This window comes from Chanos chanos, chromosome 7 (genome assembly GCF_902362185.1).
Source record: "Chanos chanos chromosome 7, fChaCha1.1, whole genome shotgun sequence".
NCBI classification, from domain to species: Eukaryota; Metazoa; Chordata; class Actinopteri; order Gonorynchiformes; family Chanidae; genus Chanos; species Chanos chanos.
This window is the reverse complement of record NC_044501.1, coordinates 22,955,508-23,026,986: the sequence shown is the minus strand read 5'-3', so window position 1 is coordinate 23,026,986 and position 71,479 is coordinate 22,955,508. Positions and strand designations below refer to the sequence as shown.

At 41.8% G+C, this 71,479-nt stretch overlaps 4 protein-coding genes and 1 non-coding gene across 8 annotated transcripts; 3 read left to right on the top strand and 2 right to left on the bottom strand.

Annotated features, from left to right (window-relative positions):
• Positions 1 to 32,705: 32,705 nt before the first annotated feature.
• On the bottom strand, positions 32,706 to 32,778 carry trnav-cac (transfer RNA valine (anticodon CAC)). The gene has a single exon. It is a non-coding gene; the product is annotated as a tRNA-Val (tRNA).
• An 802-nt stretch (positions 32,779 to 33,580) lies between these two features.
• On the top strand, positions 33,581 to 39,191 carry cyc1 (cytochrome c-1). Its single transcript, XM_030780515.1, has 7 exons — positions 33,581 to 33,673; positions 35,466 to 35,656; positions 36,044 to 36,170; positions 37,023 to 37,180; positions 37,361 to 37,521; positions 38,144 to 38,244; positions 38,713 to 39,191. Exons 1-7 carry the CDS (start codon positions 33,593 to 33,595, stop codon positions 38,815 to 38,817), a joined length of 924 nt encoding a protein of 307 aa, XP_030636375.1. The 5' UTR covers positions 33,581 to 33,592; the 3' UTR covers positions 38,818 to 39,191.
• Positions 39,192 to 39,719: 528 nt separating this feature from the next.
• Positions 39,720 to 52,979, top strand: ergic3 (ERGIC and golgi 3). 4 transcript variants are annotated; one of them, XM_030779926.1, is made up of 14 exons: positions 39,720 to 39,834; positions 40,152 to 40,222; positions 40,497 to 40,584; positions 43,014 to 43,133; positions 43,343 to 43,436; positions 43,732 to 43,897; positions 44,109 to 44,166; positions 47,134 to 47,148; positions 47,487 to 47,518; positions 47,685 to 47,781; positions 49,527 to 49,591; positions 49,762 to 49,898; positions 49,984 to 50,039; positions 51,813 to 52,979. In XM_030779926.1, the coding sequence occupies exons 1-14, from the start codon at positions 39,747 to 39,749 to the stop codon at positions 51,890 to 51,892; spliced, it is 1,167 nt and encodes a 388-aa protein (XP_030635786.1). In that variant the 5' UTR covers positions 39,720 to 39,746; the 3' UTR covers positions 51,893 to 52,979. The 4 variants fall into 4 exon arrangements, with proteins under 4 accessions (XP_030635786.1, XP_030635784.1, XP_030635787.1 ...); XM_030779924.1 differs by having other exon boundaries at positions 43,325 to 43,436; XM_030779927.1 differs by lacking the exon at positions 47,134 to 47,148.
• Positions 47,837 to 49,378, bottom strand: romo1 (reactive oxygen species modulator 1). Its single transcript, XM_030779928.1, has 3 exons — positions 49,252 to 49,378; positions 48,622 to 48,752; positions 47,837 to 48,094 (listed from the first exon to the last, which is right to left on the bottom strand). The coding sequence occupies exons 2-3, from the start codon at positions 48,750 to 48,752 to the stop codon at positions 47,986 to 47,988; spliced, it is 240 nt and encodes a 79-aa protein (XP_030635788.1). The 5' UTR covers positions 49,252 to 49,378; the 3' UTR covers positions 47,837 to 47,985.
• Positions 52,980 to 62,471: 9,492 nt separating the features above from the next.
• mych (myelocytomatosis oncogene homolog) lies at positions 62,472 to 64,247 on the top strand. The gene is made up of 2 exons (XM_030780632.1): positions 62,472 to 63,156; positions 63,522 to 64,247. Exons 1-2 carry the CDS (start codon positions 62,592 to 62,594, stop codon positions 64,079 to 64,081), a joined length of 1,125 nt encoding a protein of 374 aa, XP_030636492.1. The 5' UTR covers positions 62,472 to 62,591; the 3' UTR covers positions 64,082 to 64,247.
• The last annotated feature ends 7,232 nt before the right edge of the window (positions 64,248 to 71,479 follow it).

The following is a 71,479-nucleotide window of genomic DNA, read 5'->3' as shown; positions in this document are numbered from 1 at the left end:
CACACATTAAAAATGCATATAAAACTCTTGAATGTTTCTGGAGCAGAACACATGCCTCGTCTCTGACAAGTCGTATTCAAAATTGTTTTCTCTCAAAACATAACACGGTTTACTCGTCTTTGAGACTTATCTCTGATGGGAAGGCCAAACAGGGTTCTTTTTGATGTATTGTCTTTTGGACAGTTTGGCAGACATGTCAGCATATTCTCTGTCCCCTCACTGTAACAGCTGTCTGCCTGTCGCTCTGCCTCTCTGCACAGGCTTCCAGTGGCCCCTGACTCCCTTTCACTCAGCCCTCTAAAGAGCAACCACCCATAGATCTAAATGTTAGAAAAGGCTTGTACATACAGATCAGGCAGCTTGCGTAGCTTTTATTCAACTATGTAGTCTTCATCTATTAGCTTCACAGTAAAGTCAATTAGTTAACATTATGGATACTTGACAATATACTGGAAACTCCTTGCCTTGACCAAGTAAAATCATCGTCAATAGTTTCAGTAACTACCTTAACTAACTTAACGTTTGAAAACATTTTGGATATGTCATGTATCCTTTTAGTGACTGAAAAATGGGGTGAACTTGATCACGTGCACACATATCAACCAGCTGCCATACTCCAGGCCTGGGGATCCTGCAGATGAACAGGGCCTAAAGTATCTAATGGATAGTGATATGATACTGCCATCGGTGTACAGGACCATGACCTGGGCCAACCGGGAGCTCTGATACTAATGAAAGCTTTTTCTCCTGGACCTGCAAGGGAGAAATGATTAGCTGAGCGATGGTGACATGGCAGCAAAGTAGGCAGAGTGAGAAAGAGAGAGAGAGAGAGAGAGAGAGAGAGAGAGAGCGCATTATGAGATCATCTTCACTGCACTCTGACATGGTTTCAGCTGCTGCCCTAAGGGCCAGTGCGTGGGAGACAGGGAGTAATTGCAATTGGAAGTGCAGGGTTGATCCCTTGAAGAAGGATCATATACTGCATATGGGAAAGACCTTGTGCCCTGTAGGAGACCCAGTGGCAGGGCAGAGGAAGAGAGGATGCAGGGATGGGGTCATGTTGTCACATCTGAAACATTAGATATACAAAGTCAGCACTGGTAAGAATGTATGTTTTAGGCTCAGCCTGTTTTATTGTTCTCTCTTTCAAAAATAAAATGTCTCAAGTTTACTGAGACACTTAAATATCTGTATAAGTGACATTAAATAAGATTTCATTATTTACTTAAGTTAATGGTAAGGAGCAGTATATCTTTTCATGGCTCACTCTTTCACTGTGGTAAAAGAAAGGAGTGCTTTCCTATTTTAGTTTTCAGAGCTTTTTCCAACATATTCTAAACCACAGGGATACAAAAAAAAAAAATTAATTATGCAGCACAGGTGATAATTCCTTTGAAAATGAAATTCTCTCCTATGCTTAGTGATTAAACATGTTATTCTTGTGCATAAAGTTATTCGTCGGCAATTCATCTGTAATCTGTGAAATTATACACTGGTAATTTCCACCTAGTATATGATCTAAAAACACCCGCTGTCTCGGAGAATGAGGGCCATGTTTGACCATGCTCTGTCTTAAGGAGCTCTTTAAAAAATACCATTTAAGGCAGAATCAGTGCTAAGAACATAAGAATGTTTTTGATCACTATTTGAATACAGTTCGAAGGATATTCCATGTAATGCAGTGAGGCTTTTGGGTCAATAGGAGGCTTTTTATGTGGTTTCAAACAGCCCTGTTTGCTCTGAATCACATGTGTTCTGTAGCTGTACTGATCCAGCTCTTTGGATTACGCCATTCTCTGAAGTGTGTCAGACTCTTTGCTACAGATTTGTCAAATATCCTATGTCAGTATTGTCTTATGCAGATTCAGATGGCATCTATCAATGGTCAGTGCTAAAACCACTGTCCTAGAGAGTTAATTCTGTCTTTATCTTAAGGTAAGATGGACTTCAGCTATTTACTGCAGGTGTTTAAAAATTCAAGTAACTTTGACTGAGTCCCCATCTAGACTATTTGTCTAAAAAATGTATTTTCTTCATTGAGTTTCCTTTTTTCTCGCCTTTTCACAGCCGTTTCACTTTGCCTGTACAAAGATATTATGCTGAAACAGGAAAAGTCTCTCATCAGGACACTCTCAGTGAGGTCCCAAATACCATGTGTGCCAGGTAGAGCATCTGGACCTCACCCTTAAAGAAATTCCCTAATCGCCTGTAATCCTTCTGATTGTGGAATATTAGTGTGTTGGAATGTTGTAGCATCCAAGCTGACGAAAAGAACATCATCCTCCAGCAACTGCAGTCTTTTAAGAATATTAATCATGTCCACAGAGTCTCATGTGTATCTTGGCAGAGTGACAACAAGGTGTTTGAGAAATTAATAAAGAAGAGTGAACACCCTCTCTGTTAGGGGACCCGCTGAAAATATCATAGGTCTGTCTAGTGGCACCTGTGCAGTTTTGGGAAGAGTGTCTGGGGGAACGGGGCAGTCATCTTTCAGTAACTAAAATTCATGTTTCATGATCTCTCCCACTTCTCAAAGTAATAATATTGGTGAGCATTTTTGTTCAGAAATTGTTCAGCATTTTCTCTCTTTATCTACATTCTCTTCTTTCATTCAACATCTAAGTTACATCTTGTTCTATATGTGTGTGTGTGTGTATGCTTGTGTGTGTGTATATAGATTAAGAATGTTATTTCAGGTGGTCTTGTGAAAAGTATTAGAATTGAAACATGCCTTACAGAAAAGATTAACAGCAGCTTGGCAGTGTGTAAAAAAAAGAAACAGCTTTGAGATAAACACACAGCTAGACACAACACCTTGACGTTTTTCCCAGGTGGATAATTCTACCAAATCCATGGTAAGTTCCACAGGTGTCTCTTGATGCTTTGTTCACCCCCATTCAGGACACAAATTGGACACATGAGTCGATATCACAGGGAGGCAGAGTACCTTTGTGCTACTGTCAGTCTATCACACACATGCTGTCTCTGAAGCAGACTGTTCTGTACTTTGATCATTAAGCATAAGTCTCCCTGACATTGTGCCGTCATTGGCTGGTTAAAGGACACATCCTCAGACCCACAGATGTCACTGGGAGTTTATTCCCTCTATCGTGAATGTGAAGTTGAGTCAGTCATAATGGATCTACATGATGACTTAACCACGCTGCGTGCTTTGACCTTTTCCGTCTTCTCCCTCCTGCGACTGGTCTGGCATTTCGTTTCCGCCTGCAGGAAGACAGGAGGGATTGTCCGTCATTTACAGTTAAGTGCATACTGCATGTGCCTGAGAGACAGTGTTGGGTTTGAACCTGTAAGGACCTGCAGTCACAAGCAGGTTTTGTCCAGCAGGTCCTGGTCTGGTAGAGAGATCAGTGAAGAAAAGGAGGGACGGAGCTCCAGAACGTTCTGCCCCTCATACCTCTTCACCTTCAGCATTTATCAGAACATTGCCTGGATTTTAAGACAGGTATTCAGAACTCAAGCATTTCCTTTCCCTCTTCAGAAGAAAGATTTCGTCAGCCACTACAATTTTCCACAAATACCGCGTCTGTTCACACCAATCTCATCCAACCCAAAGAAGCCATCTGTCTGTAGAGGAAACAAATTACCCCAAACAGCACAAACAACGTCCCCTGTTCTCTGATTTCAAATATTTATCAGCTTTCAGAGAGAGGATCCCCAGCTACTGTGGAGAGGATTTTTTGCATGTATCTAATATTTTCAGTTGTTCAGCTGTTACAATAACAGAGTTTGTGGCCGAGCATTAGTCACCTTGGGTTCACGTAATAGTGATCTCACACACTTGTTCTTGTCCTCATCAGATGAGAGCTTTAAGGACTCAATGCTGGACTCATTTCTCCAAACAGAATCCTGTTGTTAAGCGGGCTGGACTCATATTGCTCCAAACAGGATCCTGTCTGTGTCTTCCCACAGAAGCACCTCCAGTTTCTACCAAGTTTAAGTCATCCATGACCTGTTATTGGCTCACATATGGCAGGCATTCATTTCTTCCAATTCAGGCACAATATCCAGTTGTGAAATCAATATGTTGTTGCATATTGCTGTTACCAAAAAACCTGTAATTTATAAAATGCAGTATCACACTGTTAAATTATAACAGTTCTGTTTTTTCCGGTTGGTTTTCTGCCATGACGGAAGCATTTGTTTCCCTTGATACATTTTAATGGCCTGAAGACACTGATTACCTAAGGCTCCTGCTAAAGAACCATGACACAAAGCAACCACTGATATGCATATGTTTTAATCCCTGTCTGTTTTTGTGTTAACTGTGCTGTCCTGGTTTACATAGTGAAGTGATATGACAGTATACATGAAGTTAAACTGAAGGGAATTGAAAGTGCATATTAACACATGATGTTTGAACTGTAGTACCACAGAAACCAGCATAATGATAAAACATCTATTACGGGAAAGCTCACCTGACCATGTACAGGTTTTATCAGCTACAGGATGGATATAAATGGCCTTCATTAGTGTTGATTATTCCTCTTTAGACACAGTACACACAGAACATCATGTCAGAGAATTTCATTCTGTCAGTGTCCAGTGGGAGAAGAAGGTTTTTGGGGCTAAATAGTTATGATCACAACTTTGGGCCTAACTGAGGAGTGACAGAGCAATGCTGTGGTGAAGTTACCCATGCAGTTTTATCAGCTGTCATGTGACAATCACCTGGGAGTCACCACGGTAACGTTTCTGACAGACCACTGGCATTCTGCTAAGAGATAAAGATGTCACTCTTGTCAACTTCTCTCTCTCTCTTTCTGTCTCTCTCTCACTCTCTCTGTCCCCCGTCTCTCTCTCTGACCCCCATCACACACACACACACACACACACACACACACACACACACACAGTCAAACATTCTCTGTGTCTGACAAAGACAAGTTTCTGAAACTGAAAAAACCTTTGAATTAGAAGTATAGTCTTACATCAGATCTGTTGCAGTGAAATGTTTTGACGCAGTGAAGTCAAGTCAGCTGTATCAGCTTGAGGAATTCTTTTTCTTTTTTTTTTTTCTTTTTTTTTTAAGAATGTTTTGATCATCTTATATTTAAAAAAATGCAGCTGGACTGTAAACTACAAATTTACTTGATCCCAGTAGTTTTTAAAAATGTCCTAACAAAATTTGTTCAACTAATTACATGTATATAGCATTTAATCACGATAATATTTATGCACTGTCTGTATCTGCAGGGACTATTACAGGAGAATCCCTGTGCTGTGTGCCGCCTATGTCAGTGATTGATAAATGACTTTAAAACAGGAACAGTGGGACTGTATAACTGCTCATATAAAACATGCAGTTCACTGCAGTGACAGTGATTGGCTAAAACATGGTATTAATTGTAAAAAGTGGATAATTTAGCCAAATGATTCAACATTAGTGGGGGTCACCTGTTATGAAGATCAGGATTAGGGGTTTGGGCAGAGTTTTTTGGCCCTCTAATGGTAATCTATATTCTGTGAGGTTAAGCAGGTGATGTCTGAGCAGTGCTGGCAGGGAGTATACTGTACGTCTGTGGTATAGACCAGCAGGATTCCTGAGCCATGTTCAGTGGAATATTTGGAAAAGACCTTAAGTGGCTGCAATGATGGAAACTTTGAACATGCACAGTCAATGTGTTTTCAGTAATGAGCCTCTGTATTTCTGTAGCCTTTTTTTTTTTTTTTATAAATAACTGTATTACCATTCTGCACTGGGGAGACTGTGAAAAACATTACCATTCTGTACTGGTGAATCTGTGAAAAGCAGTGGCTATAGCACAGAGGCATTTCAGTGAGATCTGTGTTGCTGTCTGTCTTTCCACACAAATATCACACTCTGTACATTTTAAAAACTTGCCTGTAATGATTTAGCCAAAGACATGTTCTGTTTGAGATTACAGAGACGATAATAATCCTGATCTGTTTGAGACAACTGAGAGAGATTAAAGAGACAAGTATAATTTGGATTGGCCTGACATTATAGAGAGAAGACTATAGAGAAAAATAAGACTGTCATTGTTTTTTATGCGTGGTGAAATGTCAAAGAAATAATTGAACGCATCAGAGAGGGTCTATGAACATATGAGCATGTGTGTGTGTGTTCATGTGCATGCAGGTATGTCATCATTGATTATAAATCTAACTTAACTTTCCTTGAAAACATCACTGTGACTTTACATTTAAGTTTATGTGTATGTTTGAATTTTGTTAAACTTTACTGAAACATGCACTCTGACTGACCTTTGAGCCACAGTTGACAGGGACCAAACCAGAAGATTCTGGTGGTCTTCACTGATTTACAGCATGCTTCCCTACCCCTCCGTCACTGTCAAACACCCACACACCCACAATGCTTAAATCAGCATTTATTTCTACATTTATTTATGAATAATTAGCATGCTTATTCCTTCCTCTTTCAGTCATGTGAAAAAGCCATTAGGGAGGTGAGGGGTAGTCCCATGGGAGAGGACTGGGGAGCAGGAGAATCTGCTTTAAAGAGTAATCTCCAGAGAGAGAGAGAGAGAGAGAGAGAGAGAGAGAGAGAGAGAGGTGGGGGAGGAAAGAAAGTATGTGAACCACAGAGAAACTACAGTTTAGCCAGACTGGACTGTTCCCATTTCTCTCTCTCTCTCTCTCTCTCTCTCTCTCTCTGACTGACCTGTGTCCTCCTCCTCCTCCTCCTCCTCTTTTTGTTCCACTTTACCTCATTAAGCACAGAAGTGTGGGTGTCATCGGCACACTGTAAAATCTAATTTGTTCACTGTACTCGAAAATATAATGCAAACTCATTCCCTTGATTAAATCAAGTAAAATGTTATTACTTTCACTCAAGCCTGAGTTTGCACAAATCTAATGTGAGTTAAGTGTTTTGAGATCAACACGTGTAAAAGAATTGGTTTGTACTGTATTTGTTGCAATTTTAAATTCAAATTCAAATTCAAATTCAAATCTTATTTGTCACACACACAGCCATACACAGTACAACGTGCAGTGAAATGCTTTTTCTGACTGTCTGAATGATAAAAGGAGCAAGATAGAGATAAGGATAAAAAACAGAATATACATAAACAGAATAAACATTACAAAAATAGAATGTAAACAGAGTATGAGGAGTGTAATATAAGAGAAATTTTAAAAATACAGTATGAAATATATAAGAGAAGGTAAGAAAAGTGCAGATATGTGCAGTTTATGTGCAAGGTAGTGAGCTGTGCAACATCAACATCAACATCAGGCTGAGGAAGATTAGTGAATGAGATGAATAGCAGACTTTTACAATAAATAGTGCAGATAAAAAACAGATGCAGTGCAAGGTCCAGATATGGGGTGTAGTGCAAGGTTCAGGGTCCAGTCCTAGTGATAGATAGGATGGCATTTATGGGGTGTAGTGCTTGCGGTACCTCTTATCTTGTCTATCTTTGTCTTTGTCTGTCTTGCCCTGTGTGTCTTATTAAAGTGTTGGGCAGTATTTTGTTGTGCAAGAACTGTTTTAGTTACCGGGAATGTGAATGTTTTAAAAAAAAAGTATCTGCAAAGTCTTCCCTCCCCTCTGGATCGTCTCTTTATCCTAATAAGATGAATGAAACTGCCTTGGTCTACCTGTGAGAAGAGTTGCATTTACTTACAGACCTGTGAGTTTAGTTGTTACCTGTTCTCATCTTAAAATTCAAGGTCTGATGTTATTGAATTATAATCTCTCAACTCTGTGTTATGGGAAACAGTAACACACAACTCTGGTTAGGCATAACCAGTGTTGGGGGTAAGGAGTTACAAAGTAACTTGTTACTGTATTTATATGACTTTCCTCCATTATGAAGTAAGGCATCACAGTTCAAATTTCAGTAATGACATTACAGCTACTGGATTATTAAAATGTCCTTTACTGCATTACACACACCTTTTCAAAAGAATGTTTTTCATGCTGAAAATTTAACTTGTAAAACGGATAGTTCCGGTCCTGGGTGCTAATTGGTCAATACAGTGTGCCAGCAATATTTTAAAGTACATGATTGTAGAAGCAGCTATGATGCGACACACTCCTGTTCACCTTAATTGTGTATCTATAATATGACTATCCACTGTCACTAAGGAGAGACTGGGTCCTTAACAGCAGCTCCTGTTAAATGGGACAAGACTGACAACTGGTTAGTTAGCTAGCCAACAAGGTCTGCTACATTTGAGAAACCCGAAAATATGGTGTAGCCAGCCAGGACAACAATATGGAGAGCTTTAATGTTACTTTTAATCACAAAATACAGATAATGCAACTATCGGCTGATGATGATACCAAAACGTATTACTAGCTACCTCAGAAACTACTGGTAGTTAACCATTGAAGCTAAATGACAACATCCCAATTAGTAGCTAGCTACACTATACAAAGTTAACTATCGTTAGATGGCTAAGCTCGTGTGTTTCTATTTTTTGTCACTGGTCAAAAATGTGAACTCATGAATGAGGCCGTGCTTTACAGTTATTTAAGAGCAGCTAAGGGGTGTTCTTAGGCAGCATGTGAAGCTATTGCATTGAAAATGAAGTCATGAAAGGACTATTATGTAGTAAATTGGGGACTTTAACCCAAAAGGAAAGTAATGAGTAGTGTAATTACTTTTCAAAAGGAGTAACGAGTAAAGTAATCCCATTACAATTTAAAGAAGTAATTGGTAACTTATAACTAATTACTTTTTTTGAGTAACTACCCCAGCACTGGCATCACAAACAACTCTGGTTAGATGTAACACCTAGTTAGGTGTAAGCACAAAAGAAAACCAAGAGTTTTTTCCTATTTAAAACTTACTTCATTGTCCAGTCTGTTAGCCATCCCACCAAGTTATCTATATCCTTTGATTAAAGGTCAGAAGTGACTGTTTGGATGTGAGTAATGATTCCTGTTGGATCTTTCATGCAAACAGTGTAACGATCGACCTGGGAATTGAACCCGGAGCTCTGGCTTGAAAGCCCAGAGCCTTACCCTGGGGCCAAGTTCAAGACCCAATTGCAGAAAGCAACACAAAAGCTTGCAGAGCAAGTGATTCCTTTAATAGGTTAATCAGGGCAGAGGTATCCAGAGGGTCAGGCAAAAATCAGCAAACCAATACAGGCAGAGGTCAAAAACCAGAAGGCAGAGAAAATCAGTGTCAAAAACCAAGAAAAGCAGCAGGCAGAATCTTTGTCCAGTCAAACAGGTTCAGCAACAGGAGGCAGTCCAGGAAAACACAAAAAAAAACACAGAGTTTACAAGAAGGCTTGATCTAGAATCGAACGCAGGGTAACAACTCAAGACTGAGCAAGGAACTGAAGAAAACAAGAAACTTAAATAGACAGGCAGAACAAGACACAGGTGAAAACAATACATCAATGATGAATTAACAGGCACAACCAAGGACTGAGGACACCACATGGCCAAAACAGAAACTACACATCCCAAAAACATGACAGGACCCCCCCTCCTAAGAACGTCTCCGGACGTTCCTTCTGGGACGATCAGGATGTCTCTGGTGGAAGTCCCTGATAAGGCTGGGGTCCAGAATGTCCCGGACTGGAACCCAGGCTCGTTCTTCTGGGCCATATCCCTCCCAGTGCACCAGGTATTGCAGCCCTCCCCGTACCCGACGAGAGTCAAGGAGGCGGCGGACAGTATAGGCGGGTTGCCCATCAATGATCCGAGGAGGTGGAGGTAGTCGAGTTGCGGGAGCAAGGGGGCTGGTGATTACGGGTCGTAACCGAGAAACATGGAAGGTGGGGTTGATCCGCATAGCTCGAGGAAGTTGCAGACGGAAGGAGACCGGATTAACCCTTCTCAGGATCTTGAAGGGACCCACAAACCGAGGAGCCAGCTTGCGGGACTCCACCCGCAGGGGAAGGTCCCGTGAGCACAACCAGACCCTTTGCCCAGGGCGTAGTAATGGTGTGGGCCTGCGCCGGCGGTTGGCCTGGAGTTGGTGGCGTCGTGCAGACCTAAGAAGGGCCAATCTGACCCTCCGCCAGACACGTCTGCAGCGGTGGATGAAGGCCTGGGCCGAAGGGACTCCAACATCAGCCTCTTGGTCCGGAAACAGAGGAGGCTGAAACCCAAATTGACACTCGAAAGGGGAGCGACCTGTGGAGGAACAGCACAAGGTGTTATGAGCATATTCTGCCCAGAGGACATACCTGCTCCAAGACAAGGGGTTTGTGGAGGCCAGGCATCTGAGGGTGGTCTCGAGATCTTGGTTGAGCCTCTCCGACTGACCATTAGACTCCAGGTGGAAACCAGAGGAAAGACTGACAGTGGCTCCAATCAGCTTACAGAAAGCCCTCCAAAACTGTGAAGTGAACTGGGGTCCACGGTCAGAAACCACATCTACTGGGAGACCAAAGACTCTAAAAACTTGCTGGCAGACAATTTCTGCGGTCTCTTGAGCAGAGGGGAGTTTGGGTAAGGGGACAAAACGACAGGCCTTGGAAAAACGGTCCACAATGACCAGGATGACTGTGTTTCCCTGGGAAGGGGGGAGACCTGTAATGAAGTCCATGGAGATGTGGGACCAAGGGCGTTTGGGGATGGGTAGGGGATGAAGGAGACCATGGGGAGGTGTGTGAGGACTTTTATTTTGGGCACAAACAGGGCAGGCAGCGACGAAGGACTGGACATCAGCATTCATCCCAGGCCACCAGAACCGCCTCTTCAGGAACTCTAACGTCCTGCCAGTGCCGGGATGGCTGGTTAACTGAGAGGAGTGCCCCCATTGAAGGACCTGGGAGCGTACAGAGGCAGGGACAAACAGACGAGCCAGAGGTCCGTTACCAGGGTCAGGTTCCCCCTGCTGGGCTTGTCGAACCACTGCCTCAATTCCCCAACGAACAGGAGCCACGATCCTGGAGTCTGGGAGAATGGGTTCCGGGGTGCGTTCTCGGTCTGTGTAGGGAAACAGTCTGGACAGAGCATCAGGCTTCTGATTCTTAGAACCGGGGCGATAAGTGAGCACGAAGTCAAAACGATTAAAAAAGAGGGCCCACCTTGCCTGCCGGGGGTTTAGACGTTTGGCCTTCTGAATGTACTCAAGGTTTTTGTGGTCTGTCCACACGAGGAAAGGATGCTGGGCCCCTTCAAGCCAGTGTCGCCACTCCTCTAAAGCTAGTTTAATGGCCAGCAACTCCCTATCACCCACATCGTAATTTCTTTCAGCACTGGAGAGGCGAGAGGAGAAAAAGGCACAAGGGTGGAGCTTACCATCCGCGGGACGCTGGGAGAGAACAGCACCCACTGCCACATCCGAGGCATCAACTTCAACTGTGAAGGGGAGAGAGGGGTCAGGTAAGGTTAGAATAGGGGCTGAGGTGAACCTCACCTTAAGCTCTCGAAAGGCCCGATCTGCCTCCGGAGACCAAAAAAATCGGCCTGGCGACTTCCGGGTCAAGTTAGTGAGTGGGGCGGCCACCGAACTGAAGTTTCTAATAAACTTTCTATAAAAGTTTGCGAAGCCTAGGAAACGTTGAACCTCCTTGATAGACGAGGGCTGGGGCCAGTCACGCACAGCCTGAGTCTTCTTAGGGTCCATACAGAGATTTCCCTTGGACAGAATGAATCCTAAGAAAGAGACCTCAGAGACATGAAATTCACACTTCTCAGGCTTAACAAAGAGGTGGTTGTCTAGAAGACGCTGGAGGACCACTCTGACGTGGTGGACATGCTCATGAAGGGACTTGGAGAAAATAAGGATGTCATCTAGGTAGACGAAGACATGCCGGTTCAACATATCCCTCAGGACGTCATTGATGAGACCCTGGAAGACAGCTGGAGCATTGGTTAACCCAAAGGCATTACCAGATATTCATAGTGCCCTGTTGGTGTGTTAAAAGCCGTCTTCCACTCATCTCCCTCCCTGATACGTACCAAGTGGTAGGCGTTGCGGAGGTCCAACTTAGTAAAAATCGTGGCCCCTTGGAGCAACTCAAAAGCAGAGGACATCAAGGGTAAGGGGTAGCGATTTCTTACTGTGACCTTGTTCAGCCCACGGTAGTCAATACAGGGCCGTAGACCGCCATCCTTTTTGCTCACAAAAAAGAAACCAGCACCGGCAGGAGAAGAGGATGGGCGAATGATCCCAGCTTCCAGAGAGTCCTTGATGTACTCTTCCATTGCCCTGGTTTCTGTGGGTGAAAGGGAGAAGATTCTTCCCCGGGGGGGAATAACTCCAGGGAGGAGGTCAATTGCACAATCATAAGGCCGATGAGGGGGCAGTGACGTGGCTCTCTTTTTACTGAAAACTTCACTTAAATCATGGTACTCGGGAGGGACTCGGGACATCTCGGGAGGGACTCGGGACAACTCGGGAGGACTAAGAGACTTCTGAGGGGAACTCGAGATTCTAGAGAGGAGACATGTGGCTTGGCAAGAGGGGCCCCACTCGATCACAGTTCCAGATGACCAACAAATGTGGGGACTATGGAGGGTCAACCAGGGAAAACCAAGCACTATTGGGAACTCGGGAGACTGAATGAGGTTAAACTGAATTTTCTCTTGATGACGTCCCCCTATACACATAAGGAGAGGTGCCGTAAGGTGGTCAACAGTACCATCTCCCAAAGGTCTTCCATCAAGGGCCGTCACGGAGAGAGGATGTTCCAATCTGGTTACAGGGAGGTGGAGGGCTTTGGCTAAGGTGATATCCATGAAATTACCGGCCGCACCAGAATCAATGAGGGCCTGAAGTTCGTGGTGTTGCTGGTGACTCCAGGAACTTTCAACAGGAATCCGCAGGCAGTTGATGGGGGTTATGGGAGTAAGGGCTGCTCCCGTCACAGTACTCCCCCTCCTGGACGGGACTGGGCTTTTCCCAAAAGCTCGGGACAGGACGATCTAAAGTGATCAGGCTTACCACAATAGAGGCAGCACCATTCTCTCATCCGGCGGTTTCGTTCAGCCTGAGAGAGACGTGTTCCTCCAAGCTGCATGGGTTCTTCAGGACTAGGGGAGAAGTTCTGGGGTTCCTGAGATGACTGCCATGGGGTCGAAGTGGAGCCTCCAGTCCAGGGGCGGAGACGAAACTCGGGCTGTCGTTCCCTCCTTCTTTCTCTCAATCGATTGTCCAATCGAATAGCCTGATCAATCAGAGACTCTAGATCCATGGGCGGCTCTCTCGTCGCTAGTTCGTCCTTAATGGAACTTGACAGGCCGTGATGGAAGGCAGCCATGAGAGCTTTCATATTCCAACCACTCACTGCAGCCAGGGTGCGGAAGTGAACCGCATATTCAGCCACTCTGGTGTTGCCCTGGTGCAGCTGGAACAACCTGTTAGCTGCCTCTCTGCCTCCCTCTGGATGGTCAAATACTCTCCTCATCTCGTCCGTGAAGGTGTTGTAGTTGTTACAAACGGGACCCTGCTGTTCCCAAATGGCTGTGGCCCAGGCCAGGGCTTTTCCAGTGAGGAGAGTGATGATGTAGGCGATTCGTGTCCGATCCGTAGGGAAGGTAGTGGGCTGGAGCTCGAAAGAAAGGGAACATTGAGTCAGGAAACCACGGCAGTCCTTCGGGTTACCATCAAACCTCTGGGGAGCAGGGAGTCGAGGCTCGGAGACAGGCTGACGTGGGGGATCAGGAGGAGCTGGAGGTGCAGGAGAGGGTTGGCGATTCACTACGGTCTGTAGGGTCTGGAGGATCTCATTGAGAGCACGCTCATGTCGGTCAACTGTAGCATGGTGAGTGGCCAGTTGTTGTTCGTGTCGAAGCACAGTGGCATCGTGACTTGACACGGCGGCGGAGATCTGGTCTATCTGTGAGCGTCGGGGAGGATGCGGCTCTGCTGGGTCTTTTTGCATGGCTCAGTCTTGCTGTAACGATCGACCTGGGAATCGAACCCGGAGCTCTGGCTTGAAAGCCCAGAGCCTTACCCTGGGGCCAAGTTCAAGACCCAATTGCAGAAAGCAACACAAAAGCTTGCAGAGCAAGTGATTCCTTTAATAGGTTAATCAGGGCAGAGGTATCCAGAGGGTCAGGCAAATATCAGCAAACCAATACAGGCAGAGGTCAAAAACCAGAAGGCAGAGAAAATCAGTGTCAAAAACCAAGAAAAGCAGCAGGCAGAATCTTTGTCCAGTCAAACAGGTTCAGCAACAGGAGGCAGTCCAGGAAAACACAAAAAAAAACACAGAGTTTACAAGAAGGCTTGATCTAGAATCGAACGCAGGGTAACAACTCAAGACTGAGCAAGGAACTGAAGAAAACAAGAAACTTAAATAGACAGGCAGAACAAGACACAGGTGAAAACAATACATCAATGATGAATTAACAGGCACAACCAAGGACTGAGGACACCACATGGCCAAAACAGAAACTACACATCCCAAAAACATGACAAACAGTTTGGATTTGGCTTTCTGATTGCAGCTGCAGAGCTGAGGATTGTGCTTTTGATACAGTCCAGTTCCTTTACAGAGAAGAGGTGACAGTGGTTAGTGTTGGGAAAGACTCTTAATGTACACATTGAATATAATGTGTATAGTCTTCACTCTGTCCTGTGCCTCAAACAGGTGATAGCCTTTCTCTGTAATGCCGATTTAAACTGTTCAGTCATAAAGCTTTTCACCACCCACAGAGAGCAGTGTCTATCCTACTCATCCAAACTGGATATATCTTTTCCTGCCCCATGACAGCAGCTGATGCACTGGACATTTTTGAACCATTGTAATGTTTTCGGTCACTCATTTATTCACCAAGAAAACAGAAAAATTATTTCCAGCCACTGGAACCCTGGAGCAGCGAGCCTTGCTGAAAAGATTGATTGTGTTCACAAAAAGCTGTATTACCTAAAAAAAAAAAAAAAAAAAACTATTGCAAACCCCAATCTTTAGACTGATGCCTCATAGAACAGCGCACAATGAGAGAACCTGACTATTAGACTAACAATCTGTATTGATTCACCCCAGGCCTTTTAATTACCTCTGCTCTTAGTGTTTTTACTTCCACAAAACTGTGTGTAATGAAGCCCATTGCTCTAATGTTTATGGCACTGCCTTTCCTTCTCAAAGCAGAGGAATCGATTCGTAAACTGCGAGATGAAAGGTCCTTACTCATGAATAGCACGAGTCAACATTTTACACAGACAACCTTATTAAAAATTCATGTGGAGGAGAGCTTTTTAATTAGGTTTTGTCATTTCAGTAGAATTTTGTGCTTAAGAAATGCAGCATATATCAATGCTTTACACCTAATTCTGTTTTCAGGCATGATTAGTAACAAGAGAACAGCTAATAAAAAAATTGTAACAAGTAAGAGGAAAAAATCATATTGTTTAAAATACATTGTTTGAATGGACTTTCTGTGTCAGAAACAGAAAAACAAGATGTCTCTCATAAAGAGATGTTTCTTGTGATCTGTGAAGGTGTTAGTGTGACATAAGAAATATGGCACATTTTGTAGTTGTTGAGTATTTTAGTCTCATTTACCACTTTGCCAAAAACATTACTTGGCAAAAAAGCATGAAAGCACTCTGCTGACTTTGGTAATTCATTCCTTGCTCCTTCTACTTCTTTTCCTCATTTTTTTCTTTCATTTTTCTCTTTCTTCTTCTTTCTCTTCTTCTTGATCTTCTCCCTCTTCTGTAATGGAAGTCTACAACTACCAACAGAACAAACATATGCCCTGGTCATCTCAGTCACCACAACTCAACTCAACAGAACACTTAAGGAGACTTCTGTAGCCTTAGCTAATTTCTCCACCACCAGCAACAAAATGCCAACTGATGGAATTCGTCTTGGAATAATGGTGCTGTATCCTCAGGTAGAGTTCCAGGCACATGAATCCATACCAGACATGTAAATGTGTACCAGGTATATAAAAGTTGGACAGGTGGCCATTGATGGCCCAGTCAAAAGACAAGTATTTGCATCCTTTATTTCAGCACTTACCTGTGCTTAGACATTTGTGTTTGGCCTGATGTCACATCATCAATGCATAAAAAATGCATTTGACATTTGGCAAAACTGATTTCAACCATATTGTTTTCCTAACACTGGAAGATATGTAAGATACATAAGAACTGAACTATGACTTCTGACAGCAGTGTGTGATTTTCAAAGTTGTCCATCTTGCGTCTTCAGTCAGCCTTACAGTGGAGCTTCTGCTCCTTCTCTTATTTTATCCCCTGTGTTTTAGTTGACTGTGCAAAGTGATACATGCCCAGTACACCTTTCAGTGGGGAGAAAAAGTAAAGACATTGCTTGGGAAGGTGAAGGAAAGACCAATGTGCACCAGATCATCTCCCTCAAAGTGTCTGTCAAACAAATGTGAATGTGATACACACAGCGGTAGAAGGCTTAGACATGGACAAAGGGTCAGCATGATTTTGGCCAGTCAAATGTGACAGTTTGGCCAATTAGACATAACACATCAGTGACAAGCAAAGATCAAATGAAGATGTGGTCCACAATCAAATGAAATCAGAGTGCGATTTGTTCAATGACAATCAGGGGCTATACACCATATGATATATTGGGGGTCCAAGTCTTAATTAGGGGGTCAGACCCCCCAATCCCCACCCGTAATTCGCACCCTGGATGAAATGAAACCAGTTGTACCGTACCAGGGAACAGGATGTGTGGAGTTAGCCTTTTGTTGGCTGTTTTAACCCCCTCCCCACCTCTGATTTATACAAAACACCGGGATTCTGATTCCTGGCTAAAAGCAAACATACTGAATACCTTTAATACCATATAATCTTGTTGAATAACAATAACATTTCCAGCATTTTTTTGGCTTTAATCTTTCCACTCTATGTCTGACGAATGAATACAAAACTCGCAAAGTGTCCCAAAATGCAAAGTGCAATCTGAATAAGTAATTGTTCATGTAATGGTCTCTGGTGATGTTTCACCGTTATTTCTCTTCAAGAGCTTTTTCCATGATCTCTGTGCCTAATGCCACACAATTCCACAGCAGGTAATAATGCATGCAGAGAATGGTGGCTACCATTTTAAAGAGCAGTGTTCATGAAAGACTATTTTCTACGGTGGGCTGGAAACCACAAAGCAGATCAACAAATCTGAAAGCACAAAAGTTAAAGAAAAGCATAAAACAAATTTAGAAGATTCAAAGATATTGCAAACCAAAAAATGAAACACAAGTAAAAAAAAAAACAAAAAACGCTTGCACACAAAACAAACAGAAAAAATGTAAATGAAAAGGCCAACAAGGAAAAGACAGAAACAAAATGGGAGATCAATTCAAATTTCAAACCAATCAAAGGCATCATGACCAAAGCAAAAGGTAAGGCAACAACACAGCAGAATTAATGCTTTAGAAAATATTCTGTTTAGGGAACATAAAGGGAAATTATCCACTAGTTTGGGAGCAGCGTACAAACGGGGGTGACCCACTATCTTGGAGGCAGTGCACAAGACTGAAGACATCTGTAATATCAGCCTTGCTTTCTAATATGTAGAGGCATTTGGGAAAAATAAAATTTAACTGAGTTGGTTCACCACGTACAGAAGAGGGGCATCAGTGTTTTTGCTGAAGCATATCACCTCTGTTTGATGGCAAACAATGTTTTAAAATTTCTGCCTCAAAATGTATTCATTCAGGATTCTCACACTGCCCCTGTTTTTTTTTTCTTTTTGCAGTTTGTTTGTAAATGTTTCTCTTGTATTTTCTGTTCTGTGATTGTTGATTTGTTTTGCACATCTGGACTAAAGTGGTTTTCACCATCAGTGTTGTTTCTTCATATGGTTTTAGGACATTTCATTCGACAGCCCAAAACACAGTATTGTCATAACATATCTGACAGGCCCTCTGGATGTCTTCATCCAAATTAAGCCTTCATATGTCTTAGTCTAAGTATTGAGTCTTTTCAGTGGTAGAATGACTGTATTTTTTAATGTGCTAGTCTCTGTAACAAGGAATGAATAGAAATAGTTTTCCCAGGATAGGTTCCTATCTGTTAATCCTGATGATGTGGTACTCTTCAAATTCTCAGATACAGTCACCAGGTCTCTCTGTTACACTTCTCTCTCTGTCTTTCAATCTCTATCTATCTATCTATCTATCTATCTATCTATCTATCTATCTATCTATCTATCTATCTATCTATCTATCTATCTATCTATCTATCTATCTCCCTCCCCCTCCCTCTCTGTCTCTAGTTCTTTCTCTCTCTCTATTTCTCTCACTGTCCTTCTCAGCCTACAGGCAGTTCAACCACAGAGCAAATCTAACTCCCAAATCCACATTAACATACATGTTTCAAGAGATAATAATTTGTTTTAATAAATAATGGAATCTGATACCTTTAGGGTTTTGAGAATAAAAGATGTAGTTAACACAATTCACAGCATTGTCACTGAGGTGTGGTGGTATGACAGTGGAGCTCTGATATCAGTGGGTGTATATTTGATTTGTAAAGGTTTAGTATAATGTGTAAGAAAGGATTAATGCCTCTCCGCTGACCTTTTCATGTTCAGGGTCCCCACATAGTCTCATTTTGAAATTCTAATTCATGCTCATTCTGAAAGCTATTTTCAACCCCACTGATCAACCCCTCTTACCAGCTGCCACAACACACAGTCCAATTAAGCTGTTCTTCATTGATCATCTTTTCTTAAGCTATTTTACTTGACCAATCACAACCCATACAGAAAGGACAAATTGTGAATATTCAGTGGTCCGGCTGGACTGACCTATCACAGAGTGTGAGAGTAGTGAAATTTTAGAGATGCTAACTGACATTACACTCAAAAATACATGCACAGACAAAAAGGAAGTGTAACATATAAGTGCTGATGTAACATCCTTGACTTTGAATGTCATAAACCTATGAAATGTAAATGATGTATTTGCCATTTTTAATGATAAAACTGAGCTGTCCATCAGTTGATGACATCACACTTTGCTCCAGGCAAAGAGAGAGAGAGAGAGAGAGAGAGAGAGATTGTCTTTCATAGTAATAATCACTGTTTGTGTCTTTAGTGAGTGTCTTATTTTTGGCATGCTAATGAAAAACATGGACCAGTCGAAGTTCTGGGACTGTAAAAACAATTAAGGGCAAACAGTTCTCGCTATGGAGTTTTGATAAATGGTATGGAATATAAATAGAATCCTAATATTGCATTTATCATAATTAGCCCTCTCAACACCAAAGCCAACACTGGATCATTAATGTTATTAGATCATACAAGAGAATATAAGAAAATATACAATGAGAAACACTGGCATTTCTGAAGCCTCATTAAGTTAACATCTATGTTGGAATTTATAGTGGTGCTGAGGAAATCAAAAACACACAACTCTCGAATAAATCAGTCAAACACTGGGCTTATCATTGGGAATTCTGATGTGACAGCTCTGACAAAGAGCAAAGGACTATAAGGTAGACTTCCTAGTTTTCCTTTAAGAGGATTTTTGTAGATTTTTGTAGTCTGTAGAGGATTTTTGTTAAAGAAAAGGCCCCCGATAAGGCCTCTTAGTGTTGCAGGCACTAAATGAGTCTGACAATAGTAGCTGTACTGCCTTCTGTTGAACTACACGGAGACAGCTGAGAGTGTAGCACCCCCTGCTTGGTCAGATTTGGCCAAGACGCTCAAAGACTTCATCATTTTCAGCTTCTGCCCGAAAATGCTGACAAGGTGCACAACAACTGTTTGTGTCTATCAAACCCCCTGCCTTGAACCAGGCACATCTCCAGCATCAACAACAAAAACCACCTCAACCACAAAACTGCCCCTCATTCAGTTTCCAAGCATTGATCAATTGATCAGTTTCACTCCTGCTCTTCTGGCTCATTAAAAGCCAATAATGCTAGTGCAGTAATGAGGATCGTAAATCTTTTGCAGAAAGACATAAGCAAAATTATCCAGTTTGATGAGTTGAGAGACCACCAGAGCAATAATCAATGTCAACTCTGATAAGAGGACACATTTCCTCTGAGACCACACATCTCACATCCATCTATATCCATCTATCAAAGCATGATGGGTCTCCTTGTACTGCCAACAGGAATCTGGAGCAGAGCACAAGCATGTTTATCTAAAAGTAACGGCATAAAACATTTCAGAGCTTATCACTGTTTATGTGAGATGACTTCTGACAGTGCTAGAATTCTACTGACAATCAGGATTAATCAGGATTAGCAAAATAGCGACAGTGAGTGGAATATTCCGGAAACCTTTGGAATTTTTTTTGTCACCCAAAGCACTCAGGTTTCACACAATACACATCAGAAATGTTACAAATTTCTTGGAGGCTTTAGCCGATTTTCTTTTGCTAAATATTGTTTCATCAAATCAATTTCCATGTTTGTGTCCATACAAAGAGCTATTAAACATTTATATAGTTCTAAACCAGATATAAAGTTCTGAGTGTTATTTGGCAGCATAAATCAGCATTTCAAAACACTCATCAGAGGAACATCATGTGAGTTCAGAGGAAATAAAGTTCCTTGAAAAAGAGGAATGACAGAGGACTGTGAACAAGAGACTCAGATGAATTCAGTCATTAAAACCATCAAATAAGCAAGTGTGTCATAAAAAACGCTAAAATAAGTGCCTGAGACAAAGCTAATAAATGTGTGCTGTGGGTTTATATGGACAGGGTATCCTGTAAGACAGAGACAAGAAAGACATTACTGCACTTTTAAAATGAAAAGTCTTCTGATGAATCTTCTGGGATTCTTGTATGAGGTTATGCTTCATTTTGGAGATTTTTGTACTTATGGAATGTTTTTATGATTGAGAGGGGTCTTTTCAATATCCTTTTTTTCTGATAAAGTTTCTGAAAAGTTGGTTGTCTGAAACATTTTTGAAAATTAGTTTTCTGAAAGTTGGAATCTTGAAGAAACTTCAGTATAATACAATATTCCATTCAGGGTTCATTACCAACTACCGATGACACAAACCAGACGAGTGTTGAGCCTGTTTCCAGCAATGAGTCACCTCATAGTCTGAGGCCTCAGCTGTTACTCCTTTGTTTCAGCAGAGATCTTGTTATTCATGGTGAATATCAAATAAAGTGAGATATTTTCGATATCTAATATCACAAATTTTTTGGCTGATCACAAATTACATCAGGAGAAGAAAACAAAAAGAAAAACAAATGATAAAATTAGCTTTTTAAATAGACATGTTATTTGCTTTGATTTTCAGCAGAACAAAGATATCCTGTTCTATTAGCATAACTGTCTTTGGCCTTTGATCTTCTTTAATAGGGCTCTTTGTAGAGAAAGCAGACACACATGTGAGCCCCTCACTGTAGCCTCCCTGTCACGTCACATAATGCATTACACACTGGTGCTTCGACCAAGCACCCTCTCTCACATGTCCTAAAATGAGCCATATTCCACACCTGCACTCTGAAACCTAGCTTCTTGATGTTTCTGCAGCTATAGAAACTACAGAATGCCACAAGAATGTGTCAGAAAATGGGTTTTTGAAAACAAATCATATATTCACAAACTATTTGTGCATGTTTTGTTGTGGCTGTTGCCACCACTACTTGTACTCTACAATAATAAATATAACAGTAAAGAATTTCCATTAACTTGTTTCCATAAATTCATCAGATTAGCTCACAGAACATTCCTCTGGGGGGGGTAGCAAGCTGAAGAAAATGAGAAACAGGAGAGAGTATTGGCCACTCATTTAGATGATGTTGAAAAAGCTGTGAAAAACAAACTGTGAAATGCTCGCATGCAAAACCATTAACTTTCCATTAATTGGCAGCGTACGGTGAGCAACATCTTCACCTAAAAAGACAATACCTGAATGGGGCCACTTTTCTGTTTATACTGGAAAATTCAACACGAACTAAAGTGTCAAACTCTCACTTACCGAGGACGTAATCTGCAGCAGAGTATGTTTGTCAGGTGGGGGCAATTTTTAAACCCTAACACATTCAGAAAAACAGACTTTTTTCATCTTAGACTGCTGTTTTTATGCCCTCATTAACACTAATTAACACTTTGGTGTGTAATACCTCAAGCAGTTCTGTCATCAGTCATGTATTGCAACCTCTAACTGTGAAATGAAATATGTTACATGTAAACAATGAGATGAAAAATGACAAGTTCAGCCGAGTTAAGCACCACCATGAGTGAATGTTGAGTTTGAAATGAAAATGACAGAAAAAAAAATTAAAACTGAATTTGAAGAGGATACTCCAGTGCCCTTGGTGTGTGTGAGTATATGTTTTAACACAACCCATCAGACTTTATTGAAAAAAAAAAAAAAAAGATGACTGAATAAAGGTTTGACCCTCAGTATGTCTGTGTGTGTCTGGACATAGGGGTCGTGGTTTTCACCTCTGACCTCTGACATTACAAACATTAGTCTATCCATGCATGGGTCATTCCGTAATCCATTTCCTCAGACACACACACATACACATACACACACACACACACACACTCCACACTGGGACTAATCACACTGTAGTCATATTGTACAGCACTTTCATTCAAGCTCAGATTTATCAGTGAAGGTGTGCTGATAAGATCAAATAAGCTCACACAAACTCCTCTGTCATCAAAGTGTGGTCCTGCCTCCTTCTTCTGCTTAGTCAGTGGTGATGAAATAACATGAGCAAGTCAGCTTGTGTCATTAATCACCACTGACATAAAACAGCGGTGGCCTCTTACACCACAAATAGAAGGCAGCAGAGACATGGTCCTAAAAGAAAGACAGCTAAGGTTGACTGAGTGGAAAGACATGAAAGATAACAGGAGTGATTCATTTTCACATAGCCCCATTTGATCGCTGATCCCTGATCCCAGACTGATCGGAGCTGGAATAGTTGCATTTGTCCTATGCATCTTGTGTACCACAAAAGTGAAACCTGTGCATAGACCACATAATCACATTATCAGCCTGACCCCAAGTTGCACAGGTTACTATGGCAACTGCGAGAGTTAATCGCTCCGATATAACGCTGTCTTGAGGCTCAGCATTTTCGGATCATATTATGCTAAATTTTGTACCAGAGATAAGCAGGTCTCTTTCTGTGAACCCTAATGCCAAACGACAAATATTGCCTCTCGAAATGGCAGTTCACAGATATCAAAGCAACCCTTTGCTCCGCAATCATTAAAAATTCATTTTAGTTTGAGTAATGTATGAATAGCAGCAGGCAGGAGAAATCAGTGGCTTGTTTCTTTGTTCAAGAAAAAAAAAAAAAGAAAGACAGTTTAACTTAATTTGTTAGTGGAGCTAAGTTAATATCTCATGGTGACCTGTACTGTTGGAGAGTCCTGCTGTATCCGTTCCTCTGGGGACTGTGTGGGGACAAGCTTTATCGTTTATGTGAGATGGTGGTCCAGCCGGCTCCATGAGCGGGCTGAGAGGGCCCCGTGGGGAGCTACAGGGGTAAAAGGTTTCTGTCAGTGCTCCTGGGGATATTATGCCTGCAGACTTTTGCTTTTTCGTGCTCTAATTCAGGCCTGACAGAAATGTAACGTAGCAGAAGACACAGTTCCCAACTCTCCAAACCCACAGAATTGCATAGAAGACTTCTTCTTTTTTTTTTTTTTTTCATGTGATGTGCCAAAACTGTAGACTGAAGCGTTGTATAGTTGCCCTGTGGGCTGAATCACAGTTTACAGACTCACAGTTATTTAAGACCCCACATTAGCAGATAAGAGCAGTCTGTATTCTAACAGTCTGAACCAGCCCTGCTCTCTGTGAGCCACGTAACCATGGAAATGAATGAAAAAGACTGAAAGCTGGTCATCAGCTTAAAGCAGCGCTGTCGCAAATATCTTGCTATCTCATGACAACCTGAATGTCAAAAAATGTCCTCATTTAGGTTGCATTAATCTTGCATTTTTGATATTGAGATCTGACACGACATTCCAAATACACAGGTCAATGTAAACTGAGATTTGTAAATGGATCTGAATGGACAGTGAGGGGGCCGGTATTCATTCAGTCTTCCATCTTGTGGCCTGAGGCAGGACAGGCTCCTGCTCCTGTTGAATTTTAATAGACTTGACTTCACTAAGATGCCTCATTTTGTTGAAACATTTTTAAAACACAAGGAGCATCCAGTGAGCAGAGGCAGAGACACTCATTAGCTCTACCCTAGTTGCTGGGAGATCCACTGATACATGGCCAGGCAGCTGGTTGTGTCTTGTGGTGTAACCCCTGACATGGTCAGGGAGCTGGTCGTGTCTTGCGGTGTAACCCCTGAACTTACTAATGAGCCATGTGCAGAGAGAGCGCAGGTTTGGGTCCTCCCACTTAAATATTTGACTCAGCCAGCGTGTTAACAAAATACTTGATCAAATTGGTCAGGACCTGAGTGAGGGTGAGAGTGGTACACTGTTGGGTTTTGTGCCATGTGTAGCGCTCCCAAACAGGGTGGAACCTTTCGCCGAATTGGAACTGACCCCCTGACCTTACTGGGTTTTAATATACAGGTCGACCACCGGAGTTGGGGGTGTTCTAAAATATGTACTGTTAGAAGGTTGATGGGTAAACACTATACAGAAATCTGCTAAAGGTCTTAAAAAGTGAACCATGTGAGGGAAATCTAAATCTAAAACACAGTGCAGGGCTACAGTTGATCTAGGACCAAAATAGAAACCAAAGGGAAGATTTTTTACGAACCACTGCAAAAGAAAAAGGTTGGTAAATGGTGAAGAATGCTACATGGATGTATATTCACAAACAGTAGCCATAAATACAAGTGGGGCACACACTGGCTCCAGCACCTGAATTGCTAACCACGCCCACTTTTGATACTGCTATTTTAATAATTAAGTATCTTAAATACTTATTATAGTAATTAAGTATAATAATTGCTAAATTAGTGAAGAGACAGTACATACTTGTAAACATACCAGCCAGTAGCCAACACATTTCAAAGATGAACTAGAGACGCATTTCCGCCAGCAAATGCAATGGACCACAGCATCCGTTTTTCAGTGAGACTTCATAACTGACTTGTGCTTTAAGTCTAAATATCGTGGAGCAAAAGTCCCTTGAATCCAGCTATTGACTGCCGCTGTGTGCAAACCTTCATCGTACCATTAGAGACCTAAAACTTTTCTCATTCATTTTCAGTTGGAAAATAACCGATTAAAAACGGCAATTCAAAAAACCAGTGGACCGATTAAACAAACAGCAGTCAACAATAATAGGCTAATACTTAAAAAGCAAATTTTCTCTGAAAAGCTCTGTGCCTTTTGCAAAGAACCAGTGATTCTCAGCTACAGACAACAACACACTGGTGACGTGAGCTTTGATAACAATCGTCACTATGTACATTCAGCAGTCACACCCTCGTAGTACCAGAGCCCTAAAACTTCCCAACAATAGGCAGGGAAAACAGAATGCTGTATTCCGTGTTGAGCAACCACATAGCCATGTTTTATTGTCATATCATGTTCGCAAAAATGTCCTGTTGTCCCAGAGGTTTGCTGAGTAATGTTAATGTCTGGTCTCCCTAGTGGAACTTCCAGCTGAAAATCCAATAGCTAGTCTATTGGGATGAACTGGTCTCAAATAGTCTGTACCGGTTTCAATTGGTTCCAACTGGGTTTTCAGATTCTAATGGTTTGCCCAATTAAGAATACCAGTTGAAACCATTTAAAACCCATTTAGACCAACAGAGCCATGGGCAGTGGCTGCTTCACCAGTTCCACCCAGATGAAACCAATAGGATGTAACTGGTGTTGTCTGCTATTCATTTCAACTGGAAACAATTGGTCTCAACTGGTCTAACAAACCCAGTACCTGCACTTGGTGAGAAAAGTGCTTTACATTGAGAATGCACTCAAAAATAATGAAATATAATTAAATGAATTGTTTGATTCATCAATTAACAATGTACAAAGTGCACTGGAATACATTGGTTTCTTTTTTGAAAATGTCAAGTCATTTGTAAAACGTTTTAACCGTTAGTGTTTCTTTTAAAAATAAGTGTTTTTAAATTGAACATGAATTCATATTCAATTTAAAAACACTAATTTTTAAAGTTGTATGTTGCTTAAAGAAAGTTTTCTGCCTTCCTACTGGTCACTTTTTTAAATTATATTTTGCCGGCTATAAACTGGCCAAAGAAGTGCACACACTGTTTATTTGGACATGATCACTACTTACTGAAACAATTATATTACATCAGAGCAAGCGTTTTGGTTACATGATGAGCTTGTCCTCCGTCTTGACTGAAGAGATACCTAGGAAGGGGTCGTGGCTCATAGCCCTTCTTGAGTAATCTGATTGGTGTATTCATAAATCCTTGCTGTAACGTCGCACGAAGGCAAGCAATCAAAACCCGCGAATTTGGCTTCGGGTAAAACGCAGCTCTACAGTTACAGCCTACAGATAGCCTAACTTCACAGTAAAAAAAAAAGTTTGCTCTGGTAAGGTACTTGGAAGATAATTATCGGGTTGTTGTTCTGATTTCTCTTAAAAAAAAATTCGATTTCGACAAAACTACCAAGTACTGGGTGTTTGGACGACGGGGCATATTACCTGGCCTTAAGGCCAGGTTTTGCTACTGGTAAGCTACTCGTTGCATTAAGTGTTTAACATATCTTACTTAACTTACTTTAGCTTTTACATATGACAAAAACAAGTACTCACTTCGTGGGCTTGTATGCTCGTAGAGTTATATTGATTGTTAAAGACAGATGATAACGTTACCGAATCAGTTCCTGTGTGTCTCCGCGGAGACTGTATATTCAATGTAGCACACGCTTGCTGCTGTTCGTTTTTAGTTAACAATAACGTTAGGCTGGTCAGGTAACAGCTTTTTGTAGATACGGCTTTATATTGAGTATGCCTGCTGCTGTTAATGCGTTTAGTGAGTACGTAGTTACGGATTTTATATAATGCAGCCGAAGACCGAGAACTAGCTACGACAGCGGAGAACAAGAGGTCCCCCTCCCCGAAATAAGGACAAAAACAGCGTCACCCACCAGGGAGGTCACCGCTATTAAGAACGACAAAGGCAGCGCTGGATTGGAGGTCACCGCCATTAAGAACAACAAAGTATTTTAAAAGTGAAATTCTGTATTGTACCATTACCAGCGAATCTTGTATGCCTGGTTAACCATGTTTAGGCCTATTAAGTAGCCTAGAATTTGACACTGCTGTTTAAATGTTTTGAAATTTCCATCCTCCAACGTACTGCCTATTAAATCAATCAAACAAAACATTTCCTGAGGCACTGCACTGCCACTTAAAATGATTTTATATTCGTATTTTTATGTTTCTATATTTTCTTTATGTTTACATTTTGTAGTTATATTTTAATTCCTTCTATGTTGCTTGGTACTGCACTGACTCTCGTTGTACATCTACGATGACAATAAAGGCATTCCTTATACATTTACTTGTTGCCTGTATTTCAGTATTCTCTGTTAAATTGTTATTATCAAGGTGTATATATAGATTGCAGTATACAAAGGTGTGTGCGTTCTGGGCCTGTGTGGAAGTGGTGGAAGTAAACTGTTAAAACATAAATTACATGCAGTGATGTATTCACTATAATTCCAGGTTCCACCAATTGAAATTAGTTTAATCCATTTAAATACCAACTGTAACATTTCACACACCACGTGAGTTCATGTGAACTCAATAACCCAGTTGTCTCCAGCTAAAACCAATACAGACTGTTTGAGACCAGTTCAACCAATACAAACCATTTGAGACCAGCAGTTTCTATCAGTTGTTTTTCAACTGGAACCAGACCAATACATTCCAGTAGAAATTTCTATTGGTTTTTCTACTGGGCATTCCAGTAGAAACCAGTTATGAAACCAGTTGAATGTGTTTCAGTTTCCCTATAGAAACCAGTTAAAATTTCTATTGGTTTTTAAACGGTTTTCTACTGGATTTCAACTGGAATTTCCACTAGGGCTATCAGGGCCAAGCTGCTTAATTACTAATTTGTCTTTTAGTCGTTCAAATGTTGTTGTTTTTTGTTTGTTTGTTTTTAAATAAATAAATTCTACACTGTTAAACACAGCCAGCAGGCGCAACAATGCTGATGGCCATTTCTGCAGTAGTCTAAATGTGTGGACTAACTCCAGAGGGCTGCAGAGTAGGGCAGTAAGGCAGACTCTTTGCTGCCCCAATGAGCCTTTATTGGCGCTTATTGCAGTTCCCATCTTTGGCCACAAGGCCATGTAATAAACCTGCCAGCGAAAGCAGGTTGCTGAGTTCTCCTACGCCAATATGGCGCGATGCACTAAATTGAGACCTAATAACTGAAACGAAATTTAATTTTCAAAGATCAAAAGTCGTTGTCTCACTCACAGAAACTAGGTAATATTTAATTCAATGTAAATTTCGTTGTATTAATGTGGAAAAATAGCTTATGAGGAGGAACTATGTTTTTGGGTGGATGATTTTTTTAGTGGAGCTCTGCGCCACCTGCCCATATGAATGGGCCGCGCCTGTTCGCAAATGCTTCAAATGTCTCTGCAGCTTATTCTGCTCGGAAATGCCATTGCTTGTCTGTTAAATAGAGTATAACGATATTGCATTGCTTTGCAGAATGTGGCAGACTTTCTTCTTTGTTTAGACATCTTTATACAGTTTTGTTTCTCTTGGTGAATTCATCATAAAAACCCATTTTGTGATTTAAATAATTTTGGGTTTCGCAGTATAGACTTCAGTTACCACATGTCACATTGGGAGAATGAATAACTATTATTTATTGCACCAGAGAGAACAAGTATGAGCAAAGACAAGAGCAGAATCCCATGACTGCTTTTAAGATTTTAGTGAAGTCCTGGCTCTGAGTGGGTTTTAATCTCCATAAAGCCATGGATAACCTGGACACATGCATGGCACTGATGCTATGGTGGTGCTCTCTGTTCACTGGTTGATGGAGAGTTATTTTTGGTTAAGGAATTGGTGGAATTCTTCTCTTGAGTTGATTTCATGTCTTCATCATTTTTATGCATCTTTCTCATATTTCTGTCTTCCATTTTTGTTCATGTGAACTGTGACGCTTTGTAAATAGAACTTTCCCACGGTGATGTTTGTCAGAACCAAAGTGAAATACACACATTGCCAACAGACTTTGTGCTGGAGAAAATCTTTCTCCCACTTTCACTGGTTTGTGTCTTTCACCTACACTGAGGCTGCTGGTCACACCATTAATCTATTAGGGTGTCTGACTCTGTCTCTGAAGTGATTTCCTAGATCATCCCATCTGTTCTATGTCTTTCATTGGTCTAAACTCTGACTCATCCCACCCATTGAATCTCTTTCATTGGTCCAAATAATGGCTTGTCCCAGGCGTACTTTCTCTTTCACTGGGACAAACCCTGACTCATCCCATCCATATGATCTCTTTCATTGGTCCAAATAATGGCTTGTGCCAGGCGTACTTTCTCCTTCACTGGTCCAATGCTTGACTCGTCCCACATGTACTTTCTCATTCATTTGTCTAAATCCTTAATGTCTGTAGTGTTCTTGATGGAGAGCATATGTAATTATAGATCAGGAGAGGTTAATCAGGGAGACATTCTTCTCCTTCTGCAGAGTCCACGTCTTTACATGGGTCTTGTTCATGGTCACTGATATTTCATGACAAACAGCCCACCAAGGATTCTGGTGCCTATTAAAGGCACCAAGGCTCATCAAAGCACCCGTGCCCAACAAAGATGCCATTGCCCAATGAAGATGCCAACGCCCATTACAGACATCAGTGCCCACCAATGCAAACATGCAGAAGTGCTGTCCACCAAAACAAATGCGTGCAGAGGTGTTGTCAACCAAAAGACCTACGTGCAGAGGTGTTGTCAACCAAAAGACCTACGTACAGAGGTGTTGTCAACCAAAAGACCTACGTACAGAGGTGTTGTCAACCAAAAGACATATGTACAGAGGTGTTGTCAACCAAAAGACATACGTACAGAGGTGCTGTCAACCAAGAGACATACGTACAGAGGTGTTGTCAACCAAAAGACATACGTGCAGATGTTGTCTACCGAAAGAAATGCATACAGGAGTATTGTCCACCAAAAGACATATATCCAGAGGTAGAACAGCCTTATTTTTTGTGAGTTTGGATGGGATAATGCATTTGTACAAGGCCATTTTCTTTTGAAAAGTATCAATACTTTTATTATATTAATCATGAATACCAAAGTTTATCATTAATCAAATAGGCCACTGTAAAATCTAAAGTAGGTCACTACGAGCTTAGCTTAGGGCACTGGTGTGGATTGTGAGACTTCATTAGCATGGTCAGTTTACTCACCACAACCTACTTTACCAAAACAAAATCAATATTTTATTAATGGAATAATAAATGTACTCTCTAAAAACTGGTATCATGCAATTACATGAAACAGTTTTATGCAACTGAACAAAAATAAGTAGCACATCCTGCTGTGAAATACTAAATTCTTTGATTTGGCTGGGTCTAGGTTTGTTTGTTTGTTTGTTTGTTTGTTTGTTGTGTATGTCTTAAGGATGGAATTAGGCCAGCGCTCAATGCTCGCAGTTCACAATCTGACATAATGGTGTGTATGAGGAAGACCAGTCATTTTTTAAAACATTTGAAATAATGAGATGAGAAAATCCTCTTTCTTCACCAGAGGCTCCTGTTCTTCAGTGCACTTGTGAGACTTCTTCATGATCTAGCTATGTCCAGTCCTGAGAGACCTTTTGACCAGACTCAGCCTACTTTGGTGGGTGTGTGATAACAGTGGTCTATACTGGTTTTAGAGACTGAGGGAATACAGGAGCATGCCAGGCCAGCAGAGAATACTCGGATAGGAAAAATGTCACACGTCCATGCACACTTGCACACTTATTGTAGTCATATCAACATCAGACAGCATTATTTGACTTAATGTTCTTTTCATCATCCTGAGAAATGGTTAACCCATAAGATTTTCCGAACTGATATTTGTGAATGGCTCAGTAGGACAGCTTCCTTTTCTACTGAATTTGCACTGCCACCTACAGGTTCTAGAGAGTTATTCTGCACTACTATACTCTGCATAGGCATAACTGCGGCATCTGTAGTTGCATTCTCTCTCTCTCTCTGTCTCTCTCTCTGTCTATTTATCTATTTCATGCATACGTGTGTGTGTGTGTGTGTGTGTGTGTGTGTCAGAGAACACCTGAGCACCCATGCATGTGTTATTTACGTAAATCTTTGAGTTAATCCCGCCTCTTCATTATAACTCCACTAGCCCATCTGTGATGTCTTGGGAGGTGTCAATCAACATGCTAGGTAACAAGAAATAAAGCAGAAAGACAGTTCTGTATAGCATTTCATTTTTTGTTTTTTCATCATTTGCTCATGTCTTTTTGCATTCATTCGCTTTGTCTTTTAGTGCACACAGTGGTTCTTTAAAGTTCTCTTCTCAGCAATACCACTAGTAACTTATGTCAAATTTGAAATCACCCTCGCTAAACAGTATTCCAGTCACATAGGCTATATAACAGAGTAGTCGAGAAGAACCTGGATGACCTGGTACACCAGGCTGAAGGACATCACTGTACCATGTGGACACTACCCTGAGTAAACCTGCTAAAGCATTTGGCTGGAGTGGCAGTATGTTTGTGTCACATCCATAGCTATCAATCCTAAGCTAACCAGCAAGCTCATATTAGTGTTATATTCTAGTCATCAGTCAGTCAGTAACCCACTGCACTGGTGTGTTGGATAATTAAGATGTCTGCTGAGACGACAGGGACTGTTTTGGAGTTCAACAGCATGATATCCACCAGTATCATTACTGGCTAACCTGATGTACTATAAATGATACAATGGGAGCTAACACATTTTGTCAAAAGGGGAATCAGAAAACTGCAAAGTTGTTTTAAAGTTGTACTCTTGTATTATTTCCAAGTCATACTTATGCTGCTTTTTCATTAAAGACATAATTATTAAGTATTTTGTTGTTTCTGACTTGCCTGTGGTTCACACCATTTGCACAGAATTCAGGGCTGTCACTCTTTCTTTGGGAGGTTCTGTGAGAAATATGGGCAACTGTGTACTGAAACATTTTGTTTCTTTGGATCCCCCCTTTTCTGTCCAATTTTGGATGTCCAAAATTAAAATGAACACTTATAACCCCCTTCCAACATGGGAACCGTGCACAGCACAGCACTGAAGAGCTATGCTTCTCACAGGAAAGTATACAAAATGTACATACAATAGTCCCTACTTGAAACTATGTAAGTGTCTAACTAACCACCACGAAGCACTGAAAAGAGAGATCTCAGCTGCCACATACACACTTTTTAAATAAGTATGCGGGAAAAAACACATTTTTTTTAAATAAGTATGGGGGAAAACACTTTTTAAACAAGTATGGAAATAGAAAACTGTGAGATCATCTGCTGTTGTCTCTGTTGCTCTGTGCCACTCCTCCATCTCTGACTTTCGCCGCCCTGTAACATTCCATCTCTGACTTCCACCATGCTGTAACACTCCACCTCTGACTTTTACTGCCCTGTACTGCTGTAACACTGCACCAGCGCTTTCACTGCTCTGGATCAGTCTGGAGGGTGAGCCTCTAATTGTAGGTTTCACAATTTAACACAAGTCATATTATTAATCTGAATATTATATTTTCCCTGTGTGACACAACTGCCATAAAGCATTCTTCAAGTTAAGTTCAAGTTCAAATTTACTATCATTATATTTGGCAGTGTAACGAAAAGCATATCTGTTAATGATCCCAGTACAATTTTAAAAAGAATCACACACACAGACATACAAAAATAAACGTTACCAAAACGCAAAAGAGAGATGTTTCCGCCCGGTTTCGAACCGGGGACCTTTCGCGTGTGAGGCGAACGTGATAACCACTACACTACGGAAACTTCGAGGTTCCATTGCGGCCTAACTATATAACTGTTGTCAGCCTTATGCCTTTTAAAGAAGTAAAGCATTGTGTTGATGACTTTTTCTGATCATTTGAGACAAATTGTTCTCAAGGTAACATCAATTTATAATTTTGCCTCTTGTGTTTATTTCATAAACCCACGACATCGTTTGAGTAAGCGTCATTAAAACGCATCTGGACAGTTGTGGACAGCTGTAATATAGTGATCTCTAATACAGTACCTCAAAATATAGAAGTTATAACATACTTATGTAGAGAGATTCTTTATGTGATGAAAATAGATCACTACAATTAAGTGGAACGACATTTGAAGTGAAACAACCCATCCAACCGGATTTGAAATATATTTACCTTTGCTAACACCCCTTTGTTTGTATCTGCCATCAAAGTTAAGAAGAAGAAGAAGAAGAAGGCGGGGAAGAAACTTATTTTACAACACGTAAAGTCTTGTGCCCGTACTCCCCGGATTAACTGATCGTTCATCAGCCTGTCGCCCCCATTACGCTGGTATACGGAAGACCTCCATCCAATAGGTGGCGTCTCCCAAGAACAACGGTAATATGAGTACACCGGTCAAAAACTCTTAATTCAAACAATTTGACTGCGCAATGGTCCAAATAAGATTTCTGTTTGATTTAATGGGTTGATTTGAATTATTATATGCTTTAAAGTTTCTTAAAAGTCTAAAACTGAAATGTTTTGTAAGCACGTTGTGTAATTTTCGGTGAGGGAGGGGCACAATTGTACTGACATCCGGCATAGTCTTCTCCTTCCACAGTAGAGACGAGAAGATGGCGGCTCTTCGGGTGGTTGTGTTCTCTGGGAGTGGGAGAACCCTCCTCAGTACATCAAAATCAATCCAGACGCCACGGGTAAGACAGTATTTCTTTTTCACCCATCAAGGTACGAGGTTATGACTAAATGTGGGCGAAATATGTGGCATTTAGCTGCTGTTTACGTGCGTCTATACGTGTTCATTTTTCGAAAGCCCTCCAGACAAGCTTGCTTAGGCAAGGTCATAGCGATAGCGGTCCACGTTTCCTCAATTCGTCACAAGGTTTAGACCGGTTTTGATTCTGAGTATAGAAACATGACTTTATTCACTCTCAGATTCTTTAGCTGATGCAGGTTTTTGTCAGGCAGGTGTAAAATAGTTGACACCGGCTAGTAAGCTAGGGGACCCCCTTCTACAGCCAGATATCCTTCTTTCTCGTAATCAAGGACAAATGATCGTGTGTCACTGAAGAGGTTACGGTTTGGTCAAAGAATGTTTTTAATCACTCTGATTTGTTCTCCAAACATTTGACTATCTGGAGTAACTTCGAGTATCTGGGCTAATGTTATAGCTGCCAAGTACGATCTAGCTTGCTAACGATCAGTGATGGTCCACGCTGTAAACGGTAGGTAACGTTAGCTGTCTGTCTAGAGTTAAAAATGAATTAACAAGTTGCGGTATTCTACATTCGTCTAATGCTTTCCAAGTAGTCTGGCCCTTATGTCTTGATTAAATCACAGCTTGTCGTGTTAGTTGCGTAAATTAACCCATTGTAATTCAGATTACATTGTACTCTTTCCCTTCAGATTGTGGAGATATTACCATTTATTCATAATCTGTGAGTAGGAGAATTAAATGTTCATGCTGGAGATATTCTCACAATGTGGTTATATGGTTGGTACTCAGTGTAATTTAGTGATGCCGCGCAGTACCGGTCAGCGTTGTGTAACTACCAAAACATGCAATGACGCTCACTTTCATAACCTACCAACGTCACTACGGTCGATTATTTAATGGGGTTAAACATAACCATTTCTAAAACTCTTTTAAATGGCAAAATGCGAGCATTTTTACTACATCTTTTTTAATACCATCGTACCTTCTCGTGCCCTCAATTAAGGACACCAGACGTGTCAGTTAGCAGTACCCTTTCCAAGCCAATGCAAAATCGTCCAAATGGGATAAATTGTATGTCTTCAACGATGCAACTGTATGCCTTGATCCATGTATATCGCCTACTACCATCTAGTTGTATCTACAGAGATTTTGATTTCTGTAAGTATTTCTCAGAACGAAAAACTACTAGGTGAATAAACATAGGTGTCCGTGTCTTTATTCTGGATAAAATTGCCGTTATTGTTTATGTATAATCTATAATTAACATTAATTGTACAGTCAGTTCTCATTCTGTCTGTGTGTAAAGAAACCATATCTGAGATGTCCAAAATTTGCAATCTGAAGTATTATTTCATTGCCCTTTTCCTCCTTATCCATATCTGGTCCGGAGGAATGTTGTCTCCTTTGACACCAAAGTAATTTCAAATCACAGATTTACATTTGACTTAAACTTCTTTCCTCTGCTGTATCAAAAACATTGGAACCATGCTGGCAGAAAGGTGATTTGTGCCCAGGTGTCAGTTCTGTGCACCATTACAGCCTTGGCCTGCTTTCTTAGAGTTCACAGAGCATGGATTTGTGATTCACTATAGCAAGCATGCACTTGCAAGAGCTTTTTGACAGTGCAGCTTTGTTAACAAATTGCCTTGTTAATGAACTCTAATTAATGATATCCGTTCATTATGAAGCCAGCATCACAGTGACAGTTAATATACACTTAAATGTTCAGCCCCAAGTCTCCGCATAATACTGATGCTTTTTTCCCTCTGCAGGCCAACATGTCGTTCGCTAGCTTGCCGAAGGGCAAGAAGGTTGCCCTGACCACCCTGGGGGTTATCACCACAGGAGGGGCAGCCCTGGCTCTTGCCCTCCAACAGTCTGTCAAAGCCTCTGACCTGGAGCTTCACCCCCCTTCCTACCCCTGGAGTCACAATGGGTTACTGTCATCCCTGGACCATGCCAGGTACAGACCCCTGCCAGACTGACCAAATCCAAGTTTGTAAAGAGAATGGCATATCATAAAGAAAAAAAAGACTATTGAATTGTTTATGTTGAAAAGTTGCCTGCTGTGGGCTTTTAATTTAATACAGTTGAAATATAATGTCAGAGCACTGTTTTGCCTCCAAATAGAAAGCAACATCACTAACCCCATCGGACCTCACTCTGGGTCGTACTCCCCCTAGTGGACAAGATTGCTATTTATTGTTTCCGTAGTACAAACTCATTTAGACTATTTGGTGTAAATGGAATATTAAATGTTGCTACATTTTTCAAACACAAGATAAATTATATAGGATCATATAGGATTTTCTGTTGGAAAAACCGTTGAAATGTTTTATTAATTTTGCAGCATTCGTCGTGGATATCAAGTGTACAAGCAGGTGTGCTCAGCATGTCACAGCATGGAGTACCTGGCCTTCCGTAACCTGGTGGGCGTGTCCCACACGGAGGCTGAGGTCAAGGCCATTGCAGAGGAGGTAAATGACCCATCACTGTTCACAGGGTCATCTTTCATCATTTTCTGTCACGTATGGGTTAGAGCTGCCTGCCTTCATCCTACTTCATAAATTACTCTTCTCTTTCATCATTTCACTTGTACATGCTCTCTTTCAGCATTCATGGGGTTGTTTTTATATGAAATTGTCCATATATACCAAACATATTCATGCATATGTGCACACTTACTTATAGTACAGAATATGACCTACAGTAAGTTGGTTGCACACACACAATTTTTGTCCCGGTCCTCCCATGCAGGCAAAGCCGTTCTGAGAACCGTAGATGTTTTCACTGTACAAGTCAGACTGGACTTTATGACCTCCCCGACATTGGAGGTCACAGGGTCAAATCAATACAAACTCATTTCCCATTACAGGCACAGAGTGCCAAGCTGCCATTCCACTGACAAACTGAATTGTCTGGAGTCTTAGAAAGCAGACCCTCAGGCGCATGTCTTGTTTGTGAAGGTTATGAGCAAGTTTATCTAGAATAAAGACATTTATTATTTGTTAATTCCACATTTTCATTGTATCAGTAGGGTTTGAAGCCTAAGCTTGCACTAGAAAGATCTCTTAAGCCAGACACGTAGCTCTGCCCTTCGACCCATGAAAGGCAACTACCAAATCAGTATGAGAGAGAGCCCAAATCAGACACCATAATATGAATGTTGTGGCTTTTGGGAAGACTGGCTGTCTCTGACTCTCTGTGTCTGTCAGAGAATGGCTAATAGCCTGCATGTAGCATCAGTATAGAGTGGCATAAATCTGGATTTCTGACAGGTATGTTGGGTCTGAGCAGGCTTGAATCACAGTGTTTTTTTCTCTGTACAGATCGAGGTGGTGGATGGACCAGATGAAACCGGAGAGATGTTCACCCGTCCTGGAAAACTCTCAGACTATTTCCCCAAACCCTACCCCAACCCTGAGGCAGCGCGTGTGGCCAACAACGGAGCTCTGCCCCCTGACCTCAGCTACATCGTCAACGCCCGGTAACATCACGTTCCTTACACTCCTATGGAGAAGGAGTTAGATATCAAAACAGACACTGAATTTCCATACAAATGTATTTCTGCACAGATATGATAGTGCTCATGGTTGAGGCTTTAGATCGTGCTGTTGTTCTGAAGCTCATCTGAAAGGGCTGTTGAATTGGTGGTTTTTCCTGGCAGACATGGCGGTGAGGACTACGTGTTCTCTTTGCTGACTGGATACTGCGACCCCCCGGCTGGAGTGACAGTGAGGGAGGGGCTTTACTACAACCCATACTTCCCTGGCCAGGCCATTGGCATGGCCCCGCCCATCTACAATGAGGTGCTAGAGTATGAGGACGGTGAGTGTATATATGACATTCTTGGGAGAAATGAGAGAATATACGATCAAGTGAAAGAGGCTCAAAAACAATGTGTTGATTAGGGCTGAAGGATTAATCGATTTCAGATCGAAATCGCGATTTGAAACAATGCAGTTAGCAAATCAAAGGTTGCGATTTAGGATGTATGTTATGGAGTGCATCTGGCCTTCGGTTCCTCAGAATGCTGCTGAAACTTGCATTGAATTGAATGGGCCATCCCAACGTTTGGAGGTCCGATATTCCTTTATAATGACAGCTGAAAAAAATTAATGACCACTGCCATTGGCAACGGGTTTTGTGCTTCTGATTCACACCTTTATATCGTTCTGTAAGAAGTCCGTTCACTTGTCATAATGGAAATAAACAGCCTATCTGCAATGAGTCTACAAGTAGCTTGACATGTTGCTATGCAACACTTTCAACTTAAAAATTCTGTTTGCTAGGACTGTTTTTCTCAGTGGAAGGTCCACTACACTTTTAAAACTCACTAGTTTCATTGCACACTAGTCTATTGCCAGAATCAGGTTTCTGTGAAAGTGAGTCACCCATTCCTACTGGCTAACCCTCATGTGAATTCCCCCGTCTGTGTGGTGCTTTGCAGGAACCCCCGCCACTATGAGTCAGGTGGCTAAAGATGTGTGCACCTTCCTGAGGTGGGCGGCCGAGCCTGAACATGACCAGCGTAAACGTATGGGTCTGAAGGTGAGCCTGTCCTTCAGCTGTGTCCTTACAATTCTGCCGTGTTTGTCGAAGGCATCAGGTCCACGTTCTGTGACTGCTCTGCTGTTCAGTGCCATATTCTGGCTGCGCTTAGAGACCATCACAGCGTTTTACTGGGCCATTCATGTCTGTAATACTGTGAACAACTTCCACATAGCTCTGCTGCCAGTCTGCTGCCACAAAGGCTGATCAAGTTTTAATCTCTCATTTCAAAAAGACGATGAACAAGTGTCTTCAGACCTGTTCTGGCTAAATCACTGGCGTACAGATATTTTAAATAAAATGCTTGAAACACAAAACACAAGCTGTGGAGAACTGCTCACACTGTGGAGATAAGGTAACTAAAACAGTATAGGATTGTCATGCATTTAAAACAAGCCCCTAATCGTTGTTTTTTCTTTTGTTTTTTTTCCCTCTCTCTCTCTCTCTCTCTCTCTCTGCATGGTAAAGCTGCTGCTGGGCTCTGCTATCCTGATTCCTCTGGTGTACTACATGAAGAGACACAGGTGGTCTGTGTTGAAGAGTAGGAAGATTGCATACCGACCTCCCAAATAAGGCCCTGTGCCTGCCTCACCACTGGCCTGAATGCAGCTCGCTGTTCTCTAAAGATACTTCAAATACACATGCATTAAGTTAAGGTTGCCCTAATCAGTAACTCCTGAGTGTCCTCTCAGTTAAAGTGTCTTTCTTTTATAACGGAGAACAGACACCAACAGAACCAACATTTTGTTATACCGTTATAAAAAACAATATTTGAGAGAAACATTTTAAACTGATCTGGTCAATGATCTGTTCTTTAAAGGGGTGTTTAGAAAGGTGGTAAAACCATAACCTCATGCAGCCTTCTTGTGCTTGTGTTGTCTGTCTTTCAGTAGATCTTCTACACTTTGTGTAAATATTTAACAAACCTAATAAAAAAACCCTCTTTAAACACAGCACTATGAATGAGATTTTTTTTTGTTTGTTTCTTTTTGTAATGTATGGGATTTTCAAATATTCCTCGCTATATGTAAAAACATTGTTTAAATTCTGCCCTCTGAAGGTATGTCATGAAACAGTTCAGAAGAGCTGCCTCAGTCGCAAAGATAGTGTTTTAGGAGAACCTGAACAAGGATGACATGCACGTGCGTAGCACAGGTAGAACCTAATCAAAAACGACAGTTGAAAATTTTCAAAGTGTAACTTTACTTTAAAGTTGTGGTTAAACATCGCTCAGAATAACCATGATAAAATAGAGTTTGAACCTAATCCGAATGAAAATGATTTCTTTTTTGCATGTACTACAAAAAGATTTAACATCCCGGAGCTCTGAAGTTAAGCCCTAAACAAAGCCTGGCTCAGGGACTGGTTCAGCCATTGCGTGGACCGGTTACGCGGTGCAATTTGATTGGTTAGCTTTGACACGCTCCGTAACCGGTGTGTACCGGAAGTGAATCAGTTGGAATCGGTGGTAAGGGATCCTTTCTGTTGGCCTGCGAGGGAAGATGGACACATTAAATAAGCTAAAACAATTTGATGCTTATCCGAAAACCCTTGAAGATTTTAGGATCAAGACATGCGGTGGTGCCACAAGTGAGTCGTTTGGTTGTGTTTAAATAAATAGCGAAGCGTGTGCGAGGTGACATAAGATGGGAAGGAACTGTTAAACAAGACAGCCAGCTAGCTCGTAAACGCATCTTATTGCTTCATGTTTGTAAGCAGTACCAAAGTGTTATTGTGGCCGAACAGTGTTATTGTGGCCAGCTACAGGAAAACTTTAAGGTTTCAGGTGTGCCTCACATAATTTCATAGTCCCACTGTCTATAAGCAGACAGTGATTTTCTTAGTGTTGACACATGACTGCTTTATGTTGATATTACTCTCACACCGGCCCTCTCTCCATTTCACAGTTACTATTATCAGTGGTCTGATAATGCTCATTTTGTTCTTCTCGGAGCTGCAGTATTACCTCACGAAGGAGGTACGTGTTTATCTGTCGATCAGTCCCTGAACCTGCCCCGCGATACGTCCTGCTGACGTGGGAGACATCTTAATTAATTCTTTAACTTCCTGCCCAGATTTTTAAAAATTTACATTGTTCATATAGTAAAATATAGTCCATACTATAATGTGGTCTTCAAATTTTCTGAAGGAACATTTAATAGTTACATGGCATGCTTAGAGAGAAAAGGCAGTCTGGTAACTTGTTCGTTTCTAAGAGCCTCACTCTCTTGTTGGGGTTTTGCATTTCACAGGTTCATCCTGAACTGTTTGTGGATACATCAAGAGGAGACAAGTTAAAAATTAACATTGATATCGTGTTTCCTCACATGCCATGTGCCTGTAAGTATACAAGAATTTAATTACATATCACTTTTACACCTTCACTACTGTAAACATAATGAAAGAATAACTAGTCCCTCTACACTTATTTTCTTTGGGCAGTGAATATTATGAAGATTGATTTTGAAAGTAACTATATTTTATTTAACACCATACCTAACAGTTAAGATACACCCAGTGATCTGCAGGTGTTACTTTAATAGCAGGAAGTGTGTGTGTGTGCGTGCGTGTGCATGTGCACGCTTGCGCACATGGGCATTGACATTTGGTATATGCTAAGAAACTGGAAAACCTGCTCTGTGGTTACCATGGATACATGCTGGTTGCATGGAACATTTTTAACTCACTCTGCCTTAGCCCTTGTGAGCTGACCCTCCCTGTGGGGTGCAGCATTTTAGAAATGACCTCTATTTACTTACATACACACGCAGGTTTTTTAAGGCCTCACATACTACTACGACTACTACTACTACTACAACTAATAATAATAGCTGGGTAAACTGGACCCCAGATCAGCTGAAACCTTCTAGTTTCTGAGAACAGGGCTTCTGAGAACAGTGTTTAAAATGGGTTTCAGTCAGTGGTCATATGGTATATTCCTACACCTCTGCCATGTTGAAGGCTTTTAAGCAGTCTCTCTGTGCTTGAAGCAAAGTATTCAAATGTTTATTTACACCTCAGCTCCTTCAGTATTACAGTGTGCTAAGATCTCAGTATTGATGCTATGACTTCTAATGCTGTGCCCTCAGATCTCAGTATTGATGCTATGACTTCTAATGCTGTGCCCTCAGATCTCAGTATTGATGCTATGACTTCTAATGCTGTGCCCTCAGATCTCAGTATTGATGCTATGACTTCTAATGCTGTGCCCTCAGATCTCAGTATTGATGCTATGACTCATAATACTGTCCCCTCAGATCTCAGCATAGATGCTATGACTCCTAATGCTGTCCCCTCAGATCTCAGGATAGATGCTATGACTCCTAATACTGTGCCCTTAGATCTCAGTATTGATGCTATGACTCCTAATGCTGTCCCCTCAGATCTCAGTATTGATGCTATGACTCCTGATGCTGTCCCCTCAGATCTCAGTATAGATGCTATGACTCCTAATGCTGTCCCATCAGATCTCAGTATTGATGCCATGACTCCTAATGCTGTCCCCTCAGATCTCAGTATTGATGCTATGACTCCTAATGCTGTCCCCTCAGATCTCAGCGTCGATGCTATGACTCCTAATGCTGTGCCCTCAGATCTCAGCATTGATGCTATGACTCCTAATGCTGTCCCCTCAGATCTCAGTATTGATGCTATGACTCCTAATGCTGTCCCCTCAGATCTCAGTATTGATGCTATGTCTCCTAATGCTGTGCCCTCAGATCTCAGTATTGATGCTATGTCTCCTAATGCTGTGCCCTCAGATCTCAGTATTGATGCTATGACTCCTAATGCTGTGCCCTCAGATCTCAGTATTGATGCTATGACTCCTAATGCTGTGCCCTCAGATCTCAGTATTGATGCTATGACTCATAATACTGTCCCCTCAGATCTCAGCATAGATGCTATGACTCCTAATGCTGTGCCCTCAGATCTCAGTATTGATGCTATGACTCATAGTACTGTCCCCTCAGATCTCAGCATAGATGCTATGACTCCTAATGTTGTCCCCTCAGATCTCAGTATAGATGCTATGACTCCTAATGCTGTCCCCTCAGATCTCAGTATTGATGCTATGACTCCTAATGCTGTGCCCTCAGATCTCAGTATTGATGCTATGACTCCTAATGCTGTGCCCTCAGATCTCAGTATAGATGCTATGACTCCTAATGCTGTGCCCTCAGATCTCAGTATAGATGCTATGACTCCTAATGCTGTGCCCTCAGATCTCAGCATAGATGCTATGACTCCTAATGTTGTCCCCTCAGATCTCAGTATAGATGCTATGACTCCTAATGCTGTCCCCTCAGATCTCAGTATTGATGCTATGACTCCTAATGCTGTCCCCTCAGATCTCAGTATTGATGCTATGTCTCCTAATGCTGTCCCCTCAGATCTCAGCGTCGATGCTATGACTCCTAATGCTGTGCCCTCAGATCTCAGTATAGATGCTATGACTCCTAATGCTGTGCCCTCAGATCTCAGTATTGATGCTATGACTCATAATACTGTCCCCTCAGATCTCAGCATAGATGCTATGACTCCTAATGCTGTGCCCTCAGATCTCAGTATTGATGCTATGACTCATAATACTGTCCCCTCAGATCTCAGCATAGATGCTATGACTCCTAATGTTGTCCCCTCAGATCTCAGTATTGATGCTATGACTCCTAATGCTGTCCCCTCAGATCTCAGTATTGATGCTATGACTCCTAATGCTGTCCCCTCAGATCTCAGTATTGATGCTATGACTCCTAATGCTGTGCCCTCAGATCTCAGTATTGATGCTATGGATGTGGCAGGAGAGCAGCAGCTGGACGTAGAGCACAACCTGTTCAAACAGAGACTGGACAAGGAGGGCAAACCTGTCACTGCAGAGGCTGAGAAACATGGTGATGGACGTCTCCAGTGTTTTCATATTAACTTGTTTCTCTTCAAACAGCCATAAAAGGCCACAAAGCTAAAGTTAATTAACCTAGTGATTACCAGATTTTATGTGACACTGCATGATTCTTCAGTCTTTCTTCCAAACTTCCTTTTGCATGGGTACTTTATTTTTATCATTCATTTTTGGCTGAAAAAGCGCCAATTTCCCCTGCAGAGCTGGGAAAGGAGGAGGGCGAAGTTTTTGACCCCAGTAAACTGGACCCAGACCGCTGTGAGAGCTGCTATGGTGCAGAGACTGACGATCTAAAGTGAGATGTGTTTTGTCCTTGAACATGCTCGTAAGATGTTTCTGTGTGTGTGTGTGTGTGTGTGTCATCGGACTGCAGCTAAGGGCAGGGTACAAGTGAATAGTTCATAACTGACCCAATCCACCTTAGTCTTTCCCTTTAGAGTCAGTAAAATGGGCCATCATTGGTCAGGATAACTTGTACCTCAGCTGGTCTGGGCCTGTGCCTTTGTTCTGTAACTGTGGGTATATTTGTCAGACTAAAACATGAAGTGAGGGTGACAGGGCGGGGATTGAGAGTGTGTCCTGCGTCGTAGGTGTTGTAACACGTGTGACGACGTCCGTGAGGCATACAGACGAAGAGGCTGGGCCTTTAAAACCCCAGACACAATTGAGCAGTGTAAGAGAGAAGGCTTCAGCCAGAAGATGCAGGAGCAGAAGAACGAAGGATGTCAGGTGTATGGCTTCCTGGAGGTCAACAAGGTCATTACACACTTAACTCTGCACTGAACCATACAGTCTGTTCTCTCTTGTGATTGCGCTTGAAATAGAGAACCTCCAGAATGCAAACTAGTGCAGAACTACACTGTCATTACTGTCTAGGAAACCAGCTGTAAGAGGTTTAGCCAGGCATTAATCCACCACTTAAATCTGTGATTTTTCCATTTCAGACAATGTTTATTTTTCCCTGCAGGTGGCCGGAAATTTCCACTTTGCTCCTGGGAAGAGTTTCCAGCAGTCTCACGTCCATGGTAGGAGCTCCACACGGTTTTATCCTCCACCCCAGCCACGCTCATTCACCTTTACTCCTCACCCTCTCCTTTATCCTCCACCCCAGCCACGCACATTCACCTTTACTCCTCACCCTCTCCTTTATCCTCCCCCCCAGCCACGCTCATTCACCTTTACTCCTCACCCTCTCCTTTATCCTCCACCCCAGCCACGCACATTCACCTTTACTCCTCACCCTCTCCTTTATCCTCCACCCCAGCCACGCACATTCACCTTTACTCCTCACCCTCTCCTTTATCCTCCACCCCAGCCACGCTCATTCACCTTTACTCCTCACCCTCTCCTTTATCCTCCACCCCAGCCATGCACATTCACCTTTACTCCTCACCCCTCTCCTTTATCCTCCACCCCAGCCACGCTCATTCACCTTTACTCCTCACCCCTCTCCTTTATCCTCCACCCCAGCCACGCACATTCACCTTTACTCCTCACCCCTCTCCTTTATCCTCCACCCCAGCCACGCACATTCACCTTTACTCCTCACCCTCTCCTTTATCCTCCACCCCAGCCACGCACATTCACCTTTACTCCTCACCCCTCTCCTTTATCCTCCACCCCAGCCACGCACATTCACCTTTACTCCTCACCCTCTCCTTTATCCTCCACCCCAGCCACGCACATTCACCTTTACTCCTCACCCCTCTCCTTTATCCTCCACCCCAGCCACGCACATTCACCTTTACTCCTCACCCTCTCCTTTATCCTCCACCCCAGCCACGCACATTCACCTTTACTCCTCACCCCTCTCCTTTATCCTCCACCCCAGCCACGCTCATTCACCTTTACTCCTCACCCTCTCCTTTATCCTCCACCCCAGCCACGCACATTCACCTTTACTCCTCAGCCCTCTGCTTTGACCTGAGGACAAATCAGCTACAGCTTCAGCCTCAGCAGAAACCCCTTGTTTAGATCTTTGTAAACAGCTTAGAATATTTTGAGGGTTTGAAAAGGCTTTTTTGAAGGCTTTTTACTGATAAGGAGGCACTTTCAGAAGCTCAGAAACACATTTTCAGTGTGGCACAGAGCAGTCAGGGTGTATTAGGTCACTTTGTACTTGGTGCTATCATGTCGTTTCACAGTGAACAAGAGAATAAGGTAAGTCTAGTCGCCCTGTTGTAGGTTCAGTTCATTTTAAATGATTTTGACCTTTGACCTTGTAGTTGAACTACATGCATCCTGTCACTCCTTTCTTACATCTGTCAGTCATCTCTGTCTCTGTCTTACATCTGTCAGTCATTCCTGACACTGTCTTACATCTGTCAGTCATCTCTGACACTGTCTCTGTCTTACATCTGTCAGTCATCTCTGACACTGTCTTACATCTGTCAGTCATCTCTGACACTGTCTTACTGTCAGTCATCTCTGACACTGTCTCTGTCTTACATCTGTCAGTCATCTCTGACACTGTCTCTGTCTTACATCTGTCAGTCATCTCTGACACTGTCTTACATCTGTCAGTCATCTGACACTGTCTCTGTCTTACATCTGTCAGTCATCTCTGACACTGTCTCTGTCTCACATCTGTCAGTCATCTCTGACACTGTCTCTGTCTTACATCTGTCAGTCATCTCTGACACTGTCTTACATCTGTCAGTCATCTCTGACACTGACACTGTCTTACATCTGTCAGTCATCTCTGACACTGTCTCTGTCTTACATCTGTCAGTCATCTGTCTCTGTCTTACATCTGTCAGTCATCTCTGACACTGTCTCTGTCTTACATCTGTCAGTCATCTCTGACACTGTCTCTGTCTTACATCTGTCAGTCATCTGTCTCTGTCTTACATCTGTCAGTCATCTCTGATATTGTCTCTCCTGCTCAGTCCTCAGGTCATTCATTTCCCACATTCTATAGAGGTTTTAATTCACTGTGATTTCATTCATTCAATACAGTGTTTCTCACTGACTAATTCATCATACTGAATTACCAGTAGAGATAATACTTCTACCATGTCAGGCAAAGCCTGTTTATGAGGTTCTCACTCACCCGATTTCTGCAATACCCATCTTCACACAAAGCAAAAGTCCCCTCGCTAACTGTGGCCTGTCTGTGTGAGTGCTAATGCATGGCCCTGTGTGTGAGGGGTGGGATCGTGGTAATAATTAGAGCCTTTCTCTTCACTGGTCACATCCATAGCATAAGGTGCATGCTTTTGATTGGTTTGAGGAAAAAAAATAGTGCTGAGTGATGCTTTAGTGTTGTTAATCAAAGAAATTAATATACAGGTTGAGTATCCCTTATCCGAAACGCCTGGGACCAGAATACACTAAAATAACGATAAAAAAGTATAGTAAATACATAAACCGGTGACAGTTGTTTATTATCATTATCAGGTATTATGTACTGTACATAATTGTATGTGCTATACTTTTATGCGACTGGCAGTGCAGTAGCTTTGTTTACACCGACATCACCACAAGCGCGAGCGGATTAGGGATGCTCAACCTGTACTAGAAAACTGGTCAAGCTTCTGGAATGATCATGAGGGGAAAATGTGATTGCTCCTGTGCAGTAAATTCACTATTAACATGTTACTCAATAAAAAAAACATCAACTGAAGTAACAAGATATAAACATATGTACATCTTTCCCTAACTCTTCCAAATGCATAGTTTACTAAAGTAAAATAAGATTTCGACATGTTGACTTGATGGCCCTCTTAGCTGTGGGTTGATAAATGTCACGTCATGTTTGCGATGTATCTGACTACAGAAAAAAGAGATAATGAGCCGCTTTGGCGTCAGTGAACGTGAATTGGGCTGTCTCAGGGTCCTGTAGTGCTGAGGGAGTGAATGATTGTGTAAGTGTGGCTGCCAGCAGAAGGCTGTCATAACAGCAGTTTACTTTACTCCATTGTCCCACTAGGACAAACACTGTGTTCCAATACCAAAACTCACCTAGTGACTCTTTTCTCTTCTTTCTGCAGTGCACGCTGTGGAAAGTAAGTTTTTCCTGTCCTGAGATTTACGCTTTGGCATTTTAGACAGCACTGACAGTCATAATATTCTGTTACTCAGCTGATGTCTATGCCAGTGTTATGTCTTAACATTGTGTGCCTACACACTGGCCCTCTCTGCACTGCTACAGTTAACACGTCATGTAATCCAGTAAGCTCATGTCTTGTAGAGTTAATCATTTTAAATGGGAAGCGCTGCTTCTATGCTGATTTTCATAGTCCAGTCAGAATCAAATAATCATTTTCTACTAACCTAATTAAAAGAACATACAAAGCTTGATGTTATGTTTAGCACACAGTTAACTGTCGTCCTTCTTTTTCAGTTCACGACCTACAGAGTTTTGGACTGGACAATGTAAATGCATATTTTTTCACTCATTCATTCATTATTTGTGTTAATGTATATTTTATTTATATTTTTATATAATTTATATATAATTTATTTATATTTTGTATAATTTATATTTTATTGTGTTCTATGCCATTTACCATGTCTGATTTGATTCACTTCCTGTTAACAGATCAATATGACTCACACAATAAAGCACCTGTCATTTGGGAGGGATTACCCTGGGATAGTCAACCCTCTGGATGGGACCGACGTAGCCGCCCCTCAGGGTAAGTTCCCCCCTCCTGTCAAACCCTTATACACGGCACCCAGCAGGTCAGTGAATCTTTTTAAATCACAGTCTTTATTAGCAGTTGGTTTGCCTCCATGGTCTGTGTTTGTGTGTGGGATAGTGACAATAGCTGTAATGAGGAAAATGAAGTGTGTGTGTGTGTGTGTGTGTGTGTGAAGTGTGAGGACGGGGAAGCGGAGTTTTAGCAGCGGATGCCCATCCCAATGGCCATGAAGGTCCCAAATGTGCCACCACTTTGCATCATGGTCTTTCCCACGCCACCCATCAGCTCTCGGCCCCTCATCCCGATCCTAACGATGACACACACACACAAAACATGAAGCAGACACTAAAGCTAATGTGTCAAAGTCACTCAGCAAGTCAGAAATAATCTCTAACACAACAGGAGGTGAAACTTTTAACACCACTCACAAGAGGACCCCTAAACCCTAAAAACCCTAAAAATTAATACTGACCTAAAAACTGGCTACAGATTCTGTTCAGAAATTGGATTTCTTTCTGTGGATCTGAAATCCACTACATCTCCTTGAGTAAAATAAGTCTGTAAGATAAAGAATATGGTGGACCAAAGTCCTCTTTATCCAATCCCTATTTTAACAACGAGGGTTTACACATTCCCTTGGCCTATGTATGTAACAGAGAGGGAACAATATTTCATTCTCCAGTCCTTCTGTGGATGTTCTCTGAGTCAATTATATTCACATTTCCTGGTGTGTTTGGCAGTTAGAATCCTGGTCACTCCGTTGCATTTTAAAACAGCAGCCTACACAATAGAATAAGCACATTGTACAGGGGAAAGCAGGGATAACTCTCTCACCTTAAACAGGAGAATGTCCCAAACATGGCACCTGCAGCCATTCCAACAGCGAACCCCATCATGAAACCCATCTTCACCCTGTCAAAACAGCTGGGCTGGGTCTGCCCGTACGGTCCAACCGCTACCGGCATCTGTGTACAGGAAACAGGTGTGCTTCAGTAGGAACAGCCGAAGGACAAGACAAAACTTGACTGTTTGCAATTCGCCGGTCAAATAGTGAGAACCAAAGAAATACTAAAGCTTTCACGAGACTGTCTGCTATCTATCTCAGTTATAGACACCAACCAATCTTACTGTATAGGTTAATAACTTTGACTCATAACTAAGCTTACGCATAGCACGGCTAGCAACAACAAAGCATACTGTCTCACGCCATATAAATGATCATTATTATTTTGACTCGGATATATGCTTGCGGGTTTTCTAATACCCTGACATGAAACATAGGAGATGTGAATATGTTTGTCATGTTCAGTTTAACAAGCAGGCACCGTTCGCAATTCTTCAGGCAGCTAACTATCTGTTAGCATGTCGACATGGTTTGGCCTTGAAAAAAACAACTGAAGGTGGCTTCGACGACGGTCGTTGAGAAGAAAAACGAGTAGCCAAATAGAGTTTAATGCTCATTACCTTGCCTTAGAAACGATTAGAATTCCTCAGTAAGTGCCTTGTTATTTCAGCGCGAACTTTGGACTTTCTCCACCGAATGCCAATGATAATACTCGTTTACAAAGACGCCATTCCTTGAGAGGAAATTGTCATAGGAGGAAGAGGGAGGAATCCGATTTTAAAAAATCTTTATCGCCCTCTATCAATAAAATGCAGTACTGCGTCATGTTAAACCGTACATTGTAACGTTTTTTATCAGTTTCAGTAATATTAATGATTTTATATCTCTTTTACAGCCTCCATGATGTATCAATACTTTGTGAAAATAGTGCCAACCATTTATGTTAAAGGAGACGGAGAGGTAAATCCACAGACAATGTTAATTCATTGTGTAGCTATTACTCTTTTCCTAACCATGTCTCTTCACACATTATCTATATTCAAAAAAAGTTTAAAACCACATGCTCAACATAATCCTGGTCAGAGAATAATTTGTAAATAGCTTCTGAATTGATGACATTTTGTTTTTAGGTGGTAAAAACAAACCAGTTCTCTGTGACACGGCATGAAAAAGTGGCAAATGGGTTAATAGGAGATCAAGGTTTACCTGGTGTGTTTGTGCTGTATGAACTGTCTCCCATGATGGTCAAATTCACAGAGAAACATCGGTAAGTTACCAAAAAAAAAAAAAAAAGTAACAGTTAAAGTGTGCCAGATGCTGATGGACTGATTGTCTGTTCTGTTCTCCTCCAGGTCATTCACACATTTTCTGACAGGGGTGTGTGCCATTATAGGTGGGGTATTCACAGGTGAGACTCTGCACCTAAGTCCTCAAAGTTTTACGTTTAAGGAATATCCAGTTGATTGTTATTATTTGGTCTGTCCAACACTTATTTTTGAGCCTATATGTCTCTATTGTATGAATGCTTAAATGAATAGTTTGAATAATTTTATTCATCTTTATTGACATACACACAGACACACATACTTGCACATGTGCACACATACACACACATATATATGTATGTATGTATATATCAGTGGTGTGCAGTGTGTTTTTCACTTAGGCAAGCAGAAGTCAAGACCCCCCGCCCTGCACACAGATATCCAGATATCCACACACATGGTGCCTGAGGTGGTCCATTACAGAATCAGCCAAAAGAGTTGAAAATTAAAATGAAACATACCGTCTTATGGCCATGCAGCATAGCCCTACTGCTTTTAGTCTGGCCAATATGGTACAACTGTCTGTCTCATGGTTTTCTATTGTCTGACTTGCCTGTCTTGAAAGTGCCTCTCCTGTGTCTTGCTGCACCCTGCCTAACCCAAGGGAAAAAATTACTGATATTGTTTATTTTAACTGACACTAAACTTTGCATTGCACTTATCTGGAGAACCTTGCTTGAAAAATACATTACAGGGAAACCTTCCACACCTTCTACACAGTTTTGTGGTAATCTTCAAAATGCTCACCATTTGATGTAGGACCATGGACTTTCCTTTCTGCACATATTATGTCTCTCAAATCTACTGTTGCCATATATAGCTTTGTTCAATCCAGTAAAAAGGCTATTAAAATTGTCTAGTGGATGACAGTCTCTACCAATAGACAGTTTTAATCATTTTACCACCCAACACAGGCACAAATACACAACTGATCTCAGAACAGGGCAAGCAGTTTCAAGAACGCTTACCTTTCCTATGTTTCTGATGTTAGCTGTCTGAGGTCAACTGTAGTGAGTTCAGTGGAAATGTCGTTAAAAGTAGCATGCTAGTCGGCTAGTTATCCCATAGTGTCATAGTACAGTCGCAATGCGCAGGCGCGAGTGTTTTTCCAAGCTTTTAATGCAAAAACTGATGTCAGAACAGGGCAAGCGATTTTAAAACTGCTTGCCTTCGTCTACACTTTTCAACAGGACCCATGACATCAGCTGAACAGATCCACCACTGAGTTTAACGAGCTGTAGGCAAGCACAGCTTATTCTTGGCAGAAAAGCACAGCGAAACAGGGCAAAAACGCCACAAGAGAAATGCATTAAAGTAGACAGTAGTAGATTGTGTATTGTACATATACGTAGAAAATTATCACTCTTAAGAGATATATCTTTTGACATTTATTTTCGCATAGGAAAGTTAGGCAAGCAGTGCTTGCCTTGCTTGCCCTGACGGCACACCACTGGTATATATGTATATGTGTGTGTGTGTGTGTGTGTGTGTGTGTGTGTGTGTGTGTGTGTGTATATATATATATATATATATATATATATATATACACACATACATATACATGTACATATCCTTTTTTTCACTTCACCATTATGTATGTGCCTTAAAACAAACCTAGAATAGCATCCTTTGTCTTAGATAAGTACAGTTATAAACAGTGGGAAGATATGAGACATTAATGACATAGGCTTTCATTTACATTCATTAACCAGCAGTCCCTTTTTGAATTAATTTTACTCTTCATTTTCTGTCAGTTCATATAAGAGAACCACCTGTCACTGTCTATGTATATACGCACTGACTCTCTCTGTTTGTGTAAACAAGCACTGACTCTCTGTTCTTCGATTCTTCCACAGTCGCAGGGCTCATTGACTCTTTAATATACCACTCAGCACGAGCCATCCAGAAGAAGATCGAACTTGGCAAAGCATCCTAGCAATGTCTCTGTTATGGCAATGAACAATTATAGCGTGTTACTGTTTCCAGCAAGTTCTGTCTGGAGAAGGGAAACAATGACAAACTACCCCCCTCAACCCTATCCCTGGTCTGTGTGCAAAAGCATGAAATGTCTGATCTCAGATAACATGGCTCCCACCTCAACAGTTCAGTGATACTTCAGTGCTACCCTCACTCTGGCTAAGAAACTGGATGCTGGATTTTGGACTTTGCCGTTGCGGGGGAGGATCAGTATCAACAGAAAACTCACAGACCTATTGAACAGTTACAGTGTGGGGACACAAAAATGTATGATTTCTTTTGAGATTTCCCTTTGGTGTGTTTCAGGGATTTTTTTTTTCTTTTTTCCAACCTGCCCTCTTGGTCCAGTCCTCGTACTAGACGATAATTGTCTAGTTTAATTATAATCTTTGTCTTTGGCATCTGAAAAACGGACCAGTGTGAGATTATGTTGACCTAGAGCGAGTAAAGCTCTATGTGAGGAAGTCATCCAGTCTATGGTGCTGTTTGGTTCAAGTCCAGGCAGCCCGTCTCCTGGAACACACTGGTTCATTCCAACCTGGATCCAACACTCCTGACTTTCCTGAGCCAGTGTCATTTGGCTTCCCCGTCCACAGGCCATTCCCAAACCTTAGCAAAACGGTTCCCTCTGCAGCAGAAAACCGTTTGCTCCATAAGGTTAACCCAGGTTAATAAAGTTGAATTTGATTGGAATGCGGTTACGAAGTGACAATTTGAAGTGAAGTAATGTAACTGAATCAGGCAGCAGTGTGTCTGTTTTGCTCCAAAAGAAAGACCCTTTGTTTGTTCTGCTGCTCTCCGTGAGAAGGCAAGCTTACCTTTGTTTTGCCCTGTGATGCTGAAGTTTTCAGTGAACCGATTGGTTGATGTAGCGGGTAATCCATGTGAAACTGGAGACAGGGCACCGTAGACTTGGCTGGAAGTGTTTGCTATTTGATCACATTAACTGCACACATTAAGGGGAAGATGCTTTACACTGCTCTCTTCAGTCTCTTTTGTTGTAGATAAAATTGCACCTAACATTGAATCAGGGGATGGGGTGTGTGTGTGTGTGTGTGTGTGTGTGGGGGGGGGGTGCGTGGGGGTGTTTTTCTGTGGTGCTGTGGACAGTCTGTGTTGTGTGGATTCGCAGGGGGAGTATTTATATTGTGTTTGTCAATAATGGTTTTTAAAAATGAAGAGTAAAATTGAAACAATATACATTTTCTTGCTGTCTTTCATATGTTGGCTTAATATGGAATATGTGGAGTTATAAATGAGAGAACATATCATTTCCACCTCCTTTAAGTAGGTTACAAAAAAAAAAAGGCTTATGCTAAACAACCACAAAAGTGTTATCTGGACCAACAGTTGTGACTGCTTTGCCATATCTTGTCATTTGAACAGGCATTGAAATTTGCCCAGGGAAATACAAGAGATAAATCCTCTTTATTCAGAAAAAACAGCTTGAAGCAATCACATTTCTCACTCACTGTGTAATCTTATGTCAGCATGTTGCCGTAAGATACAGTTGAACTATGCAGAATCTCTTTTTAAACCATGTGTGTTTTCAGTGTTAACAGGTCATGATTGTTCATTTATTCATGTGACTTATTCAGTGACCTGCTTTTAGCCTAACTGATCTCAATGAGCCCTGTGAAAACATTCATCAGCTCTCTTCTCTTCCTGAGAGCAGGTTGTACCCTCAACCACCAGAAGGGGGCGCCCTTTGTATACTCTAGGTATTTCACCCAGAAACGTTGCCTTCTGTGGTCAAAGTCAAATACAAAAAGGGAAAAAAAAAATAGGGAAGCACATTTCTGACAGATCTTACCGTCAGCTCTGAGTAATTTCCTGTCTGTGTGTCATAGTACCACATCTATCAAACATTTGGTCTTAAAATGATCATGGCGGACCAAGGAGAACTGCAGCGGTGATGTGACTGCTAAAAAACGTTTTGGATACTGTCAGACATACTCCGCTGGGAGACTACAGCTGAAATTCCACATCCGCTCTCCATAGGAACACCCATGGTCTGAGTCAGGATTAAAACACAGACACACATAAGAAAAGAATTAGCACGCCGCCTCAGACAATTTTGTTTTCACGCACAGCAAAGACAGGATTTTTAAAAGCGATTTTATGATAACACTATTTCATGAGAGGAAGTGCTGCATGCCAAGGCACAGTGAAGGTGTGGTGTGAAAGAACAGGAAAAGAGAGAAGAAAGAAGGGAAAGAGGGTTTTCTGTGTGAGATTTGGTTTTGTGAACCTAGCCATATGGAGTCACTGAGAAAGTGTCCTGCTAGTTAATGACTATTTCAAATGATATCCACCCACTGAGAGGCCATAGAGAATAGATAAATGCATTTCATACAAACTCTGCTGATTAATTCACAGTATTACCAATTTCCACAGAACCTTTCTCCATGATGTATGTTAATAGTGGCAAACTGGGATTCAGTCTGGCATGTGAACTGCTAGGTCCTACACCCATAGTTCCGTGAATGAATATCAAACAAAGTTGCAAGTCTAGTTTATTTTAATCAAGGAATGTGCGTTTAACTTTGTGATGTCTAGTGTCATTGGGAAATGTCCTATCTTGCCAAAGGGAAGCAAAGGAGATAACACAGAGAGACAGGCAGACAGAGATGTTTTACATAGAAGATGGTCTGTGTTTCTCTGTTATTGTTGCCTGTTTTGTTGTTGTTGTTGGGTTTTCTGGTGAAGCTCATGCTGTGTACTATCAAACTGTTCTGATGTCATCCGTATGATGTCATGCTTTGAGCACACTGCACCAATATGTTACGATGATGAAGCCACACCATCACCATCAGAACCAACAGAAATCTACATCACAGCCCAGCATCCATGATAACTGTGACTTTTTTTTTTTTCAGGAGACAATCACATGGAATTTGAAATGCTGCTTGACCTCCCCCATACCTGTAATCTGGGAGGACAATGGCACTTTCCTTTAATCCTTTCACTCCTGAGAGTTTAGGGTGTGAGACCAAAACTGACTGCTGAGTATGCAGGAGCTGGCTCCTGTTTGAGTAGAACAGGGTGGGGATGGAGACACACACAGACAGCTTACTTACCCTCATTCTCAGGGCAGTCCTCATTAATTGGTGAAGACTCTTTTTTTTAGGGGGGGTGTTCATTTCGAAACAGAGGAAGACAAAGCATCTTTTAGTCACTAAGTGTCTTTGGATATGCAAATGAGTAACACAGGGAGTAGTCGGCAGGAAAGTGGAGAACTGTAGAGATTCAAAGAACTAAGAAGGGGCTAAGTTGTGGAGCTTCATATGAAGATGTGCTCCTGTGTTTCCCAGGACGAAAGGTTGCAGTTAGTGCTATGTGAAACAAACTAACAAATAAATAATGACATCACTAACGTTCATTCTGCAGGATTATAGAAGCTGAGGTGTTTGTGGCAGTTTGTGGCAGCTACTCTTAACTAAAGAGGATGAATTCCAGAGTCATGAAGCACTACTGTCTGTAATTATTGTCTTATTGTATTGTCATTTTCCAGATGTTCTCTTGGGCGTCAATGTCAAACCAGGTTATCATAAACCCTTCCTATCGTAAGGAAGAGGAACCTGTGAGAAGTCGATCAAAGATTGTTCAGACCTCACCTGACACATGAGCATGGCCTTGAAGAAGTGACCTACAAATGTAGTGGAGGGGCTTTGAGTAGGGCAGTCAGAGCCAGGGAAAACCGGAGCGAGGGAAAACCTGTCCTGAAATGACAGCAGTACAGTGGGTCATACACACTCAGTACCACCCAGCTGCCATTCCTAATCATGAAGTCTACTTAACTTTCCAGAGCACTTCACTGTGTCCTGTGCTCCCATTCCAGGAGCCTTAACTCATCCTGTGGGAAATGCTGTGGTATTTTGCCTTTTTCCACCAAGCATGCATATGATACTCAGTAAAATAAATAACTCCACAAATACCCTTTTTCCCAGCCTTTTAGTTTTTCTGAACGTCATCATATAGGCTTTAGTTATCTAAGCTTCAGATATAACTGATTTTGTTCAGATGTATTAATCCTGAGCAGAACAACCGGGGGAGCACAAGGACAAACTCTCTGGGTCTCTTCAGCAGCTCCACACCGTAGAAGCTTTAGCTTGCCTTACAAATACACAGTAGACGCTTTAGCTTGCCTTACAAATACACAGTAGACGCTTTAGCTTGCCTTACAAATACACAGTAGACGCTTTAGCTTGCCTTACAAATACAGAGGCCTGTGTTCTCAGAACTTGGTGCGTATCATCAGTGAAGAGGCAGCTTTGTGTGTGTGTGTGTGTGTGAGTGTGAGTGTGTGTGAATTGCACACAAGGCCTAGGGTTGTGGGGCAAAGTGCCAACTGGCCTGCTTCAGGTCTCTGCCCTAAAAGGAAAAGTGTAGAGTTCTCATGACCACTGCCATGTTGCAGTGATGAAGCTAGCTTGTGTCATCAGAACCTTCTGGAATCTAGAACACTTTTGCCTTCTCTCTCTCCCTCTCTCTTTCCATGAACTAAAAATAGGATCACTACTACAGTAGTGCCTGCTCTCTCTCTTTCTCTCTCCTTCCCTCTCTCTCAATCTATCTTGTTTCCACTACACTGCTATTACCACAGAAGTGCCTTCTCTCTCTCTCTCTCTCTCTCTCTCTCTATCTGGATCTATACATTTTGTGCTCTGCCTGCCTGAACGCTTTTTCCCCTCACACAGCCACACATCATATCCCTGAATTCCTAGAATTATATCCTCCTCCAATTCATGGAACTGTCTCTGGCCAGAATATCATCTTGTACTTTTTTCCTTTTTTTCCAGACCATTCCACACATCACACATGTGGGATCCATGTGAGCCCCACAGTAGTGGAGTCCTCTCACTCTTTCTCTTTTATTTTGTTGTGGTTACTTTCCTCTTTAAGTCCCCTTCCTTTCTAAAATCTGTCAGGTCAGCTAGTCTGTTATTTTGCATCTTCTCGTTTTCTCTCCAATTTTCAGTATTTGTTAGCATGTGCGAAACTGGAAGGACAGCAGATTAACCTTAATTCGACTCTCTTCAGTAATATTTGATTAACTTTGACACAGCTTGCTTCCATTCAGTTCCATTTGATAAACTTTTATTCAGATTGATTCAGTACACCTGGATTTGATTAACTGGATTTGATTGGCTTTCATCACTGAATCAGGATGCTTCAGTTTAATCCCATGTTATTGATCTTGACTCAGCTCACAGTCTGCAGTCCTGTTACATTTCATTAGCATTAATTCAGTTTATTTCAAGATACTAGTTGGTAGTCGCTGATTCAGTTAAAAAAACTGAACAGCCCACCCTGTCCCGCCCATCCCACATGGCTCACTCTGTAAATCTTGACACAACAGCCCTGTCTGTCTGCGCACATGCACTTCAGGCCTGTCTGACTCATTCAGTGTGAGTGGGGATGATAAAAGACTCCCCACTTTCTCATAAAGTATCAAGCTCGTTCTTTTTTTTTTTTTTTAATTGGTGGGTAAATTATGCATCTATTGTGTGACTAAAGTTAACGGCTGTGTAAGACAGATGCCCTGTATCAGTGCAGTGTCTAATTGTTCAGAATCCAGCTGGTTTCTCACATGTAAACACATGCCTCAGCCAATGAATCAAGTGCTTAATAAATGAATATGCAAATGAACCCTTTGACAGGTACTTTGTCATGCAATGTCTTATCTAGCACCACTGTCCAAAAACAGTTACCTTATTCTCATTCATGTACAAGTCTTGTCAAGCACAAGACATGTACTCTAGGGACCAAAAAGAATATATATATATATATATGTATGCATGTATGTATGTGTGTATGTATGTATATATCAGACATAAGTTAAAAAAAAAGCTGTATGCAAGCATTGTGTAAGCACAGCTTTCTAACTGCTAAATTGGTCAACTCAGTGTGTCAGTGGGGCCCCCAGCTGAGATGTCATGCAACCGTTAATGGGAAAACGAGAAGTGAAACTGCAGAAAGTACAGCCAGAACTAGAACAAGCACCGGAAAGCAAGATTATTTCTCTGAAAGACATTCATAAAATGCCCTTCACACTTAGGTCTGTGACCTCTCTTCTTTCATCATCAGCCCAAGTAATTACCAGGACTATCTCTATGGAGAATGCTAACATTAAGAGTCAGCAACAACTGCTTCAGTCTGACACTACACACACTACACTGTCACTGTCCTGTAGATTGACACAGACAAAAACAGTTAAGTTGCATTGCCTGATTACCATCTTATGGTTACACCATCTTATAGATAAAAAAAAGTCATTCCCTGCTGAATGGACTCCGTTGGTGAAAACATTGAGCTTAAAACTACAGGTTTTGAATGAGATTTTTTTTTTTGTATCTTTTTGACGCATTTGAAAAATTTGATGATTTGGGAAAGAAAAGAACATGTAATGATAGCACTAGAACAAAGCCAGTGGTACAAATATCAGGATTCTCATCCCAAGCAAGTATGTGTGGTTGGTTATACTTGGAGGAAAAAAAACTTATTAGGTGTTAGTTCATCATGAAATATTCAGCAATACAGAGGCTACAGACGCAAACTCTGGCTGAGGCAGTTCGATTAGTGTGGGCTCTCTGACACCAGCCTGACAGTCCTCAGTTGTCACTGCCCTCCAGAAGAACCCAGTTCTGAGAGAAGAGGTCCTGTGGTGTCGCTGACCTGTACATATCATTCTTCGAGAAGAATCAGTTGCATGCTGAATGCAGAGAGATAAGGACAAATCCTTAGGAAGCTTATCTTCACCCCAAAACCTTGGATCATTCAAAGTGAGTCTATGGCCACCTCAGCCCAGCTCCTCTATCACCCACCTACAGAAAGCCAAACTCATTTCCTCTAACACCCTCCCTGCTCTCCACACTCTCTCAGGACACAGAAGTTAGATATGTTGAAATGGTTGGTTTCCTAAAAAGCGCAGACCATCTGCTCTTGCAAAGGCGACGTTATCAGGGAGAACAGAAATGATGTTGTAAAAACTGTGCAATACAAAAAGAATGATTGTGCGCCATTGCAGTGGTCAAAAACTGGTCAAACACTGGTCAAAAAAATGAGTCTGTAAAGAGGTCACACTTTCCTAGAGAAGTTCAAAACTCTCAATAAAAGCATGTTCAGACACAAAACCCGTCACTGAAGTGTTCGCTCCAATGGCTCCTAAAGAACGTGTTGGTTCTAATATTCACGATACATACTAACATCCAGACAGAAAAGTGCAGTTATCATCATGAAGAGATATTTGCAATAATATACTGTGTTGTAGGGCATTGTAGCTTGCAGTTCTTGTAATATTAACGATGTCAGTGAACACTGGACACTTCTACAAAGTTTAGGCTATGCTCAGACATTCTTTTCTCTGTCACTCAGAGGATTACAGAAAGGAGGGGGCCGATAAACCCTAGTAGTAGTGATTGGGGTTTTGCACAGAACCTAGTCAAAAAGCGTGAATAGAAAACCGAGTCAGGGAAAGACAGGGAAAGCTTGTCGGTGATCGTATTTAGACTCTGCTCCAGAGAGAAGAGGATAAAGTGAGGCCTCTTGTTATCTTTTATTGTACAATGTGCACTCCCGTGACATCAGCGTATCTCGTTGCTTCCTTTAAAACTGAAAACGCATTACCTTAAAGACAGCGCCGTAGTTTGTCTTAGCGTTTAGAAACCCTACAACACAGACTTGACTTTTCAAATTGTCCATCCTCTCTCTCCACGTTCTCTTCTGAAACACATCAAGTATCTGGACGTCTTCTTGAAGTCAAAAGCCAGTCTGCTGACAAAGGTATTCTTTGTAACATTCATATGACCCTCGTTGTCTGTCTAGGCCTATAGAAATGTAGGAGAGCTATTCCTGAGATGGCTGCAAGCAATGAGTATGACTGCAACAGGGATTTAAAATGTATCCATAACAGAGTCTTTATTTTCTCTGATTTCCTGCTACTGAGCATTCCACTCCCACATCGTGTTCCCCACATAATACGGTATACAAAGGGGAACTCACCCCGAAAGTGACGTTACTGTTTCAACGCGATTAATTTGTAACGCATGGCCACTACGTGGCCCTATATCACCAATATATTTTAAAGGACGGCCAAGCGTTCATTCACAGCCAACAAATTAACAGTGCTTTAACATGACAACGCTAACCCATGCGAATTTTACCAAACCGTCATATTTTAAGATGCCGTAATCTATTACTCGGTCTCTACACAAAAGAATAGGAAGATCCATATCCTGCATTCCGATCAGGACAGGCGAGTCTGAGGGGTCCATGTGATCTTACCTCTATACAAAGAAGTAAAAAAAATATTTTCAAAATAATGTTTCGTCATTTTAAGCTGCGATGGCGTCTAACTGTGGCCATTAGTCGAGCCTCGTCCTGTGTTACTGACACTCAAGAGATTACACATACATTAAAGTTTGTAGTTTAATTCTTCACATGAAAATCGACTCAGTGAGACCAAAACTTGGTCATGGCACCTAACTAAATCGGTACAACATAAATCATAGCCAGCTGTGCGAGTCGAGGATGCCGTATTTCATGTTCTACTTTAGACAATGCATCTATGATCGTAAAATGCTAGGACAACTGCTGCAGATTCGCTGCATTTAAAGGTCTACTAGCCTCCTCTAGATGGCACAGTAACCTACTGTAAGACATGTTTGACACCGTGCCATCGTTAACTGAGGGTAACTTTTCTGTCCCCTCTGACTCCGAGTATGGCTGAAGGCAATTCCATGCGCATTCTCATTTCATGCCATTGCTGACAGTCTAAAGTCCTCATATCTACACGCAGTCTGTTTGGCCATCCAAAGGACAGCAAAAACCGAAATTTACAAGACCCTTATTTAAATTAACTGAGCTTTTAAGTTTTGATAGGAAATCTAAACGTTTACCCACTGAAACCGAGAGACACTGGTCTCTCAAGCTGCCGAAACATATTGTCATGTTTTGTGTTAGGAGGCTGATTTTAGTTTTCAATACAGGAATCAATTCCCGGATGCCCCAAAACGTGTCGCGTTCATGTGCAAAGGCATAGCTGCTGTACCGTCCCCCACGGTGTGATTGGGGAACACCGCTGCACGTGTAGTTTTGAATGCACATACATTTCACCACTGGCTTCTTTGTTACATAACCGACGTATATCTTAAATATAGTAGGCAAACAAAGTTCAAGCCTCGCAGACTTAGGGTAATAATTCTACTGTAGTGCTATAAGTATTCGCACCATTAGATTCTGTGCCTATGTGTCCTCAATGTAGTGTTTCAGTCACGGAATGAATGGACGTAAAGAAACCACAGCCTGCATTCTTTGACCACCCTCGCAGCGCAACGTGACCGTAACTTTCTTGTTTCGGCAGTTTGAACTGCAAAGCCACTTGGTGTCAATCATCGGCATCGGCTTCTGTGAACTAACACACGTGTGTTCCCATCCCGCTCGCATTTTCTTGGAATTATGGTGTTCCGTGTCTTAAACTTTGAGTTAATCCGCGTGTGGCACTATATTTGCGATCCAACCTCGTCTGGACAAAGTTTTGTCGTACCTTTTGCTTTGTAATTCGGTTTTTCAGCTGTAGTCTTTGACACTGTATAATTACATGTGATAATACTGATGATTTTGATTGATAAAATTTACTACAACATTTTGCCGCGTTTTTCTGTTAGGTGGAAGGATACCGTCGCTGTCGCCACACCCACCGTTGTGCACTACCCAACCGCATGTGATTTTTCATGCACACTGAAATAGTGTGCCGGCGTCAGGGAAGACAGTACGTTTTATGCAGTAACGGTTATTTTGTTTTTACTCGTGATCGAAATTCATAGTGTATACTGAACTGAACATTCATCACCATCTTGTGATAAAGGTAAGTGAAATGTTTCGGCAGCATGCCATGCAAACGTGGAGCAGTAATGTAACGTCATCTTGCCAGCTCTTTGCTGTTACGTGTCTGAAGACAAGAGTATTGACTGCATGCATCCTAGTTGATCGCTGTCCTGGACAACAGGAAAGAAGCTGTGTTATTGAACGACAAGGAATTTTGGGGTTTTGTACTGTTGTCTCAAAATTCAGACACTGCAAGCCGTAATCGTGTATTTACTCTTTAAGTGCAAACAAACCATGGGTTTCATATCTACACTCTACAAAATGTGGTTTGAATGTCATCTGCTTTAAAACTGGTCTCTGTATTCGTCTCTGCGGGAATCTCCTGTTGCTCGCTTGACTGTGCTGAAACGTGGAAGGATACTGAGCTAGTAACGCACGGAATCATTCATTGCTAATTAGAATGTCGTTGCTGTTAAAATTGTTGTAATGATAGATGTGTGCAGTTAGACTGTACTTTCAACTTTCTGTAGATTCCGCATGCATGGATAAAGTCTTCATAGAACAAAATGAGGAGTAGTCCAGCTGGTGGCCGTAACGAGTGGCCCACCCACAAGGCGGAGCTAAGATGTAAACATAAATAAAATCTTTGCGCTTGCCGGGAAAAGAACAGTCGGTGTTGAGAAGTGGGGTGACGCGTGAGTGCCTACAGGCTGATAGTGCAACGTTGATACCGTTAAAGTAGCCCTAGTATAGGAACAGTATAGCTAAATCATACGGAGCTTAAACGGATTGTCTTATTCTGCGTTTGCCGTTTTTCAGGTTCTGCCAAGATGTTGCAGAGTTGTTTGCAGTCGCACGACTGGTTCTGTGAATCGGAGCCTTTACTCTTCGACGAAGAGTTCTGTCAAAGTCTTATGAAGGACTTACAGTCAATCCCCACGCCGCCTCAGTCGCCCCCAATGAAGGCTGGTCTCGGCAAGTCTCTGTCGAATGTTGACCAGTTGGAGTTGGTGTCGGAACTTCTGCTGGAGGACAGCGATTTCCCACTGAATTGGAATAACGATTTTTTCGACGCAAACGTTTGCGATGCAGATTCCAACAGTCAGAAAGATCGACGGACAGAGGTCTCGGACGACTGTTTGTGGCATTGTCTTACGGACAAACCAGGCGAGGAGAAGCTACCATCCGTACTTTCCACCAGCCCGCTGCTCTCAGAAATCGACCCCGACTTTTTTGAGGGGATCGCTGTGTCCACGTTGGATTGCCACAACGCGGCGCTGGCGTGCCAGGCACTGGAAAGCGAGGATTTACTACCGGACAGCCAGGAACACAACGAAACCTCTTCGGACTACGGCTCGCTGTCTGCCGGTGGTGAATCATCAGCAAGCGATTCGGGTAAGTTCTGTTCTTTAACTCTGTCACGTATGTCACTTTTTCATATAGTTACATTGTATTCACATGTGTGCCCAATCATAAGGACTGTGATATTTGTATTAAAAAAGCGTGTTAATACAGTGTAATATAACGACCATGATGGTAAATTCGCTCGTATTAATGAATCAAGTGCCATAGATATTTTGCACAGATTGAAGCTAACACGGCAGGAAAAGCTCTTGTCTTTTTAGTTTGTTGAAGATCACAGTAGAGTGTTGCGAGCCTGTTGAAATAAGTACCCTCAGATGAGCCATGTGGTCTGTGTAACGTGAAAGAGAAAGGTGTCTGTGAGAGCCAGTTTAAGAGCCTTTGTGTGCATTCCACAGATGATGAAATAGACGTGGTTACTGTCAGGAGGCCGTCAGCTTTCACCCGCTCCCAGCAGCAACAGCAGCTAGAGGACAGCCGGCGGGAGCAGCAGCGGGCTCTCAAACGCTGCCATCTGGAAATCCAGCAACAGCATAACTACGCCGCTCCTCGCCCCGCCTCACCGCCCCCGCCCGAACAGCCTGTGTATATCCCCCAGCACAAACGGCCACGTGGGGGCAGTGGAGGAGACGCCCACCGGCACCAGCCCGGCCGCTCGCGGAGCCTGGCCTCCCGACAGTGTGTGGACACAGAGGATGAGGAGGAGAGGAGAAGAACGCACAATGTGATGGAGAGGCAGAGGAGAAATGAGCTAAAAAACTGCTTTCTGAGACTAAGAGACAATGTACCTGAACTGTCCAACAATGACAAGGCTTCCAAAGTCATCATCCTGAAGAGAGCCAAAGAAAGCATCCACAGCCTGGAGGCAGAAGAGCGCAGACTCAGCTCCAAGAAAGACAGACTGAAAGAGAAGCAGGAGGAGCTGAGAGCCAGACTGGAGCAGCTGAAGAGGCGGTGATTCCGTGGCTGAGGAGTCTGTAATAAGATTGTGAATGCCTGTGAAGACTTAAGTCGTTTGTTGTGGATACTACACAAGCTGAGGACCTGTGTTAGTTAGTTAAGATTGAAAGTTGAGTGCATGTTCTGCACAAGACTACTTTTCATGTCATCCTACCCCTGCTATGTTCAAACTGTTGTTCATCCAAGTCTAAATGTGGCCACAACCTTTTCATATACTGTTTGTTTTAATCTCTTGCCAGTCAAAGCAACAATCTATTTAAAACCATGGAGGAAGTTTTAAACACATTCCCCCTTTGTTAATGTACCTGTTTTTTTTGGTGTTGTTTTTTTTTTAATTTTGTATTATTTGGGCTGGAACCAGAATTAGTTTTTTTTTTTATTTGGGGGATGAATGTAAACTACATCAATCTTCTATTTTTATTATTTACATTGTAACAAATTGATGGTTTTGTTCAACTGGCCTAGACTGGAATAGTATGTCTGAGGTTGTTCATTTCTTGTTTTTTGCTGTTCGTAGAGGAGGCTGTGGTGTTTTTTTTTTTTTTTTTTTTTTTATTGTTAATATTATAAAGGGCTTGAGACTTCAAGCCCATTTTTGTGTGTGTGTTTTGTGTTTTTGGCTCCCCTGTTGTACTGTGTTTTATGTTTTCTGTTCTTTTATTCTTTCTCTGTTAAATGATGTATGATTTTTATCTACCTCCACCAGCAAACAAGCCTGGTAATGTTTTGCCTTCATAAAGGTAACTGTAAAAAATATTTTTTTCTAATGTAAATAGTAATTTGTTTATTTTACATCATAAATTATTAGGCATTTGTTTTCTTGTTCATTTGCGAAGAATAATAAAAAAAGTTCTGTTTAACAGTACTTTGTTTTTTAATATAATAAAGAATGGGCAAGACATGACATGGGTTTTGGTTTTACTGCTGCTTTCTGACTTACACAGTGCTCTTAAACAGGCTGGCCATTCGGATGCTCTCCTCCATACCTTATTAGCTCCTCAAAGTGACCTATCAGTGGAGGAGCCGTGATGCCGTGCCTTATCCTATAGATACTGCAGGTATTTGTTTATGGTCGAGATTATGCAGTTGCACAAGCTGTTGACAGACCGTGAATGTGAGGCATGCTGAAAGTAGCATTTGGGTCAAGGTGAGCGGATGGGTGACTCATTTCATAGCTGTATGACAGAAATGCGAGGAGTGGGACCATAAAAGCCAGTAAATCTGGAAGAAGAGATAGCGGATGCCTTTTGAAGCCAGGGCGTTTCTCACAGTGGTACTCATTGCTTCTTTCGCACTAACACTGGCTTAATTCCCTCTCTTGGTTGTCCTATATTTGCAAAGATAATGCTTCCTTTACGTGGTATATTGAAACTGCACTTAACCAGATACATGTGAACTTCTACCCTCTGGGTGAGTATAGGACTGTTGTCTTGAGTGTCCGAGTGGTTGGCTTTAGTAGAGGAGCTGAGGAAAGCAGGGACATGATGTAGTCAGTGGAACAGACAGAAAATATAAAGAGTGTTACAGGACAGATGTGTGTGTGTGTGAATGCTAACATGCTTCATTCACCATTAGGTCTGTTACCTGACACACAAACCTGGTGTCCTGCATCAGTGAGTGATCGTTAAATTCTGATCCAGGTGAAAAATGATAAATTGATAAAAAAGCACACAGGAAAAGCAAACATGAAGTGCCTGAAAACCCAGCACCAGCTTCCTCCAAATGTCTCCTCACAGTCCCTCATCTGTCAGCCACTATTCTCAAAACCCCTATGTGATGCACACACACTCTGGTTAAGGAGTCCTGGGTACTGGCTGTTGTTATTGTTTTTTTGTTTTTTTTTTGCTGTATGTCTGTAATGTTCTGACTGAAGGGACACTGATCTGACACTGGTAAATGATGGTCTATGGTACTCCAGGCATATTCAGTTGGCAGCACGTGGGCCAAGTCTGTCCCCAGAGACATCTCCAGTGGCACTGAGGCCCTCACAGTTACAGTGATATACACAACAGTTAGTTCCAGTCGAGTAATTTGATTGGACAAAGGCGTTCCACGAGTGCACATATATACAATGTAACAGCATTGGGACATTTTATCATATATATCAGTCTGATTTACAGCATCATAGACATTTTATTAGCCACACAAAGCTGATTAGACCAGTGTAAATAGGTAAATGGAAACAGGCTGCCAAGAAAATTCTGGCCCATGTGTAAAGGACCGGTTTTGAAATTTGGTCCATTTGTAATTGAATAGCTCAAGTCTGTGGTTAGACCTGCAAGCTGATTGGTCAGAGACCATCACATTCTCATATGCATAACAAGGTAAATGGAGAGTCAGGGAAACCCCAGACATCCCACTCGAGTGGAAAACCTGCCAAATGTCATGCTTTAGTTCAAATCTGAAAGTCTTTAAGTGTCAATAGCCAACACTGTGTCTGCAGTCAAGGCTGCAAACGATCTACGTGCAAAAGTAAACACACCCTAAATCAACAGCTTCAGGTAATGACACCCAGTCAGAAGTGTGTGAACGGGCTTAAGAGCTCCTTTCATCCTTTTGTGTCCTGAAGTCTTTGAGTGGTGGACAGGATCTTGTTGGGCTGAAGTGAGGAGACGTGTAGACTCCCTGTATTGTGACTTAACATGCCTTACTGCAGCAGAGGATACTGGGTGAGGGAGATTCTTCCTTTAGGATGCTAATGTGCTGTTAGGTAGATGACTATCTCCACTGGCACACACAGACACTGGAATGTCAAAGGATTTTTTAAAAATACTAGAGATTTCACACAGGTTTTTTTTTTTTTTTTTTGCTTTTTTGAATTTATGAAGAATAAAATGAAATTAATATCTACAATGTCAGTTTATTTAATTTAACAGCTCATCCCAACAAAGCATCTTTGGTAAAGATAACTAAGTAAATACAGACCCAAAAAAGACAACATTTTTCCAAACCAAATCAAAAGTGTTTCTTTGCGATGAGTAAATTGAACTGGATTAGGGTTTTTATTTGTTTATTTGTTGTTGTTGTCATTGTTGTTGTGGTGAAGCTCATACAGACTATGCATGTAAAGCTGGAACATGTTGCTGGGAGGTGTGGAGATGCAAAGCTAGCGTGACTGTGGGTTGGAATAAGTGTCTTCACTGTAGGAGGAGTGAAGTGAGAGAAATGAGTTCTGAAAAAGCAATCCTGGCAGCAACACTCCAGATCCATACACCCAAAGCACAGTGGAGGACCAAAAGGCTTGTTGCTTGTTTTTACAGAGAGGTAGCATCTGGAGAACACATAAAACACACACACACACACACACTTCAGCAAATGCCCTGAAGACCTTCTAAGGACAGATCCAGAATAATTTGAGATTACACAGAGAGAACAGAGCTGAGACCTGCTGATAATCTCCAGACACTCATCTCGGCTCATACACAATAAAGAGGGGGAAAACAATGAGATAAAACCCTGATTAGGAACGAGTTCTTTGTTCAGGAGAGACAAGTGTTTCCAGCTGGTCCCACACCATAAACATCTTAAAACTAAACCAAAAAAAAAAAAAAAAACATCTTTCACCGAACAGTTTACAACAGGGGCATGCAAACCTCTGTAAAGCAGATCTCTTTTTAGCCTCCGAACTCTGCTCAGCAGATGTAAATCAACTGCATTATGCCAAACAAATGAAGAAAACCAGTTCACAAAACACAGCAAAGTGCTGGTCTGAACACCAAGGTTGTGAATCCGTTACATTTTGTGATGAATCTGTTCCGTTCAGACTCAAGTGTGAAAGCAGTGAGCTGGTGTGGAAACTTCAGCTCAATTCATTTTTTCCCTCACCGATAAAAAAGTGATCATTCTTCAGTAGCACAGACTTACCACTGATCCTCAGGCAATCAGTGGCAAGTCTGTCAGTTCAATGCTACAGGTTTATTATGAGATAGAAAAAAAAAACACTTGCCCAGAACACATATACCACTGCATCTTTTAAAAAGTATACATTTATGTTCTTCTTCTTCTTGCTGAAATACCAGATTAAATAACTAGACTTAGGTGATAGGCATGACTGTAGTCTTATATCACACGTGATACGAGATACGGTATACACATACGGTATGTGATGTGTGTGTGTGACAACCACCATTTCTGATGTCATAAATGAACCATTGTGTCAGGACACTTATACCATTTAATCTATGTATGTCACATTCTTCTGCAATGTCCTTACAATATTTCAAAAATCTCTCATAAATGCATGACCTTAAAGAAACACATGTAAGTATTGGAGTTGGTGTGTATATAAACGAAGGCATGGACGGAGATTGTGGTGACCTGTTAGGGCAGAGGTCGGTCCATGTGTTTCCAGGTGTTAGGGAGCAGTTTAGGACAAAAGTGAGGGATTAGCTGCTCCTGCATGACGGCTTCTGTGGGATTCCTCTGTTGGCCCCTCAGGGCCTTACACACATACACACACACTTCAGTAAGAGCCTGTCTCTGAGGACGGAGATGCACAGCAGCACAGCAGCACACGCCCATCTGAATTCACTCCCAGAGTCAGAGCAGGAGAGCCGACAGCACCTGGTTTTACGCCAGCCCTATGTTTTTTTTTTCTTTTTTTTACACAGCATAAAGCCACTGAAGATTTTGTCAGAGTGAAAGTACAAAGGAGAGGTAAATGAAGAAGTAAATCAAAAAGTTCAAAAAAAGAAAAAAAATCAGAGGGTGGTTTCATTTCTTCTGATTCTTTTCCTTTGACGGGCCTCACAGTTCTTTCCCATCATGTTCCAAAGCATGAGGATGTGGTAGACAGCTCCCTGAGTCTGTTCACTCACATTCATTCACATTCATTAGCACTGAAACCCCCACACATGAGTGTGTGTGTGTGTGTGTGTGTTTGGTGGGTGATATTTGTATTTACATTTATCCCCCCACATTTCTCCTTTCCTCACTGTGTATCATCACCTTGAGCCGTTAAAAAACATGAAGGAGTTGCCATTGGAAGGTGGGGGTGGGGATGGGTTTAAAGGTTTACCAGAAGGTCCTCAGAACGTGTGTAAACAGACACACATCACCCCCATACTTCACACCCAGGACCCCTGTTCTGTGGAAGGAAATGCATCTGTGAATGTTTGAGGGGAACTGATATATTGATGTCCTTACAGATGTCTGTTTTTTGCTTTTCTTTTCTTTGTTTTTTTTTTTTTTTTTCAATATCAACAGTCGTGGATATGGTTATTTTTCCTGAGGGGATCTGTTTTTCCAACCTTACAGAACCTTCTCTCTCACACGTCGCATGCCTCACATGCCTGACTCAGAAATTTTGTTGTGTACATACTCTGATCGTGGATCTGAGCCTCTGGTCTGCTTGACATGACAAATATCCCAGTCTTATGGCTGGAACTTACAAAAACCCTACAGTCACAAACTAATATATATACACTAACATACAGATAGATAAGTAGATAGATAGACAGATAGATAGATAGATAGATAGATAGATAGAGAGAGAGAGACAGACAGATAGAGAGGGGGGGGGGAGAAAGTGCTATGTGGATAAGCAGGCACTGAGAAATAACTCTTGTCATGAAAGCTATGTTTAAATGATTTGAGCGTAATTACAAAACGTGCAGAATTCTAAAGTGCTTGTTTCAGTGTAAATGTGACTGATGTCTCAGTAACAGAGAACCAGCCAGACAGTTACAGCTTGTCAAGGCCCTTCTCTCCATAACTGTGCTGGGAAAGGCGATGAACTGTTACTGTTGCCTAAAGGGTTTGAGTCAATCACTGCTGACACTCAGAGAGCCTGCACATGAAGGAGACATGTGTGGATGTTTTCTGACATGTGTGGGTGTTTTTTGGGGTAGTGATCATGGACAGGTGTTGGATCGGGTGAGAGCTAACATATCACTAGCAACGAATCACCAGCAGGATGCATGAAAACCAGTGTGTGTGTGTATGTGTGTGCATGTTTGTAAGTGTGTGTGTGTGTGTGTGTGTTTGTGAGTGTGAGTGTGTGTGTTTGTGAGTGTGTATGTGTATGTGTGTGTGTTTTTTTGAGTGTGTGTGTTTGTGAGTGTGAGTGTGGGTGTGTGTGTGTGTGTGTGAGAGTGTGTGTGTGTGTATGTGTGTGTGTGTTTGTGTTTGATTTACGATGTAAAAGGACACAGGCCTTGGGGTAATGTGAGTGGATTGCAGGTTACTCCATCAGTCCTCTGACACTGTAGTACAGAGGAGCTACATGCTCCACACAGCTGGAACTGAATGTCACTCTGACGGACAGACCGACCAATCAGCATGCCTCTTATATAAGACAGTTTTCACTGTCAGTGTTCAGAGAATGGCTATAATATTCTCTGGAAAGTGAGCAATGTGCAGTGCAACACTGTTACAGCACTGTAAACCTGAAAAGCTTTACATTCAAATGCTCAAACATTTGAAGTGTAGCTTTTCAGACTGGCTTATCCTCTGTGAATGCTTTGTCAGCATCACAGCGCCAACTTCAATCCCAGCCTAATCTCTGCTCTAGATTAAGATCATAGATTTCCAAATTGTTTCCATTTTCTAACAGAACTGACATATTTGAGATTGACTAAAATGATGCACTGATATGAGAACAGATGAGGTTATGGATTCGTATCTTTAGATAGTTTAAATAATTTCCCATTGAAAGCAGTCTGTTTTTGAAGTAATTTGTGATAGAATAGTCAGTTAGAGGAATTATAAATTGACCAGCAGTCTATAAACCACCGAGGCATATATAAGTCATGTATGAGGGGTTGTGCTAAGCTATGAGATAAGCATAGACTGAAGGCAATCATTATAGCTATCCCCATCATCATCCTCTCATTGACAAAATCACACATAAATCACAAGAGATGAGTGTTTTAAAAAGACAAACAAGTTAACCTTCAGACTGCGTCTTATCATGAGTGGTTTATCATGAGTGGGTTAAGTACAGAGTACAGGGTACATTCACATTATAAATGACAGGTCCGTTCTCTCTTACCACTCACGTAAACAAACACAAACACAAACACAAGCACTCTCTCTCCCTCTTCCTCTCCCTCTCCCTCTCTCTCTCCCCCTCCCTCTCCCTCTCCCTCTCCCTCTCCCTCTCCCTCTCCCTCCCTCTCTCTCTCTCCCTCTCTTGCACACACACACACACACACACACGCACACACACACGCACATGCACATACACACTCTCTCTCTCTATGGTCGCTGGTTACCCAGAAGGGGAAAGATTTTGAGTACTAAGGTAAAAGAACAATAATCCATGGGAGATCAGCTTGAGAGAGGGAATGAGGGAGTTCAGGGGTCATTCCCTAATGAACCCAAATCCCCTGTGGGTCAAAGGTCATGCTGTATCCACTTTCCCAAACAAAAAAAGTCCTTTCTGAGGTGGACACGA

Excerpts from the sequence above, each read along its gene's own strand:
- mych (XM_030780632.1), top strand. The coding sequence starts at position 62,592 with ATGTTGCAGAGTTGTTTGCAGTCGCACGACTGGTTCTGTGAATCGGAG. Across the intron at positions 63,157-63,521 it reads ATCATCAGCAAGCGATTCGG|ATGATGAAATAGACGTGGTT; the intron begins GTAAGTTCTGTT and ends TGCATTCCACAG.
- ergic3 (XM_030779924.1), top strand. The coding sequence starts at position 39,747 with ATGGACACATTAAATAAGCTAAAACAATTTGATGCTTATCCGAAAACC. Across the intron at positions 40,223-40,496 it reads AGTATTACCTCACGAAGGAG|GTTCATCCTGAACTGTTTGT; the intron begins GTACGTGTTTAT and ends TGCATTTCACAG. Across the intron at positions 47,519-47,684 it reads AGAGTTTTGGACTGGACAAT|ATCAATATGACTCACACAAT; the intron begins GTAAATGCATAT and ends TCCTGTTAACAG.
- cyc1 (XM_030780515.1), top strand. The coding sequence starts at position 33,593 with ATGGCGGCTCTTCGGGTGGTTGTGTTCTCTGGGAGTGGGAGAACCCTC. Across the intron at positions 33,674-35,465 it reads AATCAATCCAGACGCCACGG|GCCAACATGTCGTTCGCTAG; the intron begins GTAAGACAGTAT and ends TTCCCTCTGCAG. Across the intron at positions 38,245-38,712 it reads GTAAACGTATGGGTCTGAAG|CTGCTGCTGGGCTCTGCTAT; the intron begins GTGAGCCTGTCC and ends TGCATGGTAAAG.
- romo1 (XM_030779928.1), bottom strand. The coding sequence starts at position 48,752 with ATGCCGGTAGCGGTTGGACCGTACGGGCAGACCCAGCCCAGCTGTTTT. Across the intron at positions 48,095-48,621 it reads GGGACATTCTCCTGTTTAAG|GATCGGGATGAGGGGCCGAG; the intron begins GTGAGAGAGTTA and ends TGTCATCGTTAG.